Source organism: Gossypium raimondii, chromosome 9 (genome assembly GCF_025698545.1).
Source record: "Gossypium raimondii isolate GPD5lz chromosome 9, ASM2569854v1, whole genome shotgun sequence".
NCBI lineage: Eukaryota > Viridiplantae > Streptophyta > Magnoliopsida > Malvales > Malvaceae > Gossypium > Gossypium raimondii.
This window is the reverse complement of record NC_068573.1, coordinates 33,602,684-33,663,631: the sequence shown is the minus strand read 5'-3', so window position 1 is coordinate 33,663,631 and position 60,948 is coordinate 33,602,684. Positions and strand designations below refer to the sequence as shown.

Here is a 60,948-nt window from a genome sequence, read left to right as displayed (position 1 = left end):
TAATAAATGTAATTTTACCATTTCAATGACCTATATTTTTATAGTTTTTAAAGGATTAAATCAAATTTTTATCATTTTAAGGGGCCAAAGTATAATTTTATCATTACTAATTTAAAATTTTATAAATTATAAAGAGAACTAAATAAAAAAAATTTCCAACCCTCTCAGCTCCTCTTATCCAAGGTTGGTTATGAAGCAAGGAAACCCACACAAATATTGTGGCGGAGTTAGATTAGATGATGAGTTTAAATTTGGAGTGAAATTTTAGGAAAGTTTGAATGGAAAGGAGGTAAGACTAAGGGCACCACCTCTATTGGGTAATTTCCATGTTAAATTAAAAATATCCAAGATCAGAAGGAGACCAAAAAAAGATTATAGTGCCTCCTACATATTTACACCTTCAAGAGGGCAATAAACCCACATAAAAATGCTTCTCGAATTAGTAATAAACCCACACAAATCAGGCGCAAATCTCAACTCCAATCCCTATTATTTCTGAAAATTTATTTTCAGACCAATTCAAAACTTTTATCACATTTTCTCCATCTCCTCCCCTGCTTCCATAAAAAGAACTGAAAATGGGGAAGAAAGACCCCACTTTCCTCACACTCAATACCTCTAGGATCACCTTTCTGAACTGCTTTCTCAAACATGAGATGGAAGACCAATAATGGGTCACCATATATAGAAAAATCCCGCCACGGAAGCCATGTACCAAGATCCACCAATGCCACCTTCTCTATAACCCCATCAACTCTAAAATTTTTCCTAGAAAATCCTACCCAATTCGGTCGTATGCCTTTCTCGAAGAATGGTTCTAAATCCTACAACCTTCTTTTCTATCTATGCAACTTTGACTGAGCTATTTGGATTTGAATATAAGATCAACTTTGTGAAAATTATAGTCGAAAAAACTAACGGGTTTATTGTTCATTCACACTTTTCCTCTGCTTGAAATTGGTAGATTTTTTTAGATTAGTTGATAAATAAATTAAAAATCATGAAAACACTTGATAAACATTAAAGTTTTAGAGAAATACAATTGCCATCTTTATTTTACATATATAGCACAAGAATATATATATATATATATATTTATTTATTTATTTATTTAGCCTTTCAGCCTCCACGACCACCACCGTTGCTGCCACTGCCTCTAGCCCTTGAAGGAGGATCATGGCCACGATTCGCTGTTGGTTCTTCGTAATCCTCCACGCTTGCCATTAGAGACCTTCCTTCTATTGCCAATACAATCTCGTCCCCTACATTATTAACAAAACCATGCAACAATTATTAGTGTTTAATTAAAGAGGAGTATTTGGTAGTATACTTATTTTTTTATTCTATAAACAGCCTTAAAAATTTGATATGTTTCTTTTTTTTAAAATATTTTATTATACCATTACAAGACATGAAAAAGGATGGTATCACTTTCTAATTATTTAATGATATTTCAGTAATTTTTTCTATGTCATTGATATGTAATTTTGATAATTTTTGTAAGCTAAACCCTGAACCCTGAACCCCGAACACCAAACCCCAAACCCCGAACCATGAACCCCAAACCTAGAACCTTGAACTTTAACCCTAAACTAAAATGCCAAGTTTAAGATTTAGAGTTCAAGCTTTAAGATTTGAGTTCAGGGTTTAAGTTAAAAAATTACCAAATATATGTATTAACATGAAAACAAATTAGTGAAATGTTGTTAAATAGTTAGAAATAGATACAAGATAACGTGCACCCTATTTCATATAATACTTTCTCATGAATATAATTAGGGCATCTATAGTACAAACACTCTATTTTTTAGATTTTAATCTTCCCTATACCCACATGAGAGCTTATATGTCTAAACTCCTCAATCTTCAATAATCTATCAATAACATCAAAATACAATCAGTTGGCCTAATAATAGAGTTACATTAAATATAAAACCTGACATATTTGTTCATTATTTTCAAAGCATATTAAAAAACCAGTCTTTAACAAATACATCCAAAGAAAAACTTTTATAAATTAATACAACTACGGGTCAACCAAGCCAAAATGATCATGAAAAGTATAAAATCATATTGAAAACCCAAATTCAGCTTTAAAAAATGTGTCGGCAATTAGTTTGTCTTTAATTATCAAACATGAAGTGTTAATATCACAAATGGGCCCAATATTTTAAACTCTAAATCATTAAAATAAATGAAAACCTGCATATATATTGGCTAACAACCAGGTTATCCCTATCCAAAAATTATAAATATATTTATTTGTATAGATAGAAGCAAAGTATGCAGAAAACAACTGGATTGTTGCACGCACTACAACGATTTTGACCTCTTTTTTCTTTCTTTTTTGTTTTTTTGTAAAGTCGAATATCCCAAACAGCCCATTTTTGTAAAATATATGTTCACATAGGTTTTTATTCACTAATGATGTCTATAGATGAACACATTATCAGTATGAATCTTCTTCTCACATCTTTTGAATCTTTAAGGAAAAAGGACTATGAAGCATTGAACCTGAGAAAGATGTGAAATGAATATTTAAATATAAGTCTTTTTCCATGTTTATTTTATTTTTATTGAATGAAAAATAGGATAAAAATGGTTTTCATGCATGCAAAAGATATATGTGTATGTAGTTTTGGTATGTTTTGTGATGCTATATATCTGTATGTGTGTGTATAGAAATGAAGAAGAGAAACATACCTGAAAGAGAAATGGTGTTACGAGATGAGGAAATGATGATCAAGTTAAACAAAATGAAGATGCAAAGCTTAACCCCAATACCCATTTGCATTTTTCTTGGATGAAACTGAACTATATGGTTAGCGGGAGCCCCATTTATAGACAACAAAAGATTTTATGTTTGTATGACACGTGGCAAATGGTGTTTGGAAGGTTGAGAGTTGACTTTTCTTATTATCCTGGATGTGATGTCAACTCATGATTATATAGAGCGGTTATGGGATTGGATCTTAGCTGTTCGTTGACATGAATGTGGTTATGGCAACTCATGATTATATAGAGTTGTTATGGCAAACGGCTTACGGATAGAAGTACATCATCAGTCCAACCAAACACACCAGACGCTCACTTGAGCCAATCCATCCATCACACCAATGCTTATAAGAGCTAAACCGACCATCACACCAATGCTCATAAGAGCTAATCCAACCAGCACACCAAATAGAGAGTATAACACGAGAGTTCGCAACAAATACTGAACCTCAGTTTACTCGGATAATATACAAATATATCCCTCCAATACCATCTCCACTCCGAACCACCATAACGCACCAAATCCAAAATGTACTCTATCTCGCGTTCAAATCAAGCCGAGCATCAAGTTTAATATTAAACCTCAAATTACCATTCATCATCAACAATCTAGACTAATTATATAAATCGTAACATGTTAGACTAATCAGTAGTTTATTTTGATATTAAATTCTAAACCCTACGAACTTACCTGGACTAAATTGTAGAAGTTGTAGAACTGCAGGAACTATTTTACAATTTTTCTTCTTCCCCGAGTATCTATGGCCCCGAGTATCTATGAGATTTTGATCTAAAATGTAAAATTCTTTATTTAGCAGAATATATTTCATTTACAATCCATTTTACAATTAATACTCTTTTATTTTCTAAAATTACACAATTATCCTAAACTTTTATAATTTTTGCAATTTAGTCCTTTAACCTTAAATTCATCAAATTAACCATTTTTTTCTCAAATAAATATTTATCCAAATATACTAGGCCCTCAAAAGCCCTAATAAATATCAAATTCAATATCAAATCCTAATATTTTGATATTTTCATAATTTAATCCTAAAATCAAAATTTAACAAAATCACTTTACAAAATCATCAAATAACATAATCAAAGTTCCAAAAACATGGTATTCATAAAAAAAAATTCAATATTCATCAATGAAAACTTCCAAAATTTTCAACAGAATAAAAAACGAAGGTACATGCTAGCTGGACCTAGTTGCAACGATATCAAAAACATAAAAATTACAAGAAAACAAGTAAATTTACATACCATGCAAAGAAAAGAAGCAACTGAAACTTCCTAGTTAAAAAATGGTGGTTTCAGCCAAGAGTTGAAGAAGAATGAAAATAAATGATTTAATGTTTCAATTTGTTTTAATTAATTTTAACTTATTTACCATTTTGTCATTAAACATGCCATTTTTCTATCTTTTCTCCTTTCTAATTTTCGTCCAAAATATAACTAGGGTTTAATTATCCCTTAATTCCTCCCTTAATTATTAATTAACCCATTTAATCGCCTAAATGCATTAATTAACAAGTTTTGTACCTTTTTCAGTTTAGTCCTTTTTCTTTAATTAACTATCTAAATGTTAATATTTTTAAACCAAATTTTAATACGACTATATCGAATCTATAAATATTCTAAAAATAATATTTACGAGTCGATACAACGGAAATTTATGGTGCCGAAACCACTGTTCTGTCACCACAAAAAATCGGGCTGTTACATTTTCGATAGGACGATGATGTTTATGAAAGGACATATTTTGTCATTCATGTTAGAGCTTCTTTTTAGCTTTCGAGCTTAGCACTTATGTGCTTTATGGTTTTGTTTGGATGGATGCATTCATGTATAATATGGTTGTGTTGGAAGGATGTGATGTGATGCCTTCGAGCTTAGCACTTATGTGTTCTTCGATTGTGTTTGGATGGATGCACTTATGTGCAATATGGTTCTGTTTGGAGGGTCGTGATATGATACCTTTGGGCTTAGTAATTATGTGCTTTCTGATTGTGTTTGGATGGGTCTCAAGCATCTGAGTTACATTTTGCTAGAGTTTACCGAAGGCTCTAAGCTAATAATTTGACAAGGAATTGAATAAATGGACATACTAATAATGAATATGTTTTGATATCATGTTTCGAACATTGTGGCATAAATGAATGGTGTTATAAGTAATTAAGATGAAAGGTTGAGAGCCTATCTGTGAAGGAAAATTTTTGAACTAATTCATAAGGGCCATAAGACAAAAATATGAGGTCAAAATTTATGTTTATGTAACTCCTAAATGATTATAAGAATGATTTTGTGAACTGGTTGTAAGATGGAAGGATGACCTTATAAACTTCATGAACTATGTTATAATATACTCAATAGTTTGTTTCTACTTGAGTAAGAGTTAAATTAATCCTTCTCTATGGATATTGCACTTGGATAACATAAATTCCTAATCAGTCAACAATGTAATGATGTCGTGCCTCGCAATGTCACGACTTTACAAACTATGCCTTGATCACTCCGCAAATTCCTAGCAACATCATGACATTTTTATGTCGATGTCGCAATTTTAGTAAATGATGTCACGACGTCATGTCTCGCAATATCGTGACTTTACTCTCCTTTTTTTTCTCAGAAATTTAATAAATTAAGTCACGACGTTAACTTCCTTGATGTCGCAACATTCTTCTATGAACTTAAACTCCACGACAACAATTAGTAAGGTCGAGACTTCATCTACCATAATGTCGCGACATTGTGCTACATTACACAATTTTATAGCTTACGCTCAAACTTGGAATGAATTTATTTATGACTAAGCTAGTGAATTCTAATAAAAGATGGACTTTATATTTGACTAAACATTATGTGAACACTCAATAGGAGTTATACATTTGAATTGAACATGTGATCACCTAATGAATCAACAATTTGTTAGTTGAATCCCCCTTTAATTCGGTAATAAGGGTTTAATCCGTTAATAACACTAAAATGTGGCTTAATTGAATTCTGAATCATTACTCCTAGAGGCTCAACACTAATAAGTAATAGGATAAGTATGTTTATCCTTGTGTACCTATTGAGCTCACGCGTAAATTGTTTAAACGCATAGGTTGTGGACTTGTTGAGAAGGTTATGGTTCTAGCATGGGAGCATCGCATCACTATTCAATATTTTGTAATTATTGTAATTATTGTATTTTGGCATGTATCTAGAGCCTTAAACTATTAAAGGAATTTGTCAGTATTTGGATTTAGTGAAATTGAGTGACTTTTGAAATTATTCGAATGTGTATGTTAACCTTTGAATTGTAAATTGATTTGAGACTTGTATGTATGCATAATTGAGCTTTGAAAAGGTTTTACAATAATTCAAAATGATGTTAAAAATGTTCTAAATGATGAGAATGGCTTTAAAGAATTTTCATTAAATCATAAAGTGGTGCAAGTTAAGAAAGTGTTCCAGTAGTATTTCCTATTCGTAATGGTGATTGAAGCGGGTACAGGATTCCCTTGGCCAATAATTGTTTAGCTGTAATAATACTATTCCATATGAAAAGAAGGTTATTACCTTCGTTTACATCAATAAATTCACAATTTAAAAATTATTTAGCTTTGAACAGTCTAAATGGAAGAGAATAAAGATTCGAATAACCTTCACCTTTGTTTGCGAAACATTGTCATGTTAAAAAAAAAACCTTATACCTCCAATTTTTTCAACAACACAGTTTCTCCAATGAACTTCCTATTGCCCATTATTGTTAGAGCCCACTAAAAGGAGATAATCATTTTTTGAGGGGCATCACCTGTATTCAAGAGTAGTAAGAAGACACTCATGCAATGAACAGGGAGTGCTTGGGCAACAGTTTCTTGCACTTTTTTCTTGCTTTTGACAGAAATTTGTGCTTCCAACTAAAATCCTCTTAATCTTTCTCTGATAATAGTAAAAAATTACTTTTTGTTTCTCCCATTGAGGGAAGATAAATCCCAGATATTGCCCATAATTCATCGTTAAGCTTACCACCATAACCAAACAAATAATGCATCTGTCAGGAAGTCAAGTATAATGCCTGACTTCTATAGATTAATAGCTTGTCCCAAGGCTTCCTCATAACCAGACAGAATACTTTTTACGGCATGGCTTTCAAAACTCTAAAAAAGAGAAATTTGAAAGAATATTAAAGTTAGTAATAAGCTTATGTGTCCTCCAAATTGAGTTGTGATCCAATGAGGCCTTGGCGATACTCCAAAAATGTCGAGGCAGGTTCTAGTATAGTTTTCTGACAAAAAAGGGAATGCTTGGGACTTATATTGTATCGTTTTCACCATCTCCAATTGGCTACAAGTCCACATGATTTGCAGAAAATGTTGTGAATTATTAAGGTAAATATAGATCTCGTTTTAGAGGAGTCAAACTTCATGAAAGCAAAGCCTGATAATGGTAAGAGTCAACTTAGCCTTAAGCTTCGACTTCAGCTTCAATCTGACGTGCATAAAATATTATCAATCTGTGTGTTTAAAAACAAAGCTACAATATTTAACGTTAAAGCTGGCAATTAGACTGACGAAATAATTTGATTAGAAGAATAATTTAGTTTGATAATTCAATTAAAACATTTTTAAGTTTAAAGATCAATTTAATTTTGATCTATAGTTTGAGGACTTTGGTATTATAATACCCAATTTTAGCCCGGGCTCACAAAAAAGAAAACCCAAAGTAATATCATTTAGCCCGATCGGAATTGCCCATTACTTGAAAAGGTTGAAGGTCCATCTACAAGCTTATGGAAACATAATCTTCAGGGATATGCAATCTTAGATATGATATGCAATCTTAGATATGATATGCAATCTTAGAAGATATAATTTTGTAATCTTAGAGATTTAATTTGTAGATACCCTTTAATCTCAGTCGTTGATGTAATTGATCTGTACCGTTGGATTTGGGGAGGCTCAACTATAAATAGAACCCTCTCCCTTCATTGTAAAGAAAACAAAAAAGGAGGAATAAAAAAAGAGAACGATTGGCAGTTTTTTAAAGGTGGCTTACTATTTTTTTTCTTTTGATTATTTTTTACTTATTTACAATTTTAAAAAAAGGGAGAAGCTGATACCACTGCGAATTTTATTTATTTTATTTAGCCCCTCCGTCTTTTAATGTTTTTGTAATTAAGTTTTTTTTTTTTAATTTACCATTTTATTTATTTTTATTTCAATTTGGTCTAATTTGAACGGCGTCGTTTAGAGGAGAAGGGAAAATTGCCCTTCCAGCCCCTCTATGTAATTCGAGCATTCAATTAAGTCCTCCAGACTTTATTTATTTGCAAATTTACCCCGGATCTTTACTGGCGATCCAATTTAATCCATTTTCATACTTTCTTTAAAAATCAATATTTTTGATAATGCAATTTTATTCTTTTAATTTTTATTTTATAATTCTCATATGCAATTATTATTATTTTTTTATATGTATATTTAAGCATGTATTTATGTTTTTTATACTAAAATTTTAGCATACTTATATTTTATATACACATGTTTAATTTATTTAATTAATTTTAATATTATATTAATTGTTTAAAACTTATGTATTTTTTATGTGTACAGTATTTTTTTTATTCGCTTATTAATTTATGTTTGCATATTTTTATTATTATCTTGCCTATTTATTTGATATTTTGCACGTCATTATTTTGTTTATTTATTTGTTTATTCATATTATTTCTATGAAATTGTTGTATTTATTATTGATATTTGTTTAAGGGCATTCATTCACATATTCAACATAACATTACCCTATCTCTTATTTAATTTTAAAATAAAACGCTTCAAAATAGAGGTAATACTCAGTATTTAGGATTTCTCAAGGAAATTGAGCCCTAACGTATTGGGTTCCGATTTTTTGAAAATCTAACAATCGAGATTTCTCTTTAATCAAAAAAATAAGAACTCATTATTGGGAATTCAACACGTTGTGTCCTAACGCATTAGATGTGACGCATTGATTTCTCGAAATGAATATTTTTTTTAAAAATAATAAAGGAAATATTCCGAGTTTGGGATTTTAGAGGAATTGTGCCCTAACGTATTGGGCCGCGATTTCTTAAATCTTGAATAAATGGATATTCTTTTACATTTTTTATTGCACTAGTATTTTGCCCTAATTCATTTTTGGGGAAAATTAGAATGTCGTGCCCTAACGTATTGGGTGTGGTATTTTATTTCTCTGAAATGATAAGGGTCTTAATACGTAACGTTTTTAAGTTTTTGCTAAGGATTACGATTTTTAAATTTTCGACATTAAGACATTAATTAATTAACTAGGTACCAATTTTTGGGCGTAATGAGGGTGCTAATCCTTCCTCATACGTAACTGACTCCTGGACCCATTTTTCTAAAATTTGTAGACCAAAGTCATTTTTAGGCGACCCAATCACACCTTAATAAAAGATTGGTGGCGACTCCCAATTTTCATTTTTAAAAGTCGAGAACCTAAAATTTTTGTTTTTCAAAAAAATGGTTTCGACAGCTTGGCGACTCTATTGGGGACTTAAGAGAGTCTAGCCACAAAGTTGATTAATTCTTGTCTTAAAGTCGAGAAAATATTATTTATAAAAAAAATCATGACATCCTTCATTATCTTCTTGTTTAAATATTGTTTGCATTGTACATTCCATGAGCTGAACAATTTTACCCTTTTAAGTGTGAGTGAGAAGCTATGCCTTCGTGAGGTTTTCACCTCCATGTAGGGTAGTGGATTGCTTCCGGGATACATCCGTACCTATGTCTTCGTGAGATTTTCATCTCCGTGCAGCCATAAGGGAATGTATTCCCCTGAACTGAACTCGGTCCATATGAGCCTATAATGGGTGAAGATCGAAGAATCTGCTGGTTCGGGTACCTTTGCCCTAGAAGCCGAACTTCATACAGTGAACTTTAGGAATCCACCTTAGGTAGAACTATACTAAACCCTAGTAGATATCCTAGTAGGTGTTTTACTCTTTCTTGATTATATTCTATGTTTATATTCGATACTGACTTTTTGTGTTTTATTTTGATTGCATGACATGACATTTCATTTCATCATAAAAAAGGAGGTGTTGATTCACGTTCAGTTGCTAAATAGAGAGCTTGTCATAAGGAAATGGGTTTCTTGATAAAGTGGATGGCAATATGGTTGTCCGAATATGGTCCAAGAACACGTGATAAGAGAAGGATGATAATTTAATGGAAGACTACACGACTATGGCTCTGTTGCCCAAGGATTCAAGATGACAAAGATTATTTGAGAGCTGCTGAACCTTCTTAAAGAGAAGCCAACGAGCATCACGAGGATGAGTGGGCAACAAGTTACGACCTGGATCGAGCAAAAAAGGAGATAGAAGAGACGTTTTTTTAAAGAGTTCATGAGATTTATCTTAATGCTCAAATGAAGAAGAGGATCGAATATCTCCACCTATGAGGGCAAGGCCATATAAATATCTATTTTATGTAAAGAGATTTGTTTTCTAGTAAAGTTTTCTAAATGGAATTGAATCAGAATCAACGTCTCTTTATGCATTCATTTCATGCATTCGCATTACATGATATCATAGCATTAAAATTCATCAAAAATTCTAATTAATTTAAATAACTGCTCAGTTAATCTGGAAACCAACCAACCTACTAAACACCGCTACGGTACTCGATCGAAAACTAATGATATGGATCAAAGGATGGAAAGACTAGAACAATCCTAAAAGGAAATGCAGGAGCAACTTCAAAAGCAAATGAATGAGCAGCAAAAAATGATAGACAAAATGATGGAATCTCAAGGGAGTATGATGGCTCAGTTAACTCAATGGTTCAACAAAGGAACTGATAAAAGGAAAAGGCTCTGTGCTCAATATTGAAGAAGGAGACAATGAGGGACCTGTCTATCCTCCGGACTTTACCCCCCGACAAGTTGAGATATACCCGCGTAGGTTCTCTGTTACCATTAATCCTCCGAGTGACGCTGCAACGCTAATGAATCTCCAGGCAGGATCAGGCTCTAACCTCGGAGCCAACTTTGTTAATCCTACTATCCCTAATTTCGATGAGACGGCTAGAAAGGAGAAAATGAATAATGAATTGCCGAAACAGCTCGAAGAAAAGTACAAATGGCTGGAGGAAAAACTTAGAGCGATGAAAAGTACTGAGGGCTACCATGGAATTGACGTTAAAGAATTGAGCTTGGTTCCGGATTTAATACTCCCTTATAAATTCAAAATGCCTGAGTTTAAGAAGTATAATGGAACTAGTAGCCCCGAAGCTCATGTTACCATGTTTTGTAGGCGGATGACTGGGTATGTTAATAATGACCAACTGCTGATACATTGTTTCCAGGATAGCCTCGCTGGGACAGCATCCAAGTGGTACAACCAACTGAGTCGTACCATGATTAATTCATGGAGAGATTTAGCACAGGCATTCATAAAGCAGTACAATCATGTAACTGACATGGTACCTGATAGAATCACTCTACAGAACATGGAAAAGAAGCCCGGTGAAAGTTTTAGGCAGTACGCACAGATATGGAGAGAGGTTGCTGTCCAAGTCCACCATCTTTTCTAGAAAGAGAGATGACGATGCTTTTCGTTAATACATTGAAGGCCCCATTCATCACACATATGTTAGGGAGTGCAACAAAAAGCTTTTCTAACATAATCATGAATGGTGAAATGATTGAAAGCGCCATAAGGAGTAGAAAGATTGATACTGGAGAAAATAACAGAAGGCAAGCCTCAAAAGAAAAGGAAAATGAGGTGAACAACGTGAATATGTATGGCAAATCGATTGCTAATCAACAGAGTTCATCAAGACAAGAATTAGGTATGGAGCCAGGCACTGAAAAGCTCCAGTTCACGCCAATTCCAATGTCGTACAAAGAGCTGTATCAAAGCTTATTCAATGCGCATGTTGTTTCTCCTTTACATGTGAAGCCTCCACATCCTCCGTATCCCAAATGGTATGATACAAGTGCACAATGTGATTATCATGCAGAAATTACGGGGCATTCTATAGAAAATTGCATTACCTTTAAAAAACTGGTTGAAAGGCTTATCAGTATTGGCGTTGTCAAATTTGGCGATTCATCTAGTGCAGAAAATCCGCTACCCAATCACATTTGATAATGGGGGTGAATAGGATGTATGAAGAAATGTTGAGAGACGTTCACATCAATGCCATTTTTGAAGACAATTTACAAGGGTCCTTAAAGATATTCGCCCTTATCAACTTAGAAGTGTTCTAAGTAATTAAACTGCAGAAGAAATCTTTGTAGTTTTTTAGAGCTTATTTAGAGTAATGTTCAGAACAATTTTGTTGTTTTTAGCCTAAAAATGATAAAAATGCCTTTGCGAAATAGGCTCATGTCTGAACGTCATTATTCTAAATACATCTTTGCATTCATTTTTTGAGCCAATATATTTTATTCTTTTTAAATAATTATTCTTTCATTCTTTTGGATTTTCTTCCACATTCATAATTATATTGTACAAATAATCATTCTTAAATTCGTACATTCTTTGTATATTCTTTTGTACTTACTATAGGTCATTGGATATCAACGACATGAGTGACGCTGCTACAGACTCAGAATCTCCTTTTGAGCGAGACATATGTTTAGAGGGATCTCATGACTTTGAAGATGACATAGATTGTAGCCTATTTCCGGACCTGTTAAGGATGGTAGAACAAGTCGAGAAACGGATCTTACCTTACAAAGAATCATTGGGATACTTGACTTCTCCATATGTGGGGCATAAAGGTTATTTGGTCAATCTAGCCAAAAGAGTCTGACGATCATTGATTCATCTTTGTGGTCGTCAATTACTTTACTAAATGGGTGGAAGCTGCTTCATATGTCAATGTCACAAAGTCGACAGTTAGCAAATTCGTGAAGAATCAGAATGGAACGCCAAAAGGATCATATCTGACAATGTACTAAACAACAGCACAATATCAAAATTTTGCAGTCTGTTCATAATTAATGTCATATTGCCAAAAAGGGGATGACAAAAAAAAACAAAAAAAAATAAAATCTACCAGGGCAATGTCTTTCTCTTGTGTCCATTGCGGTTTTGCCTATTGAAGACAAGATTCTTTCTCTCTGAGTTTTTGGATCCAATACCGATTGAGGAAGAATGTTCAAAGTTATCCGTCATGGTCAAATGTGCCAAAAGTAAATGATGCGAGCTCATAAAAAAGGTCCGCCCTAAAGAATTCATTGAGAGGGACTGGTATTGAAAAAAGATCCTTCCCATACAAAAAGAACTTCATCCCAAGCTAGGAAGGACCTTATGTGGAAGGCCTTATCCGGAAAAGCATCGACTTTGATCAGAAGGGATAACTAGGACATGCCTAATCTTACGTGTTCAGATTCAATAAAAAATATTTCAAAAAAAAAGGGAGAGGCCAAGGTGAAAATTCGCAAAAGATGCCTTGAGACCAAAGGGGATTTGAGTTGAAAACCCGAAAAGGACGGCTCAAATATTGATCAAAATGGGGCATGAGGTGATCAGAGCAACTCGAATCTTGATCAGATTGGGGCATGTGGTGATCTAGTTATATCTGAATCAACAGGAAAGAGTAGGAAAAATCTTGGGGCATTGGTAGAGTACTGTGGATCTCCTAAACACATGTCAAACTCAGAAGGATTTTCAAAAAGTTTGTACAGAGAAGTTCAAGCTGCGATATCTGAGGCACCCAATTTTCATACTATTGAATTTTTTATTCTTGGAATACTTCATTCTTTTCAAAGATACACATTCCCAATCAATTTCTTTGTTATCTTTTTTTTACTATAATTTATTCTTATCCCTTGTTATGACCTTTTCGTAAGCATGTTGCATTGGAATAATGATCAATGGACTAATAAAACTTTCACAAGGGAAGTTTTTCATATTACTCTAGAAGTTTCTAAATAATACAGGAGTCTGAAACAGGACTATTATTTAGAACGCACCAGGTTTAAAGGTTGGAAATCTGAAAAGGAAGAGTCTAAACTAGGACTTTCGCTTTGGATTTTATTGTCAAAAACATTGGTTGAACAAAATAATAAGATGTCGTGTTGATGACAAAGCTTAAATCAACAAGCAAGTAATGATTACCAGGCAATAGAAAGAGGTTGCCTTGGGAAGAGAGCCTTCATTTGCACATGAGCCTTTGGTACGACACCCTGGGAATGGTGTAAGAGACTAGAAAGATTTAGATCCTGTATCCTTGAATTGTGATAGGAGAGGATTGAAGAAAAGCCATATACTCTTGGGTTACAGTAGGAGAACGATAGTATGAATTTTTGCGCCCCGATGGATTAAACTTGGAGGTTCATAGTGGGGGGCAACCTGGCTAAATGTTTCTTCAGAAAAGCCAGTCAAGCAAGAAGGCGTTGTAGCACGCCAGTCACAAAGCCTTAATAAACTTCGAGTAATGACAACCTAAGCGGGATCATTCTCGGAAAAATAAAATTTTGCATTCATGCAAACACCATTTACACATGTCTAGTTAGGAGCATTTGATGCATTTTGATCATGCCATCCTAATCATTAGGCATAATTAGGTTCATTATACAGGTCATGTTCCCTAGAGAATAGATCAGTGAAAATAGCAGATCTTGCCTTCCTGCATCGACAGCGAGGCAGATCGAAAACAAAGCCTTGCCTTCCTCGGTTGTAGTGGAGCAGGTTAAGGATAGCAGATCTTGCCTTCCTGCATTGACAGCGAAGTATATCGAAGATGGCAGATTTTACCTTTTTGTGGTTACAGTGGAGTACATTGAAGCCAGTAATTCTACTTCTCTATACAACAGTGGAATAGATTGAAGATTTCAGATCTTATCTCCCTAAGCAGTAGTGGAGCAGATCGAAGATGGCGAATTTTACCTCCCTGTGGTTATAGTGGAGTATATTGAAGCCAGTAATTCTACTTCCTTGGGCAATAGTGGAATAGATTGAAGATTTCAGATCTTATCTCCCTAAGCAGTAGTGGAGCAGATCGAAGATGGCGGATTTTACCTCCCAGTGGTTATAGTGGAGTACATTGAAGCCAGTAATTCTACTTCCCTGGGCAATAGTGGAATAGATTGAAGATTTCATATTTTATCTCCCTAAGCAGTAGTGGAGCAGATCGAAGATGGCGGATTTTACCTCCCTGTGGTTACAGTGGAGTACATTGAAGCCATTAATTCTACTTCCCTAAAAAACAGTGGAATAAATTGAAGATTTTAGATCTTATCTCCCTAAGCAGTAGTGGAGCAGATCGAAGATGGCGGATTTTACCTCCCTGTGGTTATAGTGGAGTACATTGAAGCCAGTAATTCTACTTCCCTAGACAACAGTGGAATAGATTGAAGATTTCAGGTCTTATCCCCCTAAGCAGTAGTGGAGCAGATCGAAGATGGCGGATTTTACCTCCCTGTGGTTATAGTGGAGTACATTGAAGCCAATAATTCTACTTCCCTGGACAACAGTGGAATAGATTGAAGATTTCAGGTCTTATCCCCCTAAGCAGTAGTGGAGCAGATCGAAGATGGCGGATTTTACCTCCCTGTGGTTACAGTGGAGTACATTGAAGCCAGTAATCATATCTCCCTAGTCAGCAGTGGAATAGGTTGAAGATTGTAAGTTCTATCTCCTTGATATTGCAGTGGAGTAGATTGAAGCACCAATTCTTATACATTTGAATATGCAGTAGAATGGAATGTGGCTACTTGAAGAAGAAGAGCACTAAGATCCAGCGTGACTGGGCAAAAATTGGCCATTTCTGAAGTCTTTGCTCCGTTCCTGTTACACGACAACGAGCAAAGAGGGGCAGCTGTAATACCCAATTTTAGCCCGGGCTCACAAAAAAGAAAACCCAAAGTAATATCATTTGGCCCCATCGGAATTGCCCATTACTTGAAAAAGTTGAAGGTCCATCTACAAGCTTATGGAAACATAATCTTCAGGGATATGCAATCTTAGATATGATATGCAATCTTAGATATAATATATAATCTTAGATATGATATGCAATCTTAAAAGATATAATTTTGTAATCTTAGAGATTTAATTTGTAGATACCCTTTAATATCAGCCGTTGATGTAATTGATCTGTACCGTTGGATTTGGGGAGGTTCAACTATAAATAGAGGCCTCTCCCTTCATTGTAAAGGAAAAAAAAGGAGGAATAAAAAAAGAGAACGATTGGCAGTTTTTTAAAGGTGGCTTACTATTTTTTTTCTTTTGATTATTTTTTTACTTATTTACAATTTTAAAAAAAGGGAGAAGGTGATGCCACTGCGAATTTTATTTATTTTATTTAGCCCCCCGGCCTTTTAATATTTTTGTAATTAAGTTTTTTTATTTTTTTAATTTACCCTTTTATTTATTTTTATTTCAATTTGGTCTAATTTGAACAGCGTCGTTTAGAGGAGAAGGGAAAATTGCCCTTCCAGCCCCTCTATGTAATTCGAGCTTTCAATTAAGTCCTCCAGACTTTATTTATTTACGAATTTACCCCGAATCTTTACTGGCGATCCAATTTAGTCCATTTTCATATTTTCTTTAAAAATCAATATATTTGATAATGCAATTTTATTCTTTTAATTTTTATTTTATAATTCTCATATGCAATTATTATTATTATTATTATTATATGTATATTTAAGCATGTATTTATGTTTTTTATACTAAAATTTTCCCTTACTTATATTTTATATACACATGTTTAATTTATTTAATTAATTTTAATATTATATTAATTGTTTAAAACTTATATATTTTTTGTGTACATATATATTTTTTATTCGCTTATTAATTTATTTTTGCATATTTTTATTATTATCTTGCTTATTTATTTGATATTTTGCACGTCATTATTTTGTTTATTTATTTGTTTATTCATATTATTTCTATGAAATTGTTGTATTTATTATTGATATTTGTTTAAGTTCAACATAACATTACCTTATCTCTTATTTAATTTTAAAATAAAACGCTTCAAAATAGAGGTAATACTCATATTTAGGATTTCTCAAGGAAATTGAGCCCTAACGTATTGGGTTCCGATTTTTTTGAAAATCTAACAATCGAGGATTTCTCTTTTATCAAAAAAATAAGAACTTATTATTGGGAATTCAACACGTTGTGTCCTAACGTATTGGATGTGACGCATTGATTTCTCGAAATGAATATTTTTAAAAAAATAATAATAAAGGAAATATTCCGAGTTTGGGATTTTAGAGGAATTGTGCCCTAACGTATTGGGCCGCGATTTCTTAAATCTTGAATAAATGAATATTCTTTTACATTTTTTATTGCACTAGTATTTTACCATAATTCATTTTTGGGGAAAATTAGAATGTCGTGCCCTAACGTATTGAGTGTGGTATTTTATTTCTCTGAAATAATAAAGATCTTAATACGTAACGTTTTTAAGTTTTTACTAAGGATTACGATTTTTAAATTTTCGACATTAAGACATTAATTAATTAACTAGGTACCAATATTTGGGCGTAATGAAGGTGCTAATCATTTCTCATACGTAACCGACTCCCGGACCCGTTTTTCTAAAATTTGTAGACCAAAGTCATTTTTAGGTGACCCAATCACACCTTAATAAAAGATTGGTGGCGACTCCCAATTTTCATTTTTAAAAGTCGACAAGCTAAAATTTTTGTTTTTCAAAAAAATAGTTTCGACAGGTATAATTAACCCCCGGAAAAACAGTAAGTTGTCAATCAATTTACATGCAAGAATAGGAGATATTGCTGAGATTCATTTGGCCACTTGGTTGCTCTGCAACATAGTCGATTTCGAACCAGGATTGTCTTATAGTGCGATAACAATTTTCACTTGCTTCATGCACAATTAACACAAGAAAAATGTAGAGCATATAGAAGTAGATAATGCAAGTAATAAAGCACTTAAAAACTTTGCAAAACCTAAAACGAGGACAGGCACAAGCACGAGATATGCAAAACCTAAAACGACGACTTAGAGAAAATTTTGCTAGCAAAAGCTCACCCACAAACCGCACATGCAAATACATAGCATAAACTACGTATCAATAAGTGTAAATCAGCAATTGAACTCCGTAAACAATGCAACCTGATATTTCCATACCAGATTCTGTGTAAATAAATTAGGCCCCTAGTACAATCAACTATAGTTCTTAAAATAACATAATTCTAAAGAGCTTAAGTCTCTCTGTGATACCAACATATTCTAAAATCCGGCATTCCCTGCAACATAAGCACAGCAAGACCTAATCACAACAGGTAAACATCAATCATCTTTTCTTAAAACCATATTTTTTACGTTCATAGAATAAGTCTGTTTTAGCACTCCCGAGATTAACAATTTTTGGACAACCATCGCGATCTTTCTCTTGCTGAGTACACTCCTTACAGTAATATGCATCAGATATCCCCACCCCTCCACAGATAACACACCTACCTTGAAACGACCCATAGTTGCATTCATCGCAAACTCGCACGAGCGTGCAAGGGCGGACATAAGAGTCACAGATTACACACTTGCCATCACACTTCTCACATAATCGTCCTATTGCAATCCCTGGCTGTTTCCGGCACATGATCAAATCAGGATGGTGCTTAGCCATGACTGCCCAAACTTGTTCCTAGTTGTTCCAAGATCTGAAACAGAAAAGCAAAAGAATCAAAACAATACAAGAAGTGTAATATAAAGATAAATTCAAAAACCCAACATCAGAAAACAAAAAACAGAAATTACTAAGACCCTGATTCCCTTCTTTTGTTACTATTAATACTCATACTAATGCTAGTCCCTTTTGTTCCCTAGATACTGCTATGGAAGGATAGTTAATTAGCCATAACACAACCCTAATTATAAGATAAACACTCAAGTTCTCCTCAATATTCAGAGGTTACAAAAGAGTATTATAAAGAAAAATCCAAAAACCAACATCACAAATCAAAGACAGGACTTAATAAGATTCTGATTCCCATGTTCATTTAATTCTCTTTTGCTTCCTAGATATTGCTACAACCCTAATTATAAGATAATTGCACCATATAAAAAGCAAAATAACTTACAGAATTTAATTTGCAGACCAAACAATAAAAAAAAACTAAAAAAAGAACAAAAGGAAAATAAAAGAAAGTAAACAGAAAGCTTGGAGCAGGTATATGAGTTAGCAAAGAAAAGGAGGAGGGTGACCTGAAAGTCGGCTTTGGTGATGTTCCGGAGAGTCTCGCAGCAGAGAGAAAGATGAGGATCCGTGTGGATTTGAAAACGAATAAATGAAATTGGAAAAATCATAGGGCTCGTTCTTTCGATTTTAATTTGGGCTATTGTTTCAGATTTTTGGGCTTTTTTATCTTGCCATTTTGGGCCTATAATAATTTTGAATTCGCTACCAATCTTATTAAAATTTAATATCAATAAATATCTACATAAAAAAATTCTGCTAAGAGTATTATGGTCATTTCAGTTCTTTTCTTAAACTATTACAATATCAATCTATTCAACCAAACATAAGAATATTGTTACAGTTCTATTCCATTCCATTCAACCAAACACTTGAATTATTGATTACAGTTTTATTCCATTACAGCGAACCAAACATGATGTGAAGTTCAATATCCTTCCTTCAAAAATAAATAGAATGAAGCAAGTTTGAGTCATAATTGTACTAAATAAATACATATAAGTGTTCATGGGTCGTGGTTTGATTTTAAAGAACTTTTCAAGCTCGAACATGGTTTTGTCTATCTAAATAATCTGTTTTATTGTTTAATTATTATTTTTATTTAAATTTAATTATAAAAAATATATAAATTTAAATTTAATTTAAATTATTTTTTTAATTTTTTGAATAATAAACAGACTAGATCAAGTCGATCCCAAGTCAAGCCTGGCCCAAAACTGGACCTAACCAACCCGATCAACCATGAAACACCTTCGAGCTCTACTATTGCCATTTCCTCAATGAATTAAAGAAAAAAAAAGGAGGAAATATATAAACTAGACAGAAATGTTTAGGTAAAAAGAAAAAAAAAAGGGATAAACTAACTTTTAGTTTTTGAATTTGAAAACTTTTCCTAATTTAGCCCCCAAAATTTTTTGGTCCATATTAATCTCAAAACCTGATTAATTTTTTTAATTTGGTCCCTAAATTTAAATTCCATAAGAATATGACAATGTAATACTTTGAGATTGAGTTATATCATTACTTGATTTAATTTTTTTTGGCTTTTTTAAATTTTATATAGTTTTTTTAAAAATATATAGGTAATAACATGGCCCAATCTTAGTGATAGTGTCATCATTACTTTAATTCATAGACCAAATTGGTAAACGTTGCCAAATTCTAAAACTAAAGTAGACAAAAAAATTCATGAATCAAGTTAAAAATTGCCAACTTCATAAATTAAATACTGTTTTATTCCAAAAAAAAAAAAGTAGGACCATAATTTATGTACGAATTAAATTACTATTTGGGGTCTAAATTAGGTAATTATTCTCAATTAGAGCCTGAATATTAAAGCAGTGTTGTGAGAAATCCTAAGACGATACCGGAGCAGAGCAGGCAGTAGCCGGCAAATCACCTGACTGAGGGAGGTTCTTTTAGGCATTCACTAAAGTTGCAGTGACTGACAAATAAAAACAAGTCATCAGCTTAGCTAGGGTGACGATATCTCGACACGTTTCACAACATATCAAATGGGTCCCTACCTAAATATAAATTCAATTTCACTTTAGGACAAAACCTAATCCCCTCGCTCTATATATACCGTCTGTACTGAACCCAGAAATACAGAAGAAAAAATATAAGGTATATGATTAGAAACATGCGTCAAATGAGCAACGTGGGATCTTACCCTCCTGTGTTTCGCCAGCTGAACGGTGGGGGTGTTCATCCTCCGCAGCAGATGATGGCTCAATTGAAGAAGAACAACTACTCCATGGAAGACACCAGTACCACCACCCAAGAAGATTCAGTTCCAATCCCTATGGTGGATCTTGAGTGCCTTAGCCTGCATAAGCTTGGGGATGCTTGTAAAAGTTGGGGTATTTTTCGTTTGGTTAACCATGGGATCCCTTCAACCCTTTTGACCAAACTTCAGTACCATGCCAAGATGTTGTTTGGTTTATCCTTTGAGTCCAAGCAAGCCTTAATCACTAACCCTATGTCTTATTTCTGGGGCACCCCTGCCTTAACCCCATCTGGGACTGCCCTAAACCCTGCTGCCTCGACTTCAACCATGAACTGGCTCGAAGGGTTTAATGTTCCACTCACTCAACTCCCACACTTCCATTCTGAACATCCTATGCTTCATTGTTTCAGGTACTGTTTCTTTGTTGATTGCCTTTGGTTGGCGTTTTTCTTTTTGGATTTTGTATTGCTTTTGGGTGGGCAGTAATCACAACGAAGTGACCAACTGATTGAACTGTTCCAGATTTTTTTTTGCAAAAAATGAAGATTGCAAGGTCAGCATCAATAACTTTTTTAAGACCCTGTCCCCAAAAACAAAATATGCAAATAGTTTCAATGGACCAATCATCATATTTTCTTTACTTTTAATTTTCCATACATAGTTATATACCACATTCCTCACCATCACCCTATATATGATTCAACTGAAAATTGGAAGAATTTAATTTTCAATGAAAACTATCAGTTTTTGATTTCTCATTCTTGTAAGTCGTAACGAAGATTAATCAAGAACTTCCAGGTTGTGGGACCAATTATGTCAGTAGGATTAACAATCATGGATTGATAATAGTACGGTAAATAGTATATTTCCTGTATGGTTTATTGATAGGATGATGAATGTATAGTTCCAATGACGATTAATTTATTTCATCAATGTCGAGCTAAGATAGTGAATCCTCAGTAGCAAATACTAACCCTAACCTTGTACTATGATCCCAAGTTGAAGGTTTAGGATTCGAATTTAAGGTTTAGGATTCAAGTTTGGAGGATCAAAGTTTAAGGTTCAATGTTTAGAGTTTAGGAGTTAAAGTCAAGGTTCAGGGTTCAATGTTTAAGGTTTGGAGTTTAAGGTTCAATGTTCAAGGGTTGGAGTTTAAGGTTCAATATTCAAGGTTCAGAGTAAAAAAATTACCAAATTAATGTGGTAATGACATGGAAAAATTTATTAAAATGTTATTAAATAATTAAAAAGTGACCATAGATAGTGTGGTGGGAAATATCCATAAAATAATTTATCATATAAAAAGTATATTTATAAAAAATTACTTTTAATTAAATTATAAGTGGAGTAGTAAAAATTTTATGTGCAAATCTTATGTTGTATCCTAAACATTTAGTTAGTATTTTTTTAGGTAATTAGTTTTAGTTGTTTTAGGTAAAAATTTATAGGAAATTACGAAAAGACAAAACATAATTTTAATAATATTTTTAATTTTCTTAAGAAATTATTTTAAAACTATTTTCTAATTGAATTAGTTCTTAATTAACTTATAACTCCAGTTTAATAATAATATGGATGGATATGTACATGATTGATCATGTCCTTTAATCTTTGGCAATTAAAATTTCATCCACAAAATTAATAATAGAATTTAAATTTTGACTTGATATAATCAAGTAATCAGATTCAATGACAATGTCGAGAATTTTAAGTAGAATGGGACTCAAGATTAAAATTAGTCAAATTATAAATTCCTTATTATTAGTAGTAGTATTATAATAAAGAAGATGAAGAAGGGTCAAAACTCTTGTTCCTTTCTTTCCCTAATCCTATCTAATAGGTATTTGAAATTATGTCCTCCTAATTATTGTAATTGTAACGAAGTCAACTGAGTTAAGACTCAATCGGTTTGTACATAGAAACATTAAAAGTTTGTTTATCATTGAGGTTAAAAAGTGGTTTTAGAAAATGCTTTGAAAAAAATTGACAATATTTTTCATTGTTATCAAAAGGTGTTTCTGAAAAAAATAAAATATTTATTTTAAACATGATTTTGTAAAGTATAAAATATATTGGAGTTTTAGTTTTAGATTAAATTATCATATTAGAAACATGGTTTGATTTGAAAGGCTGATTATCTGCCTTACTTTTTAGTTTGAAATGGTTTTTTTTTTTTTTGGTAAACTATTTTAGAGTTAAAGCATAGTTATTTTGCAAAAGAAATAGTGATAGGTGAGAATCAAAGTTGTTTGGGAGTAAAATTTTGAATTCATCTTGGGTTTGCCTTAGGATCCTCTCAGGAACACAAAGCACCTTGCTGTTTTGTGTATGGAGCTTATAATTCCCCTTAAAATAAAGCATGGATAGTGAGGTAAGGCCACGAAATGCAAAAGCAGCAAGGAACAAGAATGACTTTGGAACAGCTTTTGATTTATATGTTCCATAAGTGAAACAACACAGTCCCCCACCACCACCCTTAATGTGCTTAGCCTTTCCATCAATTGCAAATTATTCTTTGCCATCACATATATAAACAAAAACATGGGTCTTCATCTTTTTCCCAAAATGAAACGAATCTGCTTTCCCAGTTCTCGAAATGACTCTCATGGTCGATTAATTTGCCCCACCCCATTTTTGCTTACTTGCTAACTAGATATTTTTTTCCTTAACTGTCTTTTCCACTAGGCTTTTGTTGGAAGAATATGGAAGGCACCTTTCAAGGATTGCCACAACCTTGTTTGAATCAATGGCGAAGAATCTCGATCTGGATCCCAAACAATCCGAGTCTAAGTTAGATGAATCCACTGCATTAATTCGGGTTTACAGGTATCCACCGCGCCGCTCCTTGGCTGGCGAGGCTTGGGGCATGATTCCACACACCGATAGCTCAGTGCTTTCCATAGTGAACCAAGATCATGTTGGGGGACTTGAAATTTTCAAGGACAATAAATGGCACTTGGTTAACCCAATTCCCAACACTCTTATAGTTCATATCGGTGACATGATGCAGGTCTATACAACCCACTTCATTCAAATTTCATTTATATATTATATGGTAATTGTTGAGGTATCCTCCCTGATTAAGATTTTGACCTATTAAAAGTTGTATAGATTTATAAAGTGAAAGCGCTTAGTGCTTGAACACGCGGAACACTCAAGTAGTAGCATGCTCTTCATTAGTGACCTATATGCCATAGGTGATGAGGCAAGCTCTACTTTGTGAACTTGCCAAGAATTCTTGACTAAGTAATTAAAAAGACAAAGTCCCAATCGAAAATAATATTATAGCTTGTTGAGGATCTTAACCTCAACAGTAATGCTTTAGTTTTATTTATTTATTTATTTATCAATGTTGAAAATCTTACTTATTTGGTATTAAAATTGTGTTGAGTATAGGCTATAAGTGACGACGAATACATGAGCGTGAAACATAGAGTGAGAGTGAAGAAGCAGGAGGAGCGGCTATCAATCTGCTACTTTGTATTCCCAGCTGAAGAGAGTGTGATCCACAGCTCAAAATATAAACCTTTTACTTACAAAGATTTCCAAGAACAAGTGCAAAAAGACACCAGGACTCTAGGCTATAAAGTTGGCCTCCAAAGGTTCAAAGCTTAATGCAGATATATATATATATATATATATATATATATATATGGTTTCATTATCTCTTCACTGCAAGTTGGAAATAAAATTAAAGGACTGTAGATATCATGATTTGAACATTAAGTTTACCGAATGTGATAATTACATGTTAGATTCACTCCTATCATCAAGCTCCTGCCTCCTCCATTGCTCTTTAGGTCACAGGCAGCAAAAAGTGTAGTGCTTATTTTTGATTTTTTTTTCCCCGATAATTATGTGGCATGAAAAAGTAGAATCCTGGAGAATTGCTTATTGAAATTTCAATAATGAAAGCTACTGAGTGGACAAATATTAGAAAGGCATGCTTTGCTTTCAATTTGTCCCCCACCAGCAAGTTTGTCCAAATACCCCCAACCCATTGTAGCAAATCTTTGCGTGCTTTGGCATTTAGGTTCCACTTACCTCTACCTAGGAAGTCAGCCTACAACTCTAGGCCACAACTTTATCCTCTACTATAATACCCCAACCCATTGTAGCAAATTTTTATTTCATGAGTAATTATTTTAATGTAAATGTATCAAATATGTTTTTTTTTACGTTGCTGAACCAGTAACCAAACAAAGAATAATAATTCAAATCGAAACTAAAATATTATTTTTCTTCTGTTACCTCAAATAGTCTTTGTAAATTTCGAAAGCGAGCATTTAAGGATAAGTAAAGTAATCATTGTGTTAATGTTTCCCATCAATTGTATATAATTCGATTGGTATAATAACAAATGTACCTCTCAAAGTTTACACATCCTGTCAATTTAGTTTTGATTTAACAAATTTAGCCCACAAAATTTGTGTAAATATGTAAATGTTGAGACTAAATTTGTTTAATCTTTCAGAATCAAGATTAAATTGACAAAATATGTAAACATTGAGGGCTAAATTGGTTATTATATCAATCAAAATTATGTACAATTGACGGAAGTCATTAGCACCTAATTAATTGTCCTTAGTTGCTCACTTTCAAAATTAATAAAGATTAAATTGCTTCAATCCTTTACCCCAAATAATTATGATCATTTTATTTAAAATAATGACGTAAATTACAAAAATATATGTTAGCATGATGAATTTGGAAAGATATGTTTAAGAAAAATTCATGTTAATATATCAATTATTTGGATTAATTAATGATGAATGTTGAAATTAAATCTCAAATTTAAACATAAAAGAATGATGAAACATATTTGATGTTTGATTTGTAGTTCATAACTTTAATTTATTTTGTTTAAAAAATTAGTATTTACATATTAGAGTGTTTGATAAAGCATCTTCTAACATAAAATTATGAAATAAATACAATACTTAAAATACAGATATAGATGAAATTGAAGGCTGGACTCCAATTGATTCCATTTCTAAATACTTCCAAACGATTTTTGGTGATAAATAGTAGTAAAATAGTGATTAAAAAAGAGTTTGAGAAAAGAAAGTCTCCTTTCTCTTTCGGATGCTAAAAGAGAAACTCCTCTTTTTCGCACTATCAATGCTATTTGGCCTCTTTTGGGGGACCCTATCTGATGAAACTACACCTACTGCTTGTCCTCCGACACTTCTCGATGAGAGGTTCATTGTTTTTCTTTTTAAATAAAATATAGAATTTCAAGTCTATATTTAATAAATATTAATAATAAAATAAATTATAAAAGTTTAGACACCCATATAATATAATTCCATTTTGAACTAAAGTTGGAAATTAATTATATTTCACAACATCATATCAAAATTATGAAGTTTGGGATGGTTGATGTTGAGTTTGGAGATACAAAACTAGATTTTGATTTGATAAACCCATGTGAAATTTGTCTCTTAGTTTATTGTTGCCTTTCATGAATGATTAAACAAACCCACCTCATATATCCTTGTCCCATTCCCAATTAGATGTGCCAATGCTTGTCATTTGAACTCAATTTCATATGAATCCATATCCATCACTTGCTTACAAAACCCCCTTTCACCTCTTTGTTTTTGTATCTCCAGAATTATATGATATCAGCTTATGTCAATATATATATATGTATCAAAATAGTAAACCCTTTTATACTTATCTTCGTTACAAGTTGTTCTATTTTGGATTTTAAGATCCTTGTAGATCAGCAAAAAAAAGATTATTTTTATGATAATTGAAAAAAATATTATTAATTTTATGAGGTGAATTTGATTAAAGGATATGAGATTAGTTTAAAATACATTTTTGTAATTTTAAAAACTTGAATCATTATCAACAAGTAGTTGGGTGAAATAGTAAAACGTATTGCACAAGGGTGAGGACCAGGTTCAAACTTTGAAAATGACACCTTTAGGAGGGATAATCACAAACCTTAAATATGAATAATAAAACGAATATGAAAAATAATAATAAAAAAATCATTAAACTAGTGTTTTTGTGCGGATCTTGGATTGGAGTGAGGATGTGCGGCTTGATATAATCAGAATTTAAGATTAATAGGAATCAAATTTAGAACTGAAATTAAAAACATTTAAATTGATTTGATGTTGATGAAGTTGTTGTTATACCCTTTTTGACTTTTGTTTTGCTGGTTCCATGTTATTTTCGAATGAAGACATGTTTTCTTTGGGCTGGTCGAACAAGGTATTTTTTAGCTAAAAAGATCGAGTGGCATCTAGAGTAAAACTTTCATTCAGTTACCTTGATATGGGAAATTTTGTGTCTTCCATCATCTCTTTAATCTAATGGATAAGTGATCATGAACAATCTATTAGATAAAGATGGGTAATTTATCATTATTGGTTGCCCTTTGAATGTGAAGCTTTGATTCAACAGACTTATCAAGATCTTTTAACTTGCTGGTTGACTTTATATAAAGGAGACTTATTTTCTTGATGCGGGTGTGTGACTTATTGAGATTTTCATATTTGAAGAATTCTCTGGTATTAGAGTAATATTAGGTGTATGCCAGTTGCATCGTTGCTCTCTATTGAGGCCATATGAGCTTTACTTATAGAGGGAGTTTCAGGGTTTTAGCCAATAGAAATGTGTTGACCGGTTGGTTGATTGAATAATATTATATCTTGAACGAAGTTCTACAAACGTAGGACCATTATGTCTAAACTGCATTCACAACATTTGGTTTTATTATTTCTTCTCCGTTTTTTTTTTTCTTTTATGGGCTTATAATTTTCGTTCTATCTCACATGGCAACAAACTTTGAATAAAGTTAAGCTTTCCATTTCTATGTCAAGTTCAATTGATTTCAAAAAGCAATCTAACGACTTTAAACTCCCTAAGATTATTAAAGCCTAATATATTGAAATTTGAAGAGGAACACAAGAATTGAACATAAGGGTAAAAGTATCATTGAAACCCTTATACTAGAAGTTAGATTATATTTTGTCCCTCTATAAAAAAATAAACAAATTAACCCCTATACTTTAAGGAAAAAAAAGGTGCAAATTGATTCTTTTGTACAAAATTCACCCTTAAACAATGACGTGGAAAGTAATACTCAAGGCAAAATTAATTTTTTATTTGAACAAAAAAGTAAAAGTATCATTGAGGCCCCTATACTAGGAATTTTTTATTCTGGTTTTGGATGTGCTTTAACCTTATTTACGACATTTGACTAAAATCACGGTTTTATGAAAACAAAGGTTTTTCCAAAAATATGAACTGCATTTCCAAAATATAAACGGTTTCTGAAACTTCCGTTGTAAACAATGTTTTGGCAAATGGTTTAATTAAATAACATTTTTAATAATAGTCATAAAACTTGGATGATTTATCGAACCACTTTACAAAGCTTGGACGAAATGACATTATTCTTAAAACCCTTCTTCGTAACATTACTAGATTCGGCCATAATGTCTAGACCGAGTTTGGGGTGTTACACTTTCGCTCCCAAAAACTATTCTAAGTATAGACACATGAATTTAAAGGATTAGGAGCATTAAATTCACTAATTTACATCATTAATCATTCAAAAAGGCATTAAAAATAAGATTAAAATATGTTACTTTTACAGCTTATCATGTAGCGATTGGTGCCTCCTTGGATTGCCTGATACTTGGAATCAACTCTTTTATACTGTCTTGTTCTACTAAGTTGTATGTGCTTTTAATTCATTTTATAATTAGTTACTAATTTTGATTATAGGCTTGCAGAGGGTGCAGAAACTGCACTTTACTGTACTAATATTGTGTCTTAATAAATGATATAATTATATAGTTCTTTCAAGTCAAATATGATATTATCTTCAAGATTTAGACTGATTCAATGCTCGATTAAACTAGAAGACAACATGTTTCATCTCAAATTACTGCTTAGTTCCAAGTTATCTAACATTACAGTCCTTTTGAGGGCAAGATTTTTGTAAAGTGGAAGAACTGAAGCTTTTTGCACATTAAACCAAAAAAAGGGAAGATTCTCATTCATAATTAACTTCCACTACAAAATATTGAATGCACACTTACCTTAAAGAAACAACAGGTTGATGACAACCAAAGATGATCCGACGATCACTGTATCTCTTAGTACTCGTAAACATCGCCTATATTATACACCAACACATTCGGAAGTTTGATCCTACTCATTTTATTAAATAATTCATACATTCTGTTGTCTTCCAGTAGGCAGGCATTAACTCTGTATGGCAACTCCAGGAAAGGCCATCATCCGTGGTATACCATCAATAACCTTGGATGGCTTGTTGCTGAGAGGAGTCTCTGCGTCGTAAGCAGAGAGATGAACCCCCAAAGCAGCCCGGCCTGAAGGGTCGAGGTTGTATTTCCAGGCAGTGTCCCACTCAACAGCTTTAGCAGTGCTGCATGCCACACTAGCTCCTCCAGGGACAGTCAATCTAGCTGAGTTCTGGTAAACCAAGCAAAGGAAGATGGTCACTTTAGCAATTAATGCTGCTGACAAAAAGTTAGAAGTGTAAACGTATTCAAACTACGAGATTCAGAAAATCACCTGCGGGAAGAACCTCTCGAAAATCATTCTGTAGTAATATGCTTCTTTTGTAGTTGGTGTGTTGTGAGGAAATATGAAAGAAGCATTGGACATCATCTTATCGGTCACCTGAAAGATTGTAATTGTTAAATTATGAACAATAAACTAAGCAAACGCATATAACAGAACCCACTTAAGAAAGATATTTTACATGTCGGGCAGTATGGGCTTTGAGACCATCGATCCAACTATAACCAACACCATCACTGAACTGTTCTTTTTGTCTGTAGAGGATATGCTGCAGGGCATCATATAGGACATGTTAGTTTAGCTTCATAGTTGACAAATATGAAAAACAAGAAATGAAGTTAGAAGACCTTTGGCAGATAGGGATGTTCTTCGTCATCAAATGCCCTTCTTAGAACCCACTTCTCGATGCGTCCTTCATCATTTTTTATCTGATTCATAAACAAAGAACTATTTGTCATAAGTCTGTAAATCTCAACCATGAATGAATAAACCAAGCAATTCCAGGAACAATAAGAAAAAAGATGCTTGTTTACATACCATCTTCGCTTCAGGGTCTATAGACATGGCAACATTGATAAATTCTTTGTCTAAGAAGGGGACTCGTGCCTCTAATCCCCATGCGGATGTTGCTTTGTTAGCTCTCAGGCAATCATATTGGTGAAGGGCCTTGATCTGCATAAAAAGGTATCAAAACAGACCAGTTTTCGTTATATCCTTATGTTCCAACTCCCCTACTCATAAGTGAAGTGCTGAATAAGATGATCTATTACCTTGCGGCATGTCTCCCGGTGGAATTCATCCTTATTTGGTGCCTTGTGGAAGTACAGGTATCCACCAAATATCTCATCGGAGCCTTCACCAGAAATAACCATCTTCACACCTAGTGACTTGATCTTTCTTGACATCAGGAACATAGGAGTGCTTGCCCTGATCGTGGTGACATCATATGTTTCGATGTGGTAGATGACATCTTCAATGGCATCGATTCCGTCCTGCCACATTAGAGAGCAGTCTAGCTTGTTACAGGTTTATTAAACCCTAAATTCTTGAATAGAAACTGCTACAAAAATGTCGAGTCAATACTTGAACAGTGAAATGAAATTCATGATGGACCGTTCCCAGATAGTCTGCAACCTCCCTTGCTGCCTTCAAATCTGGTGAACCCTGCAGAGAAATTGACAATCAAGTTTTAAGAATCATTCAAATCCTCTAGAGCTTTAAGGGTTCATCCTATACTTTACAACTTACCTCTAGGCCAACGCAGAAAGAATGGAGCTGAGCTCCCCAATGTTTGGCAGCCTTGGTACCAGCTAAATACCGAGCAGTGATAGAAGCAACCAATGATGAATCAAGTCCTCCAGATAGCAAAACTCCGAAAGGCACATCAGTCATCAGTCTTTTGGTCACCGCCTGTAAACATATTTGATACAACCCGTAAGCCAAAACTACAGAAAAAATATATTTATTTCTTTAGTCCAAAAGCATAAAGTGCTTCTTGGGCGGCAAGTAATCAGTTTTACATTTTCAAATGCACGTCTAAGTACTAGGGGATCATATGGAACCGATGGAATGGCCTCAGAGAACCAAGGTGGATTGTACCACCTTCTAAATCCTCCTGATTTGCTAGAGTACAAGTGACCAGGGGGAAAGCTTTCAAAGTGTTCACAGTCATCATTCAACCCTTTCAATTCCGACGATATCCAAACCGAACCTGGTTATAAGACGTAGAAATTAAATTAGCAAAAACCAGTTTCAACCCAAATTACTTGCAACTGAGAAAAAAAAAACCTAGATTTAATACCATCAAGTCCCCAGCCAATATAGAGGGAGGTGACACCGATAGCATCGCGTGCAACGATGAAGCTGTTGTCACGGGTATCCAGCAGCACAAATGAGAAGATTCCATCCAACATATCCACAAAGTCTTCACCATACTCCTCATACTATCATATAGGTCAAGTACTTATTAGGCAATCATTCACAAAACAAAATAGAAACTTCAGACCAAAAAAATTAGCTCTATCCATGGAGACTCACCAGATGGGCAATAACATCACAGTCACTGCCAGTCCTGAACTTGTGGTTGGCCAACTTTTTCCTCAGTTCTTCATGGTTGTAAATCTCTCCATTCACCTAGTTTTCAGCACAGAATTGACCAATTAGGCAGTCCTCAAGTGTTGAGAAAGTTAAATGAGTGGCCATAGGGTGGAACTGGAGAAATATTAAATAAAAAGAAGCAAAGAGAGAGAGACTTACAGTGACAACAACAGACTTGTCTTCATTAAAGAGAGGTTGGTCACCAGAAGCAGGATCAATGATGGCGAGGCGTTGATGGGCCAAATAACAGTCTCCATGTTGGTAGAGGCCACTCCAGTCAGGACCACGGTGCTTGAGCCTGTTGGTAAACCATCATCAACGTGGACAATCACTAACTCATTAACCAATAAATTCAATTCAATTTATTAGTCTTTTATGTTCATGAGCTGCTTGAACTAGCATCTTGAAACATGGACTCTGCCACTTTTTTTTGCTTATGTCCCTTTATACCGTTTTCAAGTTGCAGAGTATCTCTGCTTCAAGACCAAGTTTTAAGGTTGTTAAATTTCACCGTAACCCTGTCTTTTTTTTTCGCTGATCTTCGACAGCAACAAACCATAAAAACACTTTGTCATTGTCTAAACCTATTGGAGAAATGTTATGCAACCATTTTAAAGACACAAACATCAAAATTAGCAAAAAAGAAAAAAGAAAGATGAATTGCCTGCGGGAAAGTTCCAGCACTCGAACCCTTTTTGCCTGAGAATCATCAGAACAACCCAAAACAGCTAAAATCCCACACATTTTGTTTCAATAATTAAACACTCCCAAAACACCTTTCTTTTTAACAAGAAGTAGAGAAAATTAGAGGGCAGTATTTGAAGAAAAAGAAAGAGGAAGATATATGTGAAGGGGGAAGTAAAGAGAAGAGAAGAAAGAGTGGGGGAGTGTAAAAGGGGGAAGGCAAACACGTTGTTGTGTTTTCAAATATCCATCACAACCTATTTATAGATGCAAAATGTCTGGGGCACCTTTCAAACGGCGATGTTTCGTCGCTTCCTCGGGCCCACCTCTCCCATCAGGCCACGTGTTCTTACTTGGTTTCGTCCCATCACTAACGGGGCTTTATCCACTTCCATTGCTGACTCATCATCACCCCTCCATTGTCAAAAACTTTTCCTGTTTTTGGAAATGACTCTCGGAAATTGCGTTGGCTCCGATGGTCAAATAAGTAACATTTTTTCATTCAAGATCATATTTCTTCCTACTCAGCTAAGAATGACGATAGATAAGGTCAATTCAGACATTTGTGATATTCAAATATTCATTATATGAATCTTTTGTATTTTTAATTTAATGTAATATGAATAATAATAAATAAACTCAAATTTTACATAGATTAGGAACACATGATTCACTCCCATCCCTATTCTCCTCCCAACAGCAGCAATTTCTACATTTTTCTAAAGTTTTTAACTATTCCTCATGTTGTTTTATTCTTCTTATTCATACGCCATGATTCCTTCACCTCTTTCTGAATAATTGTTGGGATGGTGAGTGAAAGTACTAGGGTAGTTCTTGTATTTAGGTCTGGATTGTATTTCGGCCCTTTTACCGAAAAATTGAGTAATTAATCTTTATACATTTCGAAACGTGTAAATTAGTCATTCTGTTAAAATTTATCTGTTAAATAGACTTGGAATGTCAAATCCATACGGAAAATTAATTTTTTATGAGTAAACTATAAAAATGGTCACTAACTATTAATTTTTTGATTTAGTCATTAAACTTTTCGAAATTAAATATTTTAGTTACATTAGGCGATGTGAGCTCTTTTTATTAGTTTAATAATAAATTTAGCCTTCTAATATTTACAAATTCTATCAATTTGATCTTGAATATAAAATTCAACAAATTTAACCCTCAACGTTTACAAAATTTATCATTTTAGTTCTAATTTTTAAAAATTCAATAATTTTGGCCATTAACATTTACAAAACTGTCAATTTAGTCCTAACTCTAAAAATTAAAAGACATTTAAAAAAAATCATTTTTAGCCTTTTATAACCTATTGACTAACCCATGTGAGATATTAAAATAAGAAAAAGAGTACCCTCTTTCAAGTCACTTGCAAAATAACTCTAAAAAGTTGGGACAAAACGCAAAAATTTAAGATCCGACAAAAAAACAATGGCATTAAAAACGTTACCTATTTGAGTAGTAATGCAACCAGTTATTCTAGATAGTCCAATGTGAAGCCTAAATTATAATATAAGAAATTGTTGCAAGTGACTTGAAAAAGGGGTTTTTCTTTTCTTATTTTAATATCTCACATGGGTGAGTTGGGTTATAAAGGGCTAAAAATGAAAACATTTTAAATATATATATTTTAAAATTTTAGAGTTAGGACTAAATCGAAAAGTTTTGTAAATACTAAGGGCCAAATTTATTGAATTTTTTAGAATTACAACTAAAATGACAAAATTTGTAAACATTGAGGACTAAATTTATTGAAGTTTTCATATTTAGGATCAATTTGATAGAATATGTAAACATTAGAGGTTAAATTTGTTACTAGACTAATAAAGAAAAGCCCACATCAGCTCAAAGTAATTAAAATATTTAATTTCGAAAAATTTAGTGATTAAATCGAAAAATTAATAATTAGGTGGCCAAAATAAAACGAAAGGTATAATTGAATAACTTTTTATAATTTGTCCATAAAAATAATTTTCACCATTAATTTAACGTTTCCGATTGTTTTACTCATCATCCAAAAATTATTGTATATTGTCATGCCATTTTGGTCTATTCGTTTTTTTTAATAATTGGAGTGAATTATGTTAAAGTGAATAGGTTTCTTTTATTAATTAATAATTGGATTTTTACTTACAGTGAATTGAATTGAGATCCATGGTGAATTTTTATGATTGATCCCACAATTATTGGGTTTATAAATTTGAAAAAAGAAAAAGAAAAGCAAAGAAATTATGCCCAAAATAAAGACAACTAATCAAACAAAAATAAGGTAATAAAGCAAAAGTTGTACCATCCTCAAAATGAAATTTATCTTGTATTTTATTTCCCAATTTCAGCTTTGTTTTTTTTATAGACTAAATTGGGTATAGTTATTTTAGAGTTTATAAATATATCCATAATAATTCATACTTAAGCACATAATCAAAATCAATAAAAATATAAACATATTAAACTAAAATGAACACATAGCAAAGTATATAGTGGAATTGAAGATCCACACATAACAATTGTGCATGATGAAACTTCAACCTAAGTATATAAAAATTATGTACTTCAATCTATGCCATCAATACTACTCAAATTAAGCATAGTTAATGTTCCATAATTTAAGGAAAAAATAGATCACACAATATTTTCCCACGAATCAATCATGATAAGTTACCTTATCTTTCTATTTGAATTACTCGTAATTCTACTTTTCTAAGTTAACCAAAGAGAAGTTTGGATCTTCGAATGTTAAAGAACTTTCCATATTAGCTTTGCCATCAAGCTAAGCAAATCTTTTTCTATTCACTTGAATCTCATAAGCTGACTTAATTAAAAAGATGCCATTAGAAGTTTCCCCCAAAATAAATTCATCATTAGCACAGTAATTCATCAAGAAAGGAAATACCATGTTCTTTTTTCCGATAATTTCCTCTAGAAAAAAGGTGATAAAGCCTAATAGTTTCAACCTCCTGCTCCCTATACTCCTTAATGAACAATTGCAACTACTCCTGTGAAGGATTTTGGATGCATTTATGAACTATATTTCTATCAGACATCCAGTTGTTAGTTTGTAATCTAATTAGACTTACATCGCCCACCCTCCAACATAACCCTTTATCAAGGATATATTTGCCTGCAAGGATACTTCTCTAACCATGTTCACTACCACCATTTCTTGGAGCATCGAGTAAGTTGGTATTGTTAAGGTATTTACCATATAATACTTGCCCATAATTTATCTTTTTTAGTCAATAATCTCCATCCAAGTTTTGCACAAAGAATTAAATTCTAGTCACACATGGATCTAAATCCCATATCTCCTTCAGCTTACACATAGTATCCTAGTTAACAAAGTGGATTTTCCTCTTACTTGTAGTGAAAGCCTATAAGAAACTATGGGATGTGCCTCGCATTTATCAGATGTTTTGCAGGCACTTAGAAAGATGTTTTGATGAGCAATCAAAGAAGGCGCAAAATAGACTTAACGTCACGACGAGGAGCACTGGGACGTCGGGACGGCGTGACAACGTTGAAACGACAAAGCAGAGACAGTGTCGTGACGAGGCAATATGCCACATCACAATGTTTTCTCTTATTTGGCAGTCGCATTTTAGACTTCAAGCAAGACTGCTTCTCCTAGTTGGACTCTGATTATTCTATGGATATTTTAGTATGATTAGAACTCTAATATTAGTATATTTAAAAGGGTCATTGTATCCATGTTTTGAGATACCAATCAGCAAGGGTTTTTCTTGAGGGCGACAAGATGTAGTCATATATGAGTTTTGGTGAGAGTTCCATGGTAACTATGGAGAGAAATTTGTTCCTGAATTAGGACTTTGTTTTTGAGGTTTGGGATTGTACATTTAATACTTTTAGGTTTATTTTCTCTATATTATACTCTCGTTTGTTTACTAATTTAGTAAAAAGTCGAAGCCTCCTTTACTCGTGGTTTTTTTATCCTCTTCGGAGGGTTTTGCATGTAAAATATATGTGTTTGATCTTCTCTACATTTACTAGCTCGTTGTTTATACAGGTCGATCCCCAACAAATTGGTATCAAAACAAGGTTTAACTTCTGCAGATCGACTCGTTCGGTGACGCAACAATGATTTTGGATATCGAGAAGTTTGACAGATCACAAATTTTAGTTTCTGGCAGTTCCGGATAATTACGGAGATAGCTAATATGACTGAGGACAAGGGTAATGATTCGTTGCTCTCCATATAATCTGGTTGAAGGTGGAGTTGTGTCAGATGTCAGGCATGTTCCTGATTTAGAGAAGAATCTAACCTCTTTTTGGTCTTTTGGACTTGAATGGTTCACTGAATGTTTGAGGCAAGGTTGGTCGCAGAAGGTTATAGTCAGGTGAAGAAAGTTGATGCTTTTTTCTCCTATTCAAGTATAATTGGCCCTTGTTGTATTATACAACTTTGATTTGAAGACTATGAGTCATTCAATTTACAAGTTCGAGACTACTTGAGCTTGTTTGGTATTTTGCCAAATTCGAGTTAGGCCTGTGATAGGGCATGGAAAAGGAGGCGTGATAAATACGTGTCAAAGTGGAGATTTGTTGGGTGTACCTTGCATTTATCGGATGTTTTGAAGGTACTTTGAAAGATGTTTTGACAAGCAATCGAAGAAGGCCCAAAATAGGTCTAACATCACGACGAGAAGCATCAGGGCGTCGAGACGATGCGACAATGTTGAAACGATAAAGCATAGACAATGTCGTGATGAGGCGATATGCCATGTCACAGCATGTTCTCCTATTTGGCAGCCACATTTTATACATCAAGCAGGACTACTTCTCCTAGTTGGACTCTGATTATTCCAGGGATATTTCAGTATGATTAGAACTCTAATGTGTGCGTGTGCGTGTGCGTGCGTGCATGCGTGCGTGTGTGCATATGACTAAGTATGCTTGACTAATTGTATCACTTATTAATGTTATATTAATTAAGTTACTTCTATTACTCAAGTCTCACACTTGGTAAGAAGGTAAGTGAGTTCATTTCCATGAGTTTTGACTAAATCATTTATACATAACGCACCACTATATTCTTGTGTATAGATTTTGAGTAGAGATCGTAAAGCCAACTCAACTCTTTGGATCATATCACTATTCTAAGGCATTGAAGAGCGTGAAACTTAAGTACATGTAGAAGTGGCTTTTTAATGGCATGTACTTAGGGGTTTTTTCATATTGTATATATATATATATATATATTAGTTTCATATTAATTGGGGACATTGAAGTTGGATGTTATTACTATTTTGTTAGAGGATATAATTTAAAGATTATTTTTTGGTTGTCCTTGGGGCCATGGTTGAATGATTAAATCTTTGAGGTGCATGCATGCACTATAACTAATTGGTTTATTGATTTGCCATAATAATTTATGAGCTTGAATGTGTGTTTATTCATGCACTTGAATGATTTTCACATGTCTTTTTTCTTTAGATAAGCTTCGAAAGTATGGGGTTGAAGAGCTCAGGGGCAAGAAAATTAATGATTTATTTGTGGCAGAATATTGATTAAAGAATGTCTAAAGAGTTTTTGAGGAACTCCAATGCACATCCGAAGAAAAGTTGTGGTGTGCCATATGTCTTTTGAATAATAGGGCCAATCAATGGTAAGTTACAGCGATAAGTGTAACTCTTATCAAGAGGGTGAACTGGAACTTTTTTCTAACTGAATACTGGAAGAAGTACATCAATCTGTTATACTTGGAAGAGAAGAAGAGAGAGTCTCTTTATTTGAAGCAAGACAGTATGATAGTGGTTGAGTATGAAAGGGAAAGTTCTTTTGTCTGAAGACATGTGTACAAGGTTCGAGTGGGGCCTTAATGTGTACAAGGTTAAAAAATGGAGACATCAAGGAAATGTGTATAAGGTTTGAGTGGGCCTTAATGAGTTACCTTCTATAATCTAGTTAATTATGTTATTATGAAAATGAGCTTGCGGCAACTAAGGTGGAAATGTGTACAAGGGTCAAGTGATGCCTTAATGAAGACATCAAACTACTTGTAGGGACTCTTAAGATAAGTGAGTTTTTGTTATTATCTGAAAGAGCTTAGAAAATGGAGAAAATGGTTGCTAAGAAGAAAAAGGTGAATAAAAAAAATCATGGAAAGAGAATGTCTATGAGTTCATTGCAAGAGGTGAAGCTAAAAATTTTTTTAGGGGCGAACCAAATTATAAAATACTTGAAAAATCAAAATGTAATTTTATCATATATTAATATATAATTCTTTTACTTTTAAAGAGACTAAACAAAAATTTCTTTTTCATATTTTTAGGGGTCAAAGTATAATTTTACAATAGGTTAACTTGTAATTTTAATAATTTTAAAGGGACTAAATTGATTTTTTTTCATTTTTAAGGAAGCCAAGGCTACTGCTAGCCCCTGGCTTCACCTTTGTTCATTTTCACCATTATCAACCAAGAGAGATAGAGAATCACGAGACCATTTCTTTTCTCCTACTTGATCTCATGGGCATAGAGGCAAGAAACAAGGTAGACAAAACCAATAAACTATTTCGATAGCTAATACTGGTGGATCGGGAAAAGCATCAATTCCATCATGTGATCACTACGACAAGAATCACATCGGAGTTTGTTTGAATGTTTTTGGGGCATGCTTCCGATGTGGGTCCCAAGACAACTAGTATAAAGATTGTCCAAAGAGGATCAAGGGCACTACTATTCAGTTTGCAAAACCTAGCTCTACAACTCAGAGGGGTAAGAAGTTTGGAGTTAGTAGCAAGATAAATGGTGGTCAAAGGATTACCAAGGAGGCTACATCTAGACCTAAATCCCGAGCTCTAGATTGTGCTTATGTCATTAGGGTATACTTTCCTTATTTGACTAATTTGTTTATGCATTGGTTGACCATCGTTCAACTCATTCATACATTTGTACAACATTAACAGAGGAGAGAGACTTACTGATGTGAGCTCGTAATCATTTTACAATTACAAGTCTCTTGAATGTCTGACCGTTTTTAAACAGGTACTTGATAAATAAATAAATAAGATAGGGATCTTGAATCAATGACTTGTACGAGAAAAGAACCAACGTTATTAGAACGTGACCCGTTGAAAATAAGAATTAGTTTTGAACAGACACCGACTCATTATTTATAAATAATCAAGAACCGAATGTATAAGAAATGAAAGAGGAACTCCACATGGAAAAAGCCTTGATAAGTTCAGTTTGCATGATCTTAAAAACTCAAGTGAAAATCTCACAAAATGTATTTTGATTCATCAATCTTCAAATTACAAAATGAGCAACTAGTTATAGACTATTCTAGGTATATGAATAGTCAACCCATCCATGAAGTTTAAAGCCTTAATTATGCATGAATGCATGTAGTACACGAAAAGTCACAGAACTCCCAACCTTACATGTAGACTTAATAAACAAAGAATAACTTCAAAATTCATATTCAACCCCCTTTTTCTGATGGTGGAAATGACTGTGCATGGGAGTTACTAAACGATTACTTAATGTGCATAAATGCATTAAAATAGAATCTCTCCAAAGGTCACAAGGTTGCTGAAAAATCACTTGTTTTCCAAAAGTCATGTTCAGCTTCCATCTTGAATTGTGGTAATTATCAAGGACTTTGGTTAATCGAATGGTCACCTAAGATGCTTGAATGAGCCTTTTAGAATTCCTCCCATTAAACCTGACCAATGAATGCTTGAATCATTAATTCTTCCTCTATTAAATTCATCCATGAATGCTTGAATCTTTGAATTCTAATTTGGAGATGAAAGGTCTTCATGGAAGATGTATGGTCAACAAAAGTACTTATTGAGCAACGAATAAAATGTTGCAAGGCTGATGTTCCATGTTAACTCGAAAATGCAATGAAAATTATTCCAACTCAGCCCAAATGACTTACATAAGAGCATTGAGCGTCTCCTTAAGCTTTCTATCCCTTACCCTTGTAATTGGCCCTGTAGGTACGTGAAACACATCTCCAAGTAATGAAACCTTCACGTTTGGTCCTAAATTCGTACCCATGCTCACATCACTTACCAATAGAGTTCACCAAGTTTGATGTCCTAGTGACCAACCATGAAAATGTGATTCCTTTAAGTAATAATGGGAAGGTAATTTTCCATATAGTTAGAAAGTTACATCCAGACAAAGTTGCTCTTTTTTTTTATCAAGTTAAATTTTAAATTATATAATAATTAAATATATATTAAATTAAAAATTATCATATATTAATTTATTTTTATTTTAAAATTTGCATATAATTTCAAAATTTACCATCATGTTACTAGTAAAGTCCTAAATAAACCAAATATATCAATATGAGAAATGACTTTCTCATAGTTTTAATTAGTACATTTCTAATTATAGCAAACATAGTAATATTATATTCCTAATAATCATATTTTTGGAATCAATGTATTATTGGTGTTCTAGTTCTTCTCCCAAATGAAGTGAATGTTGGATCAATTTTGGAGATTCCCAAAACTCATAAATAATTCAAATATAAGTTAAAATAAGCACAAATACAGGTATGAGCTTGGGTTTTGCCAACCAAAAGAGCATCTTATACAAATCTCTTTTTTCTTCTTTTCTAAATTTTATTCCAAATTCCATGAATTGAATTAAATTAAATTAAAAATTAGAGGTTGGTATGGGCAGAAGAATCATGAAATTTTGATTATTGAGACCGTCCATGTGTTCAACTTTTGTAAGTTACCCTGCTCTGCTTCTTATCTCTGCATGGCCACTATACATAGTATTGAGTGATAAATAATTGAAAAGATAAAGAGACCTTATCTTTGTCATCCCCAAAACCGACTGTGCTTATCATTGCAGTGCCAAATTCCCTTTCCACTTTTCTTCATATAATATTATATAATTCCCCTTTTTATGGCTGTCAGTGTTGTGCCATTTATAAATTAATGGATAAATCTTATTTTCTGCATATTCTTCCAGATTTTTGTAACAACTTTTTTTTTTTTGTTATTTGTGTTCTTCCAAATTGTATAAAATGGAGCTTTGTCTACTCATTTTTGTGATAAATTATAAACAGGTTGAATAGGTTTTAAGTATTATTTTTAAGATTTTAGGTTTTTACTGTTTGGATTTAAAAGTTTAGATTTAGAGTGGAAATTATTGTTAGAATATTTCTATTAAATTTATTGACGTGATATTTTAAAATAAAAAATATTTATTTAATATTTAAGAAATAATAAAAATAACAATAAAAATATTATTGTAGATTTTTGCTTAAAATTATTATTCAAATTCATCATGATAAAATAATTTTTGGAACCACTATTAAAATCTTTCTATTAAATTCATTGGTTTAAAATTTTAAATAAAAAATATTCACTTGATATTCATGTTGCAATAAAAATAACATTGAAAATATTGTTGTGAATTTTTCTTAAAATATTCATTCAAATTAAATCATGATAGATTTTTTTGGAATAGTATTCTTAAGAAAAATTGAAGTTAGCGTTTTGATTAAAATAGTTAAAAATATTAACTATTTAGAGCAACTAATGACATTATAAAAATAGATGGACCAGATTATAAAAAATTAAAGTATATAGCTCAAATATCAAATTATAGGATAGTATAGGGGTCAAAAATAAAATTTGATCACTATCTTATAATGTAAACCAAAAATCAAAGCAAACCCAAAAGAAATGGGAAGTCATGTGTTAAACTTTAAGACTCAGCATCCCAATTATATATATCCACGTTGTAAAGGCCTAATTTTATCCAGCCCAAAATCAAAAATAAATAAACAAAAAAATAAAAACCAAAAATAAATAATAAAACCCAAGTCCAATTAAAATATGCCAATCCATTTACAAGGCCCAAAAACCCAAATGAAAAAACCTAGGGGCTTGGTGGCCAAACAACCTAAACTACTTTTCAGTAAAAAACCCTAGCTTGGCGCCGCACCACCTTTGCAGGCATGTCGCCCGAAGCCTCTCGTCCTGAGGTCTGCCCCTGTCACCGTTTCACCAAAATGGCAAGGTAAGTTCCTTGCCCCATCGTTGACTTTCAAGGGACACCTACAAAAAAGGAAGAACAAGGACAACGAATGCAAACACGCAAAGCAGTGGAAACAATAAAGAAAATATAAAAGAATAGTAACATACAATGTTGTAAATCGGCTATAAAAGCCATAACAGCTACCATGTGTTTTTAGACACACGCGAAAATATACAAAAAAAAAAGAAGCATCAAGTTAAAAAAAAAAGGTGGAACTTTATTTTTATTTTTTTTATTTTTGAAGGGAAACAAAAAGAATAAAAAATAAAAATAGGAAATTTACCTGTCGTTTCACCTTCTGTCACCGTCAGAAATCATCTCCAACACCCCGAATACCTCAGAACCCACTAGGGTTCGGGCAAGGACTCAATGAACGTGGCAAAGTTGTGATTTTCTTTGCTTTATTTCTCTTTTCTTTTCGATTTTAGAGGACATTTGGCTTCAATATGGTTTTTAGGTTTTTTTTTAAAAGGACTGAAAAGGCAAAAAAATGGCGACTAAATGGCGATTATTTTGATTTTCGAGAATCCAAGGTATCATGTCCTAACTCGCGGGGCATGGTCTTTCTTCTCGATTAACTTCAAATAAGGCCTTTTCCATTTAATTTAATTTAGTTAAATCTTATCTTAATAACATTATGCAAAAAGGGATCGTGTTTCAAGTTCTCTTCAAATTTTAGAATTTTTGACATTAAAATATCAAGTAATCAATTAGGTACCAATTTTGGGCGTAACGAGGGTGTTAATCCTTCATTGTGCGTAACCAGCTCCCGAACCCATCTCCTAGATTTTGTATATTAGAAATTATCGTTTTAGTAAATCTAAAATTTTATTAAAATGATCAAATTACGAGGTGATCCAATCACACCTGATAAAAAAGATTGGCGGCGACTTCCATTTTCGTTTTTAAACAAAGTCGATTTCAAAAGAAAAAGGTTTCGACAGCTTAGCCACGAGTTGATTACTTTTGGTCTTTTTGTCGAAAATTGATAATTTAGTTTAAATTTACGACTCATTCATTGCATTTCATCTTTCATTTTTGTGGTCTTCATCATTTTGTTACATAATGATATGTTTGCTTTAATTGGTTCAAGTCTCTTAGTATGTTTCTGCATGTTGCATTGCATAATCGTTTGATTTTGCCCTTCTTAAGTGGGAGTGAAAAGTTATTCCTTTGTTAGGTTTTCACCTCTGTATAGGATAATGGATCGCTTTCGGTATACATCCATACCTATGTTTTCGTGAGATCTTCATCTCCGTACAGCCATAGAGAAATGTATTCCCCTGTGCCAAACTCGGTCGATATGAGCCTATAATGGGTGAGGATCAAGGAATCTGTTTGTTCAGGTACCCTTACATTAGAACCGAACCACATGTAATGAGCCCTAATAACTTACCCTAGATAGAACCATACCGAACCTCTAGTGGTCACCCGAATAGGTTCTCTATGTATTATTTCTTGCTTTCTTTAAATTCTAACTTTATATGAAGTGTACTAACTTGTTTCGTCTTGTTTTCGCTGTGATTGCATTGCATTTTCATCTAAAAAAAGGGTGTTGATTCGTGTTCGATTACTAAATAGAGAGCTTGTCATGGAAAAGAGGTTTCTTGATAAAGTGGAAGACAACACGACCGCACGAATATGGCCCGAGAAAAAGCAACAAGAAAAATGTGACAGCCTGTGAAAGGGGCAGATCAGAAATATGGACTATGTTATTATCGAAGCTTTAGTCTGAGTACGAGAAGTGGCTGACCACTTGCAGACCCCAACTGTTCAAAGCCTGATATATGAATCGGAGTCGGATTAAGGCCGAGAATTAGCTTTTTTTCTTGGGAAAGTTATGGTTTTGAATGTGAAGGCGAGGTCGTATATGTATCTACTTTATGTAAAGAAACTTGTTTTCTAGTAAAGTTGTTATAATGAAATTGAACTAGAATCAACGCCTTTTTGCATTCATTTCATTCATAGCAATACATTTTATCATATGCATTGAATTTCATAAAAAGACCCTAATTAATCAAAATTATGACAGTTACCTTAGAAACCAACAAGAATCTACCAACTAAATATCGTTACGGTACTCGCGGCAAAATCAAAGCAATGGATCAAAGATTAGAGAGATTAGAACAGATTCAAAAGGACATGCAAGATCAGTTGCAAGCGCAGCTGCAGGAACAATTAGCTAAAGTATAGTAAGACATGAGGGATCAAATACAAGAATCCCAACGAAGTATGATAAGCCAATTGACATAGTTGCTGGCCGGAGGGACCGAAAAAAGAAAAAGCACTGTAGTTAACTCGGGGGATGATAATGAAGACCCTACCTACCTCCCATGCTTTACCCTGCTAAATGTTCAAGCCTAACCAGAAACATATCCACGAAGGGTACTCGTTATCATAAGACCTCAACCATATCAAGCCGGTACCTCAACACCGGTTAATTACCCGACTGGTTCAAGTTCCAACCCCCAGGATAATCTGACCAACCCAGGTGTTCCCAATTTAGACGACATGGCTGAAATGGATAGGGCAAAAATTGAATTGCCAAAACAACTAGAAGATCGGTTCAAGCGGTTGGAAGAGAAATTTAGAGCTGTGGGGAATGTCGATTACCTTGGCGGGGTTGATGTTAAGGAGTTGAGATTAGTCCTTGATCTAATGCTCCCACCAAAATCCAAAACTCCATAATTCAAAAAATATAATGAGACTAGTTGTCTTGAAACCCATATCACAATGTTTTTTCCAAAAATGACGGGATACATCAATAACGACCAACTGTTAATCTACTGCTTCCAGGATAGTTTGATCGGGTTAGCCACCAAGTGGTACAACTAGCTAAACCGTGCCAAAATCAGTTCATGGAAAGATTTGGCATAGGCTTTCATGAAACAATACAACCATTTGACCGACATGACACCCGACTGAATTATGCTGCAAAACATGAAAAAGAAGCAAAGTGAAAACTTCAGACAGTACACTCAGAGATGGAGGGAGGTGGCTATGCAAGTTCAACCACCTCTTCAAAAGAAAGAAATGACAACGCTTTTCATAAATACTCTTAAAGCCCCATTCATTAACCATATGTTGGGAAGTGTTACCAAGAGCTTTTCAGATATAGTATTGTTCAGAGAAATGATTGAAAATGCAGTAAGGAGTGAAAAATAGACGCAGAGGAAAACGCTAAAAGATCAGCCCCAAGGAAGAAGGAAAATGAAGTGAATATTGTGAGCGTGTATAATAAAGGTTATTCAAAATCGATTACTGTGGGCCAACCAATGACTGTGACAACCAGCCACCAAAGCCCTTCGAGGCAAGAATCCAACTTAAAACCAAACATAGAAAAACTCTAGTTCATACCCATATCCATGACATATAGGGAGTTATATCAGAACTTGTTCAATGCGCACGTGGTATCCCCATTTTACTTAAAAACCATGCAACCTCTGCTCCCAAAATGGTACGATGCGAATGCTTAATGTGAGTACCACGCAGGAATAACGGAACACTCAATTGAGAACTGTGCCACATTCAAAAAGTTGATTAAAAATTTTATCAAGATGGGGATCGTAAGGTTCGATAATCCATCGAGACCTAAAGTGGCAGGAAATCTTTTACCCAGTCATTCAGATCAAGGGGTAAACGCGATAATTGAGAATAGAGGAAAGATGACCAAAATTGATGTGGCGGAAGTAAAAAAAACCCACTAAAATGGGTTTGGCAAAATATGATAAACGTAGGATTAATCGTTCAAGATTCAGAGGAGTTACCTAAGGAAATGAGGAGTTACTGTGAGTTCCACGATGAAGAAGATCATGAAATCCAAGACTACGCTAAATTTAAAACTTTAGTGCAAAATCTAATGGATAACAAATAGTTAGAATTCTTTGAAGAGGTCAAAGGCTTGGAAGGAATGTTGGGAAATCTGAGCATCAATGTCATATCTAAAAAAAGAATTGGGGAAGAAAACCTGTCAGGCATCCATCCTTATATCCCCGGAAGTGTTTTGAACAATTGGACTGCGAAATAGATCCCTGTAATTTTTAGAACTAATTCAGAGTAATGTTCAAAACACACTTATTGCTCTAAGCTTAAGAGCAATAAGAATCCTTTTGTGAAATAGGCATAGGTCCAATATCTTTATTTCAATAAAATTCATCTTTGTGTCTCATTTTGGCAAATATTCTTTTATTTCTTCAATTTCATTCATACTCATACCATACAAACAATTATTCTTAGATTCATTTGTTCTTTGGGTCTTTCTTCATTCATATAACAAGTCTTCGGATATTAATGATATGAGTGACGTTGCTACCGACTCAGAATCTCCGTTTGAGCAAGATATGTGTTCAGAGGAACCTCAGGACATTAAAGATGATCGAGATTGTAACCTATCTCCTGATTTGTTAAGAATGGTAGAACAAGGCGAGAAACAAATCCTACCTTACAAAGAGTTAGTAGAAATTGTGAGTTTAGGAGAAGAGAAATAGGAGAGTATCAGAAATTGCATCACTGTAGAGACAAAACAAGACCTTATTGAGTTACTCCAAGAATTCAAATATGTCTTCACATGGTCGTATCAAGATATGCTCGAGATAAGTACTAATATCATGGTACTCTGACACCCTATAAAGGAAGAGTGCAAGCCAGTTCAACAAAAACTCTGAAGAATGAAGCTCGACGTCTTGGTAAAAATTAAAAGAGTGGCTAAAAAGTAATTTGACATTGGTTTCCTACAAGTGGTCAAATACTTAGAGTGGGTAGCTAATATAGTCCCCATCCTTAAGAAAGATGAGAAAGTCTGAATTGTGTAGACTACAGGGATTTAAACAAAGCCATTTCGAAATACAATTTCTCGCTGTCTCACATCGACACCTTAGTGGACAACACGACAGGTTATTCACTTTTCTCATTTATAGACGACTTCTCCGGATGCAACCAGATCAAGATACACGTGGGGAACATTTTGCTATAAAGTTATGCCATTTGGACTAAAAAATACGGGAACAACATATCAAAGAGCCATGGTAACTTTGTTTCATGATATGATGCACAAAGAAGTTGAAGTTTATGTTGACGATATGATTGCAAAGTCTCGAACAAAAAAGGAGTATGTACAAGTCTTAAGGAAATTGTTCTTGAAATTGAGAAAATTCAAGCTGGAGCTCAATCCAGCAAAATGTACCTTCAAGGCTAGGTCGAAAAAATTGCTAGGATTTATAGTCAGTGAAAAGGGGATCGAGATTGACCTAGATAAAGTTAAGGCTATACAGGAGTTGCCTCCGCCGCACACTCAAAAAGAAGTTCGAGGTTTCCTAGGAAGACTAAATTACATCGCTCGATTTATTTCACAACTAATTGAGAAATGTAGCCCCATATTCCGTCTCATTAAGAAACACAATTCAGGTGTATGTGATGAAGAATGCTAGAAAAAATTTGACAAGGTCAAACATACCCTGTCTAATGCCTCAATACTGATTCCACCTAGTCTAGATAAGCCACTGATATTGTACTTGGCAGTATATGGGAATTCAATGCGATGCGTGCACTGCCAACATGATGAGTCAGGAAGGAAAGAAAGAGCGATATACTACGTCAGCAAGAAGCTCACTGAATGTGAAACAAGATACTCGCCAACCGAAAAGTTGTGTTGTGCTTTAATCTGGATAACCCGAAGACTGGGATAATACATGCTGTACCATACAACTTGGCTAATATAAAAAATAGACCCTATAAAGTACATGATGGAGTCGATTGCTCTGCATGGAAGAATGTCCCGATGGAAAATTCTACTTTCTAAATTTGATATAATTTATGTGAACCAGAAGGCAATAAAAGGGAGTGAAATAATCGATTTTTTAGCTAGTAAAGCTCTAGAAGATTACTAGCCTTGGAACTTTGATTTCCCTAACGAAGATCTGATGTATGTTACGACCATTGAAGAAGATACTAAGGAAGGATATCCTTGGAAACTAAATTTTGACGGAGCGTCAAACGTTATAGGTAATGGAATCAGGGCAGTCTTGGTACCCCCAAACGGAAATCATTATCCCTTTACTAGTAAATTGGATTTTGATTATACAAACAATATACCGGAATACGAAGCATGCATCATGGGTATTCGTACAGCCATAGAACGTAATATCAAAGTACTAGAGGTATATGAGGATTCTGCACCAGTGATCTATCAACTCAAAGGTGAATGGGAGACGAGAGACCCCAAATTGATCAATTATCGAAGGCTAGTTCTTGAGCTAATTGAAGAGTTTGATAACATCACCTTCTACTACCTCCTGCGAAATAAAAATCAAATGGCTGATGCCCTGGCTACATTAGCTTCCATGGTCAAAGTGAACAAAAAAGAGGATGTAAAACTTATCCAAATGAGCATTTATGAGACTCCGGCTCATTGTTACAACATCAAAGAAGAAGAAGAAAATAATGATCACCCTTAGTAACATGATATATTGCGACATGTGAAGAATCATGAATACCCTGACCAAGCAACTAAGAATGATAAAAGGACATTAAGAAGACTGGCCAGTGACTATGTTTTAGATGGAGAGATCCTATACAAAAAAAAAAGAAAGGATCAAGTGCTACTAAGATGTGTGGACGCTGTTGAGGGTAAGAAAATTTTAGAAAAAGTCTATGAGGGCATTTGTGGAATGCATGCTAATGGTTTTCCAATGGCCAAGTAAATCATGAGATTCAGGTATTATTGGTCTACCATGGAAGGGGATTGTATCAGTTATGCAAAAAGATGTCATAAGTGTCAAATTTATAGAGACAAAATTCATGTACGTCCTTCACATCTTCATGTTATGACTTCTCTATTGTCTTTCTCTATGTGGGGCATGGATGTCATTGAGCCGATCTCACCAAAAGCATCCAATGGGCATCGATTCATCTTTGTAGTCATTAATTGCTTCACCAAGTGGGTAGAGACCACTTCTTATGCCAATGTCACGAATTCGACAGCCAGCAAATTCTTAAAGAAAGAGATCATATGTCGGTATGGGATGCTAGAAAGGATTATATCTAACAATACATTAAACTTAAACAACAGCACTATAGCAGAGGTCTGTAGTCAATTCAAGATCAAACACCACAACTCGTCACAATATCACCCAAAAATGAATTGTGCGGAGGCGACCAATAAAAACATTAAGAAGATCATGGGGAAAATGACTGAGACTTATAAAGATTGACATGAGAATTTACCATTTGCCCTCTACGCTTATCGAACGTCTTTTAGAACCTCCACCAGGGAAACGCCTTTCTCATTGGTTTATGGAATGGAGGCAATTTTTCCCATTGAAGTCGAGATTTCTTCTCTCCAAGTTTTAGCGGCGTTGAAGTTAGATGAAGCAAAATGGATTCAATCCTGATATGATCAACTGAATTTAATTGAGGAGAAGAGGATGAAAGCTATCCGTCATGGTATGATGTACCAAAAGCGCATGATGTGAGCTTATGATAAAAAAGGTTCACCCTAGAGAATTTCCATAAGGGGGACCTAGTACTGAAAAAGATCCAGCCTATACAAAAGGATTTCAGAGGGAAATTGATGCTAAATTGGGAAGGACCTTATGTGGTAAAAAAGGCCTTTTCTAGATGAGCACTGATTTTGAATGAGATGGATGGTAAAAAATTGCCTAATCTTGTCAATTCGAATTCAGTCAAGAAATATTTCACCTAAAAACAAAGATGAGAGGCCAAGGCGAAAACTCGCAAAGGGTGTCTTGAGACTAAAGGGGTTTTGAGTTGAAAACCCAGGAAAGGGCAGCTCAAATTTGGTTTGAACATGTGACGGTTGGGTCTTTTCAGAGGGAAGAACGTTACATCTTAAGGCATCAGTGAAGTACTCTAGATCTCCTAAACATATATCAGGCTCAAAAGGGTCATCGAGAAGTTAGCGCGGAGAAGCTCATGCTACGATATCTGGGGCACCTAGTTTCATCTTATTCATTTTGTATTTTAGCAATGTTTTCTATTTTGATTAATCTATTCATTTTGAGCTTTGCTCCTAATAAATTTCAACCTTGTCCATTGTTATTGTCTTTTTTAAGCATTTTTCATTGAAATAACGATTAATGAACTAATAATATTCAAGTAAAAAGATTTCTTGCATATTGCTCTGAAAGTTTTCTAAATAGTACAAGGATCTGAAACAAGACTACTAGTCAGAACTAACCAAATCTAAGAGTTTGAGAGGTTTGGGAATGAATAGTTTAAATTGTGATTATTTTCTCAGGTTTTTTGTCAAAGATACCAGCTGAACAAGAAGGCAGGGTAATGCGTCAATGATAGAACCTTGATTAACAATGAGCAATGTCAACCTAAGCATTAAAAGGGGATCATTCTCGAAAAAAATAACATTTTACATTCATTCATACACATCTAGTTAGGAGCATTTGATTCATTCTGATCATGACATCGTAATTACTTGGCGTAAATATCGGCCCACGAAATGGATTCTACGGGTCGTGTTCCCTAGAGAACGGTGTAATAGATTAGTGAAACCATAAATTCTATACCCCTAAAGTTACAGTGGGACAGATTGAAGTCATCGTGGTGAATCTTATCTCCCTGAAGTTGGAGTGGAGCAGATTAAAGCCATAAATCTTATCTCCCTAAAGTTGCAGAGGAGCAGATTAAAACAAAAAAATCTTATCACCTTAAAGTTACAGTAGAGCAGATTGAAAATAGAAAATCTTATTTCCCTGAAGTTACAGTGGATCAGATTGAATATAGCAAATCTTATCTCTCTAAAGTTGAAGTGAAGCAGATTGAAGATAGTGAATCTTATCTCCATGAACTTGCAGTGGAACAGATTATAGATAGCAAATCTTATTTCCCAAAAGTTGTAGTGGAACAGATTAAAGCTACAAGTTACAAATCTTATCTCCTTGAAGTTGCAATGGAGCAGATTGAAGCTACAAATCTCATCTCCCTGAAGTTGTAGTGGAGCAGATTGAATATAGCGAATCTTATTTCCCTGAAGTTGCCGTGGAAAAGATTAAAGCTACAAGTTACAAACTTTATCTCCCTGAAGTTGCAGTGGAGCAGATTGAAAATAGAAAATCTTATTTCCCTAAAGTTGCGGTGGAGCAGATTGAAAATAGCAAATCTTATAACCCTGAAGTTACAGTGGAGCAGATTAAAGCTACAAATTGTATCTCCCTGAAGTTCCAGCAGAGTAGATTGAAACTAAATCCTATACCTCTGAAGTTACAATGGGTCAGATTAAATGTGCCATAGCAAATCTTATCTCCCTGAAGTTATAGTAGAGCAGATTGAAGACAACGAATCTTATTTCCCTAAATTGCAGTGGAACAGATTAAAGCTACAAGTTACTTATCTTATCCCCCTGAAGTTACAGTGGAGCAAGTTGAAGCTACTAATCTTATCTCCCTGAATCTCATCTTTCTAAAGTTGCAATGGAGCAGATTGAAACTACTAATCTTATCTCCCTGAAGTTGCAGTGAAACAAGTTGAAGCGAAAAATCCTTTACCTCTGAAGTTGCAGTGGGTTAGAATGAGTCTACTTGGAAAAGAGAAACACCAAAGAAGTTGAAGATTCGACAAGACCAGGAAAAATTGACCCTTTTTAAGGTCTTTGCTTCATTCTCATTACACGTCAATGAACAAAGAGGGGCAGCTGTAAAGGCCTAATTTTGTCCGGCCCAAAATCAGAAATAAATAAGCAAAAAAATAAAAACCAAAAATAAATAATAAAACCCAAGTCCAATTAAAATATGCTAGTCCATTTACAAGGCTCAAAAACCCAAATGAGAAAACCTAAGGGCCTGGTTGCCCAACAGCTTAAACTACATTTCAGTAAAAAAACCCTAGCCTGGCGCCGCACCCCCTTTGCAGGCATGTCACCCAAAGCCTCTCGTCCCGAGGTCTGCCCCTATCGCCGTTTCACAAAAATGGCTAAGACAGGTTCCTTGCCCCATCGTTGACTTTCCAAGGACACCTGCAAAAAAAGAAGAATAAGGACAACGAACGAAAACACGCAAAGCAGTTGAAACAGTAAAGAAAATACAAAAAAAGTAACATGCAGTGTTGTAAATCGACTATAAAAGCCATAACAACTACCATGTATTTTTAGACATACAAGAAAAAATACAAAAAAAGAAGTATCAATTTTCGAACAAAAGAGGTAGCATTTTTTTATTTTCTTTATTTTTGAAGGGAAAAAAAGAATAACAAATAAAAATAGGAACTTTACCTGTCATTTCGCCTTCTGTCGCCGTCAGAAATCATCTCTGACACCCCGAATACCTCAGAACCCACTAGGGTTCGGGTGACGATTTGATGAATGCAGTGAATTGAGATTTTCTTCGCTTTACTTTTCTTTTCGAGGTCGTGTGTCCCTTGTATCTTTATTCAGAGACACGTCCGTGTCTTAGGTAGACATTCGAAATAAGGACACACAGCAGTGTCCCAACCCGTGTTCGTTCCCGTATAACTCCCTAACTTGGGCCACATAGCCAAGCCACACTCCCATGTGCTAGGCCATGTGAGCATACTGACTTGCGCAATTTAAAAAATACAAGGGACGTGTCACTTGGCCGTGACATGCTTGTGTCTTTGCTCGTGTGGATGAAAATATACCATTTTCCAAGCCACATTTCTCACCCAATTTGACACCAACCTAACTCAACATTTTTGCACATCAATAAGCCATAATAAGACATTCAAAACAAGCCAAAATTAAGTCTTAAACAAGAAATATCACCACATACAACCAAGTATCCAAACTTACCTAAATGACCAAATACATATATGCATATTCAAACCACATTTTACTTTTCATCATTCTACCATATTAAACACACATTAAATATAGTAAGACCGCATATATATATGTATCAAAATATACCAAACACAAGCCATATGAGTGGCTAATCTCAACAAAACAATTATATACCAACATTGGTCAAATTAACCTATACATGTCATTATAATCAGAATTAATTTACTGAAAGTACCAAAAGGACCGATGGATAGTGTGAAATAGCTCCGACCACTTGTAACGACCCGATACTCACAGGTGTCTCGTAAATATTTATTACAAATATTTACGAAGTTAGTTGTGTAGTTAATTAGGTTTTGGTTAGGTGATTTTGCATGAATTAAGAGTAATTAGGTATAAGAACTAAATTGCATAAAAGATAAAAGTTGAATTATAGATTAAAGAAAAAGTAAAGGGACTAAATAAGAAATTAAGCCTTATTTCAACAAGTGGATGATAATAGTGATTACATGTGTAAAAATACTATACATATGTATATATTAATAAAATATGTATTACTTAATATTTAAGTAAATATATATAATATAATAATAAAGTAAATATAATAAAATAAATAAGTAAATGAAATAAATAAAGAATAGAAAGAACAAAGCAGAAAACAAAACAAGGAGAAAAGAAAGGAAAGAAATGAGAAACTAGGGTTTCAAGGTTCCAAGTTCAATTGGCTAGTCAATTTAGTCCCTTTTCATGTAATTTTTGAGTTTTTAGAATCTCGATATTCAATAATTCCCGATCTATGTTGAAATTTTAGAAATTATTAAGTTTTTAAATGTTGACTATGTTGAATAATTTGAGTATTATGGATTAAATTGATAGATTTTAAGTTAGAAATGAAAAAGGATTGAATTGTAGATTAAATTGTAAATTTTGAGTAATAGGGACTAAATTGTGAAAATTTTGAAATTTAGGAATTTATGTGAAAATAGGGAGTTGAATTTAGTCTAAAATGGAATTTGCATGAAAATAAAGAATTAAATGTGAAGAATAAAAGTTAGTCTCAATTTAGGGACTAAATTGGAATTTAGACAAATGTTGTGTAAAAAGTTGAAATATTCAATATGAAATCTAAATTGTATTGTATTGATAAATTTTAATTATTTTAATTCTATAGCTAACGTCGTACCGGAACTCTCGAATAAAAAGGGGAAAGATAAAGTCGACGAGGAATTGCTCGGAATTTCTGATTTGTATTTCTATAATCCGAAGCTAGTTATTAATTGTTCCAGTTTTTATTTCATGTATATGGTAAGTGTTGAGGTGAGTAAATGATATTTTGATAATTGATTGAATGAATTGAATTAGTAGATATATATATTGAATGGATTGATTTTTGAATTGAAATGAATATATGTGTAATTATGTGATTATATGAAAAATCAGTATTGGATATTGATTATATCTGAAATGTGAGATTAAACCCTATTAACTGTATCGGGCTGAGTAGGATATAGATGACATGCCATAATATTGGAAGAGTTCAGGGATTTCTTCGACATTGAGTCGATGAGACACTGGGTGTCAATTTATTACTTCGGATATATTTGATGAGGCACTATGTGCCAATTTACTTCGATTTAGCCGATGAGACACTGGGTGTCAAATTATTACTTTGAATTATCCGATGAGGCACTGGGTGCCAAACTGGTGTGTTTTGGTTGTATCCGTGTATCCGTCCGAGTCCGAGTCGTGTTAATAGGGGTAATTAATCGAAATTGCATTATGATTTATGTTAGATGATATTGTATGTTAAATGAAAATGGGACAGTGAATTGAAATATGGATTGAGACACATGAATTGTTTATTCATGAATTGGATATGGAATGAACAAAATTATTGTTTAAATGATGTGTATTATATTGTGAAAAACTATTTATATAGCAAATATGAGAATTGAGATATTGTGAAACAAATGAAATGTGATATGATTATTGAAATATTTAGATTGTATATTTGTGATTCATATTTTTTTTATATTCGGATTATAGAAATACCACTGAGTTTTACTCAGCGTACGGTTTTTTTCAGTGCACAAGTTAGGTACTTAATTTTGATCACCAATTTAGCATCCAATAACGGTCTCGAACTCAAATGTGGTGATGTTTATCCTTTTTGTGTCAGCATGTACCTAAGGTGTCTAATTATTAGTCATTTTGTGGATTGATTGTAAATAAGATTATAAGTTAATATTGGTTGGTTATATATATGTGTGTGTGTGTGTGTGTGTGTGTGTGTGTGTGTGTGTGTGTGTGTGTGTGTGTGTGTGTGTGTGTGTGTGTGTGTGTGTGTGTGTGTGTGTGTGTGTGTGTGTGTTTATGTTTGAGGTCATATTATGGCATGTTTAAGTTAATGTTTAAATGAACATGAAATAGGTAAAATAGATTATATTTGGCATGTTTACAAGTTGGATTTGAATGATGTTCTATTGATATGTTTTATTAATATAATTGTGGTACCTATGAGGGTACATTGATTAGACACCTAGGATTATTGTTATGACATGTTTTGGATATGTTTGATTGTGTTTTAAAATTATGTTTGTTTGATCGGTAATGCTCTGAAACTCTATTCCGGAGATGGATGTGGGTTAGGGGTGTTACACCAGTTTCCAACCCGTACGAGCTTTCAAATTACTATAAAACATGGAAAATAACACAAAGTAAGCATTCAAGCTTAGTAAGTTCGTATAACTCAGAATTTAACTTACCATATATCCATAAAATAGGTAAGTAAACAAAGCATATCTCAACCAATTTGGCCAAAAGCCTAAACACATGATCACCAACATATTAGCCATGAAAATCACATATAAGATCCAACACACATGGTTGAATTCATCAAATAATAATATTTCGTGTATTTCATGTAAATACCAGTAATAGTTCATATCGAACTCATATAATCTCATAACAGAACTGTGCCCGTTGAACCATTTAGAATATCGTTAAATACACGAGTAGTACACATGAAGTGTACTTAATTGTAATCCGTCAATTCAGGTACATGTATGCTCATACGAGCTATAAACGGTAAGCTCCTCTGAGCTGAATAACGGAAAGCTCGTGTGAGCTGAATAATGGGAAGCTCATACGAGCTAAATAACAGGAAGCTCATGCGAGCTGAGTATCAGGAAGCTCATAAGAGCTGAAATCGGTGACCCTAATGACTTGTCATTTGTATCCTACGGATTCCTAAGGTTCAAACAAAGCTCAATAATTGTCAAATATACAATCGATATTTATTCATGGAAATTATATAATTCACAAACAATAATTCAATTTAACACATATAAATATACAATTTTATTACACGAACTTACCTCGACAAGTGTACTTAGATACGAAGGCGACTAATTAGATATTCTCTTTGTCTCGATCTAACTCTGTACGACGTTTGACAGGATCTATGCAAATAAATTTAACTCATTTCAATATAATTCTCAATCAATTTAATCCAACATGGAATTTTGGCAAAATTACCATTTTGCCCTACACTTTTTAATTCCTTTGTAATTGAGTCCTAGGCTCGAAAAATAAAATTCATACAATTTAATTCTTACTCAAGCCTAGTCAATTTTATACATATTAATATCAGCCCATATATTTCACAAAATTCACAAATTATACCATATGTTTATCATCTTTTTCGATTTAATCCCTAATTGATAATTTCATCAAAATTCTCTTTATAAAAGTTGTTTATCTAACAACAACCATTCATTTTCTATCATCAAACTTCAAAATTCAAGCATATTCATCAATGGAAAAACCCTAATACTTTAACAATTTTGCAAGTTAATCCCCCAACTAGCTAGATTAAGCTACTACGATCTCAGAAACATAGAAATCATCAAAAACGGGACAAAGATTCATACATAATTGAGCAAAATAAGCTTGCCTAAATTTTCAAGCTTCCATGGCTAGGTTTCTTTTTTTTTTTTTTGTGGATGATGATGCGAATAGATTATTTTATTTTATTTATTATAACTTTAATCACTAATTTGCAAAATTAACCTTAATATTTCATTCAATTTCCAATGATGACTATTCATACTTATCCACTAAGAACTTTAATGGCCTATTAATATATAATGACCTCCAATTTAAAATTCTATACTTATTTAGTACCTTTAACTATTAGAATACAACCTTTGCACTTTATGCAATTTAGTCAATTTTTATCAAATTAGGCATGTAAACGGTAAAATTTCTTAACTAAATTTTTATACAGTATTTCTATCATACTTTAAACCATAAAATAATAATAAAATAAATTTTTTGGACTTCAGATTTGTGGTCCTGAAATCACTATTCCGATTTCACTAAAAACGAGCTGTTATAGGCTCACTAACCGTGTGCGCATAAAACAAACAATTTTGTAGAGCAAATTTAAATTGTGATTTTACTACAAGCATACAGGTTAGTCGTAATATTTGTAGTGTTACAATGGAACACTGGAGTATTCAAAGGATCGAACCCAAAGGAGATGGCGATTGAGTGATAAATGGCATGCACTACAAAGTCTAGGCGGCTACTGTTATGATATTATAGTATGACAAATCATAATAAGAAATTTTTGCAAGAAAATTAAATATGCTAATCTAGGGACCAAATTGTAAAGAGTACAAAACTACGAGATTAACCAATAAATGACTAACAGTGGTTGGTTGAATTTGATGTGGTTCGTTGGTCTTCGAATGAGGGACTTAAATCGCTTAAATTACTAAGTGGCTCATTTTTATCTCTCAATCTTAATTTTACCAACTTAGACAAATTAATCTAGTTTATCTTTCGATCTCATCGGCTACTCTGGGACTAATGAATTGGTGCACAACAAGATTACCTCTCGATCTCACTTGTCTAGATATCCCCTTAGGGGCATAAATCCCTAAGTTTTTAGGTCTATTCGATTTAGTCTAATTTATTACATTTGTAACAGCCCGTTTTCAGTGAAATCGGAACAGTGATTTTGGGACCAGAAATTCGAGGTTGGAAGAAAATTTATTTTAATATTATTTTATGGTTTATAGTATGATATAAATATCGTATAAAAATTTCGTTAAGAAATTTTTCCATTTACATGTCTAATCGATAAAAAGGACTAAATTGCATAAAGTGCAAAATTTGAATTCTAATAGCTAAAGGTTATTAAATAGCTATGAAATTTTAAACTGGAGGTCATTATATAGTAAATAGACCATTAGAGTAGTTAGTGGATAAGAATGATTATTCATCATTAGAAATTTAATAAATTATTAAGGTTAATTTTGGAAAAGAAATAATAAATGATGATAAATAAATAAAATAATCTAATATCATCTTTTACCAAATAAAAAAAGATGGAAACCCTAGCCATGGAAGCTTGAAGTTAGCAAGCTCATTTTTACTTATTTAGGTATGTATTTTTGTCCCGTTTTTAATAATTTTTATGTTTCCGAGATCGTAATAGCTTAATCTAACTATCTTAGGGATTAATTTACAAAACCGTTAAAGTATTAGGATTTTTCCATGGATGAGTATGCTTGAATTTTGAAGTTTTATGATAGAAAATGAAAGGTTGTTGTTAGATAAACAACTTTTGTAAAGAGGATTTTGATGAAATGGTCAATTAGGGACTAAATTGAAAAGATGATAAATTTATGGTAAAATTTTCAATTTTGTGAAATACATGGGCTACTAGTAATATGTATAAAAATCGGCTAGGCTTGAGTAAGAATTAAATTGTATGAATTTCATTTTTCAAGCTTAGGGACTAAATTGTAATAAATTAAAAGTATAGAGGCAAAATAGTAATTTTGTCAAAAATGTGTGTTGGACTGAATTGAATATGAATGATATTGAATTAAGTCAAATTCATTCTTATAGATTCGGATAGACCTAGTACGGAGTTAAATCGAGGCAAAGGAAAAGTAACAAATTAGTAGCCTCCGTATCTACATACACTTGTCGAGGTAAGTTCGTGTAACTAAATTGTACATTTATATGTTTTAAAATTTAATGTTATTGTGTGTGATTTGTACAATTGCCATGTATAATTACCGATCACATATCCGATAATTACTGAGTCTTGTTTGAACCTTAGAAATTTAGAGGATACAAATGACATGTCATTAGGGTTACCATTTTGGTTGTAGTCCTGCATGTGTTGCGGACACACCACAGCTCTCATGAGCTTCCTGATATTTAGCTCGCATGAGCTTCCTGATATACAACTCGCATGAGCTTTCCGTTTTTTAGCTCGCATAAGCTTCCTGTTATATAGCTCGGAAGAGCTTCCCGTTTATATGCTCATATGAGCATACATGTACATGAATTGATAGATTACAGTTTTGTACACTTCGTGTGTACTACCTGTGTATCCAACGATATTTCAAATGGTTCAATGGGCAATGTTCTGTTATGAGACAAAATGAGTTCAGTACAAACTATTACCAATGTATACATGGAAATGATATTACTTGATATATTGGAACATGATTCGGTTGATACATGTATGTGGAACTTGCTTAATGACTATGTTCATCCATGATTATGAGCTATTATATGTGTTTACATGGCTAACATGTTGAGGTTATGTGTTTAGGCTTTTGGCCAAATTGGTTTGAATATGTCTTGTATGTTTACATTAAATGTGAATAATTGGTAAGTTAAATTCTTAATTATACGAACTTACTAAGCTTAAATGCTTACTCTGTGTTATTTTCTGTGTTTTATAGTAATTCAGAAGCTTGTACGGGTTGGAAGTTGGTAGGAGCTATTTCACTCTATCCATCGGCTCTTTTGGTACTTTCAGAAAATTAATTCGGTTATAAAGGCATGTATAGGTTATTTTGGCCATTGATGGCATATCAATGTTTTGTTGAGACTAGCTATTTGAATGACTTGTATTGGTATTTTGATGTATATATATAAGTGGTTTTATCATGTTTGAAGTGTGATTAATATGTGTTTTGAAAATGCATATATGAATTGGGTCAAATAGGTAAATTGAGATACTTGATTGACATGTCTTTAAATTGTCATTTGAGGTGCCTAAGGGCACATTGGTTGTATGTGGTAATATGTCATGTTTGAGACATGATTTTGGCTTGTTTTAAATAACTTGTTGTGGCTTTTTGATGTGTAAAAATGTTGAGTTAGGTTGATGTCAAATTTGGTGAGAAATGTGACTTGAAAAATGACCTATTTTTGTCCACACAGACAGAAACACGGGCATGTGTCTCAGCCGTATGTGACACACGGCCATGTGACACAGCCGCGTGTGTCCCCTGTATCTTTTAATTTGCACAAGTCAGTATGCTCAAATTGCTCACACGGGCTAGCACACGGGCGTGTGGTTTGGCTGTGTGACCTAAGTTAGTATACTCACACTGCTTAGCACACGAGCGTGTGGCTTGGCTGTGTGTCCTAAGTCAATATATTCACACGGGCTGGGACATGGCCGTGTGTACCTATTATGAATGTCCACACGGTCTGAGACACGAGCGTGTCTACTAACTGTGTGAGTCACATGGCCTGGCCACATGATCATGTGTCCCCTGTAACTTTGAAATATTTTAAATGTTTCCAAAAAAATTTCTACATTTTCGAATTAGTCCCGATTTGTTTCTGATGCGTAATTTGGGCCTCGGGGGCTCGTATAAGGGACAATATGTATGATTTTGATTGGTTTTTGACATGAATGCTATATGATATGAAATGTTTGCATTTTCTGTCTGTTTGATTTGTAAACTCTGATAATGTTTCGTAACCCTGTTCTGGTGACAGATTCGAGTTAGGGGTGTTACATTTAGTCCATTGTCCAAAAAAAGAAACTTACCCACATCTCCATCAACAAACCCCCTTTTAGGTTTAGCTACTCATGCTGAAAATAAAGTTAATGGACATGAAAATGAAAAGCAAAGAAACCATTAAAGTAAAGCTTAAGAAAAATTTAAAGTTTAGATTTTTATGCAAGAAAACTTAAAAAAAAATATGAAACTAAAGGCTTTCAATAAGAAAATCTAAAGCAACAAACTTTAGCTGATT

At 33.6% G+C, this 60,948-nt stretch overlaps 5 protein-coding genes across 6 annotated transcripts; 2 read left to right on the top strand and 3 right to left on the bottom strand.

Annotated features, from left to right (window-relative positions):
• Positions 1-983: 983 nt before the first annotated feature.
• LOC128032438 (protein PSY3-like) lies at positions 984-2,823 on the bottom strand. Its single transcript, XM_052620530.1, has 2 exons — positions 2,704-2,823; positions 984-1,262 (listed from the first exon to the last, which is right to left on the bottom strand). The coding sequence occupies exons 1-2, from the start codon at positions 2,792-2,794 to the stop codon at positions 1,120-1,122; spliced, it is 234 nt and encodes a 77-aa protein (XP_052476490.1). The 5' UTR covers positions 2,795-2,823; the 3' UTR covers positions 984-1,119.
• A 15,038-nt stretch (positions 2,824-17,861) lies between these two features.
• Positions 17,862-19,096, bottom strand: LOC105799153 (PHD finger-like domain-containing protein 5A). The gene is made up of 2 exons (XM_012629558.2): positions 18,977-19,096; positions 17,862-18,432 (listed from the first exon to the last, which is right to left on the bottom strand). The coding sequence occupies exon 2, from the start codon at positions 18,396-18,398 to the stop codon at positions 18,066-18,068; it is 333 nt and encodes a 110-aa protein (XP_012485012.1). The 5' UTR covers positions 18,399-18,432; positions 18,977-19,096; the 3' UTR covers positions 17,862-18,065.
• Positions 19,097-20,600: 1,504 nt separating this feature from the next.
• LOC105799152 (gibberellin 2-beta-dioxygenase 6) lies at positions 20,601-24,875 on the top strand. 2 transcript variants are annotated; one of them, XM_012629556.2, is made up of 3 exons: positions 20,601-21,107; positions 23,383-23,707; positions 24,094-24,875. In XM_012629556.2, the coding sequence occupies exons 1-3, from the start codon at positions 20,611-20,613 to the stop codon at positions 24,310-24,312; spliced, it is 1,041 nt and encodes a 346-aa protein (XP_012485010.2). In that variant the 5' UTR covers positions 20,601-20,610; the 3' UTR covers positions 24,313-24,875. The 2 variants fall into 2 exon arrangements, with proteins under 2 accessions (XP_012485010.2, XP_052476677.1); XM_052620717.1 differs by having other exon boundaries at positions 23,383-23,752.
• Positions 24,876-28,693: 3,818 nt separating this feature from the next.
• Positions 28,694-32,276, bottom strand: LOC105799150 (asparagine synthetase [glutamine-hydrolyzing] 1). The gene is made up of 13 exons (XM_012629552.2): positions 32,033-32,276; positions 31,528-31,666; positions 31,309-31,404; positions 31,073-31,214; positions 30,792-30,982; positions 30,520-30,681; positions 30,355-30,435; positions 30,042-30,263; positions 29,809-29,943; positions 29,619-29,699; positions 29,453-29,539; positions 29,263-29,370; positions 28,694-29,160 (listed from the first exon to the last, which is right to left on the bottom strand). The coding sequence occupies exons 1-13, from the start codon at positions 32,110-32,112 to the stop codon at positions 28,930-28,932; spliced, it is 1,755 nt and encodes a 584-aa protein (XP_012485006.1). The 5' UTR covers positions 32,113-32,276; the 3' UTR covers positions 28,694-28,929.
• A 15,740-nt stretch (positions 32,277-48,016) lies between these two features.
• Positions 48,017-48,550, top strand: LOC128032592 (uncharacterized). Its single transcript, XM_052621235.1, has one exon. The coding sequence runs from the start codon at positions 48,017-48,019 to the stop codon at positions 48,548-48,550; it is 534 nt and encodes a 177-aa protein (XP_052477195.1).
• Positions 48,551-60,948: the final 12,398 nt, after the last annotated feature.

Coding starts and splice junctions, on each gene's coding strand:
- LOC105799150 (XM_012629552.2), bottom strand. CDS start 32,112: ATGTGTGGGATTTTAGCTGTTTTGGGTTGTTCTGATGATTCTCAGGCA. Junction 31,405..31,527: donor ACAAGTCTGTTGTTGTCACT/GTAAGTCTCTCT, acceptor GCTGAAAACTAG/GTGAATGGAGAGATTTACAA. Junction 29,944..30,041: donor ACCGGGAGACATGCCGCAAG/GTAATAGATCAT, acceptor CTTTTTATGCAG/ATCAAGGCCCTTCACCAATA.
- LOC105799153 (XM_012629558.2), bottom strand. CDS start 18,398: ATGGCTAAGCACCATCCTGATTTGATCATGTGCCGGAAACAGCCAGGG.
- LOC105799152 (XM_052620717.1), top strand. CDS start 20,611: ATGCGTCAAATGAGCAACGTGGGATCTTACCCTCCTGTGTTTCGCCAG. Junction 21,108..23,382: donor CCTATGCTTCATTGTTTCAG/GTACTGTTTCTT, acceptor CTTTTCCACTAG/GCTTTTGTTGGAAGAATATG. Junction 23,753..24,093: donor TTTCATTTATATATTATATG/GTAATTGTTGAG, acceptor TGTTGAGTATAG/GCTATAAGTGACGACGAATA.
- LOC128032438 (XM_052620530.1), bottom strand. CDS start 2,794: ATGCAAATGGGTATTGGGGTTAAGCTTTGCATCTTCATTTTGTTTAAC. Junction 1,263..2,703: donor TAACACCATTTCTCTTTCAG/GTATGTTTCTCT, acceptor TTAATAATGTAG/GGGACGAGATTGTATTGGCA.
- LOC128032592 (XM_052621235.1), top strand. CDS start 48,017: ATGTATGTTACGACCATTGAAGAAGATACTAAGGAAGGATATCCTTGG.